The sequence below is a fragment of the Camellia sinensis genome, chromosome 7, assembly GCF_055761805.1.
Source record: "Camellia sinensis isolate YWXY chromosome 7, ASM5576180v1, whole genome shotgun sequence".
Classification (NCBI taxonomy): domain Eukaryota; kingdom Viridiplantae; phylum Streptophyta; class Magnoliopsida; order Ericales; family Theaceae; genus Camellia; species Camellia sinensis.
Window position 1 is genome coordinate 122,082,599 of NC_138967.1, and position 66,834 is coordinate 122,149,432.

The 66,834-nt window shown below is 34.7% G+C and overlaps 2 protein-coding genes and 1 long non-coding RNA gene across 3 annotated transcripts; 2 read left to right on the plus strand and 1 right to left on the minus strand.

The window, feature by feature from the left end:
- Positions 1 to 20,825: 20,825 nt before the first annotated feature.
- LOC114321395 (protein FAR1-RELATED SEQUENCE 5-like) lies at positions 20,826 to 24,012 on the minus strand. The gene is made up of 5 exons (XM_082881064.1): positions 21,859 to 24,012; positions 21,709 to 21,768; positions 21,559 to 21,618; positions 21,331 to 21,471; positions 20,826 to 20,843 (listed from the first exon to the last, which is right to left on the minus strand). Exons 1-5 carry the CDS (start codon positions 24,010 to 24,012, stop codon positions 20,826 to 20,828), a joined length of 2,433 nt encoding a protein of 810 aa, XP_082737190.1.
- Positions 24,013 to 25,266: 1,254 nt separating this feature from the next.
- Positions 25,267 to 35,604, plus strand: LOC114301097 (uncharacterized). Its single transcript, XM_028246011.2, has 9 exons — positions 25,267 to 25,934; positions 27,843 to 27,890; positions 28,035 to 28,094; positions 31,608 to 31,691; positions 31,860 to 31,964; positions 33,738 to 33,851; positions 33,983 to 34,083; positions 34,839 to 34,950; positions 35,250 to 35,604. Exons 1-9 carry the CDS (start codon positions 25,434 to 25,436, stop codon positions 35,382 to 35,384), a joined length of 1,260 nt encoding a protein of 419 aa, XP_028101812.2. The 5' UTR covers positions 25,267 to 25,433; the 3' UTR covers positions 35,385 to 35,604.
- A 7,101-nt stretch (positions 35,605 to 42,705) lies between these two features.
- LOC145794764 (uncharacterized) lies at positions 42,706 to 43,701 on the plus strand. The gene is made up of 3 exons (XR_014334712.1): positions 42,706 to 42,813; positions 43,311 to 43,423; positions 43,508 to 43,701. It is a non-coding gene; the product is annotated as an uncharacterized LOC145794764 (long non-coding RNA).
- The last annotated feature ends 23,133 nt before the right edge of the window (positions 43,702 to 66,834 follow it).

Genomic DNA, 66,834 nt, shown 5'->3' on the forward strand with positions numbered 1-66,834 from the left:
TGATACGGGTGCACCTCATTCTTTCGTATCTGCTGCATTCGCATCTATGTTGGAGTTGGAGTTGGCACTGTTAGCATCTCCTATTTGTGTTGTATCACCTGTTGGGGGTGAATTGATTTTGAAACACGGATGTAGAGGTTGTGATATAGAGGTCGCCGACCATAGGCTTCCTTTTCCTTTTGTTGTCATGCCCATGAAGGGTTTTGATGTTATTTTGGGTATGGACTGGCTATCATCATACCGGACTGTTATCGATTGCTACCGCCAGAGGGTCACGGTATGTACCTTGAGCGAGGAGTGTTTCCATTTCTTGGGGGATCGGGTTGGTAGTGTGTTGCCACCGATGTATGATCCACGAGGGCAGAGTAAGCTTAGTGGTCTACTTGCTAGCTTTATGAGTGGTGAGTGTGATGAGACCCAGATTGTATTGCCGAGGGTGGTTTGCGAGTATTCGAATGTTTTTCTCGAGGATCTCGTTAGTTTGCCACCTCACCGAGAGATAGAGTTCTCTATTGATTTAGTGCCCGGCACAGCGCCGATTTCAATGGCACCTTATCGTTTTGCCCCAGCCGAGTTGAGTGAGTTGAAGATTCAGCTCCAGGAATTGCTAGATAAGGGTTTTGTTCGCCCTAGTGTTTCGTCGTGGGGAGCACCAGCCCTCTTTGTTAAAAAGAAAGATGATGCCTTGAGATTGTGTATCGACTACCGAAAGTTGAATCGGGCTACGGTTAAGAATAAGTAACCTATGCCCCGTATAGATGATTTGTTTGACCAGTTGAAGGATTCCCGTTGTTTCTCTAAGATAGACTTGAGATCGAGTTACCACCAGTTGAAGGTCAGGGAGGAGGATATTCCTAAGACGGCATTCCGTACGCGGTACGGCCATTATGAGTTTCTGGTGATGCCAGTTAGGCTTACCAATGCACCAGCAGTCTTTATGGACTTGATGAACCGGATCTTCCGGGAATTCTTAGATCGATTTGTGGTTGTTTTCGTGGACGACATTCTTATTTATTCGCCTTCTGAGGAGGAGCACGAGGAACACTTGAGAGTGGTGCTTGAATTGCTTAGAGCCCATAGGCTGTATGCCAAGCTTGGGAAGTGTGAGTTCTAGCTAGGAGAAGTCAAATTCTTAGGCCATGTGGTATCCGGGGAAGGGGTGTCTGTTGATACATCCAAGGTAGAGGTAGTGCAAGATTGGGCACAGCCTAAGAGTGTGTTTGAGATCTGCAGTTTTCTGGGATTAGCTGGGTATTACCGTCGGCTTGTGAAAGATTTCTCCAGGCTAGCTTCGCCGTTGACTAGATTGACGCGAAAAGGGGTCAAGTTTGTGTGGAGTGAGACTTACGAAAAGTCGTTCCAGGAGTTGAAAGTTAGATTGACCACCGCTCTGGTTTTGATTATTCCGGAGAGAGGGTTAGGTTATGCGGTTTATTGTGATGCCTCACGAGAGGGTTTGGATTGTGTGTTGATGCAAGAGGGGAAAGTGGTAGCTTATGGCTCACGTCAGTTGAAAATACATGAGAAGAATTACCCTACACACGACCTAGAATTAGCAGCAGTGATCTTCGCCTTGAAGATTTGGAGGCACTACCTTTATGGTGAGAGGTTCGAGGTGTTCTCGGACCACAAGAGTCTGAGGTATCTGTTTACATAGAGAGACTTGAATTTGAGGTAGAGGAGATGGATGGAATTCATTGAGGACTATGATTTTGAGTTGCACTATCACCCGGAAAAGGCCAATGTTGTGGCCGATGCCCTTAGTAGGAAACCCATTAGTGATGTAGCTTGTATAGCCATCCGGGAATGGGAGATGTTGGGTGCACTTAGCGAGTTTGATTTGCTTTTGGGCGAATCTGTTGAGGCTGCGGCCTTACCCTTGTGACCCGAGTGTTAGAGGCACAGAGAGGTGACCTTGAGGTAGAATCCCTCCGAGAGAAGATCTCCAGTGGGAAGGTTGAGAAGGGTTTGACGGTGTATCCCGACCAGAGTGTGAGATACCAAGACCGTTTGTTTGTACCGGAGTCTTGCCAAGAGGAAGTACTCCGAGAGTTCCATCATTCACGCCTTGCGGTGTATCCGGGAGGCACTGAGATGTATCGGGATTTGGGTCGCCAGTTTTGGTGGCGGGGTATGAAGAGAGATGTGGCAGTTTTCGTGTCTAAGTGCCTTACTTGCCAGCAAGTGAAGGCCGAGCATCAGAGGCCAGCGGGTTTGCTGCAACCCTTGCCTATTGCCGAGTAGAAGTGGGAGCATGTCACCATGGACTTCGTTGTAGGTCTTCCGAGGACTCAGCGGGGTAATGATGCTATTTGGGTGGTTGTAGACCGGTTGACTAAGTCGGCGTACTTCATCCCTATGCGCGTGAGAGATTCGGTAGATCATCTCACCGACTTATATATTCGAGACATAGTGAGATTGCACGGGGTCCCAGTGACGATCGTCTCAGATAGAGATCCTCGTTTTACTGTTAGGTTGTGGCAGAGTTTGCAGAGTGCCTTGGGCACTAAGTTGACCTTTAGTACAGCTTATCATCCTCAGACTGACGGGCAGTCCGAGCGTACTATTCAGATCCTTGAGGATATGCTTCGAGGTTGTGTCCTTGACTTTAGTGGGACGTGGGAAAGGCACTTGCCCTTGGTGGAGTTTTCCTACAACAACAGTTTTCAATTTAGCATCGGTATGGCACCGTTTGAGGCCTTATATGGCCGACCGTGTAGGTCTCTAGTATGTTAGGCCGAGGTGGGTAATGCACCTTTGTTGGGTCCGGAGTTGGTTAGGGAGATAACGGAGAAAGTTGAGCTTATCCGTAGGAGGCTTGTTACAGCCCAGAGTCGCCAAAAGAGTTATGCCGACCGTAGGAGGAGGCCTTTGGTGTTTGAGCTAGGTGATCATGTCTCCTTGAAAATATCACCTAGGCGAGGTTTGATGAGGCTCACGAAGAGTGGGAAGTTATCCCCTCGGTTTATCGGTCCCTTTGAGATCCTTGAGAGGATTGAGGAGGTTGCTTATCGTTTAGCTTTACCACCGCAGTTGTCCGGAGTGCATGACGTGTCTCATGTGAGTATGCTTCGGAAGTATGAGCCGGATTCATCCCATGTGTTAGATTGGACCGACTTAGAGGTAGATGAGGATGCCTCGTATGAAGAGAGACCGGTTCGGGTCTTGGATAGGCGGGATCGAGTCCTGCGTGGCAAGACCATTCCTTTGGTAAAGGTTTTGTGGAAACATCATGGAGTGGAGGAAGCCACTTGGGAACGTGAGTTGGAAGTCCGCGAGAAATATCCGGACTTGTTTGTTGATGTGTAACCATGCATTGGTAATTTCGTAATATCGTTGAACTTTAAGAGCATTATATATGTCTTAAGTTGTAAAACATTGTGAATGTTTTGGTTAATGGAAATTTGTTATAACGTTGCATATGTTCAATGTATTGTAGAAATGGAGATATATCATGAATGTTGAATATGATATAAAATTGTGAAACATGTGTATAGAAATTATTGAATTTCGAAAAAAGCATGTTATTGATACATATTGAGATATGTGGTGAATTGCCTCTTGAATAGAGATGGAAAGACTGGTAATGGGTCGAGTTGTTAAATTTTGCATTGTAATAATGTTGGGAATAGAAAAAATCTTGTTTTTGAAAAACCTGTATTTAATTTCGGGGACGAAATTCTTTAAGGGGGGAAGGTTACAGCAATCCCGGTTTTCCCTTTCTGTATCTGTTGTATTCCAGACTTTGGTTCCGTGGAGTTGGTAGTTGTATCTACCTTGTTGTCGTCCTTTGATTCCATTTGTTTGAATTATAGGTTGTGTTGGGCTTGGTTATTACAGATTGGTAGAGCTTTGGCTCCCATTGTTGTTGCCCAGTTTTTGTATGGTCCGCTCGAGCGGGTCATTCTGCGCTCGAGCGTGTTTTACACCCTTCCAGTATTTGGTGTCCTTGCAAAAACTTCTGCAGGTGTGTTTTCTACGCTCGAGCGGATTTACTGCGCTCAAGCGGGTCGCGCTCGAGCGGCCTTGTTGGAGCTCGAGCGGGTAGTTCTGTTTCTGAAAAGTTCTAGGAGATGAAAATCTACGCTCGAGCGGACTGGTTTTCGGGCTCGAGCTGATGTACTTTATTCTTGTGTCTTAGCGCTCGAGCGGGATTTCTTGCGCTCGAGCGGACCTAGATTTCGTTCTTAACGCTCGAGCGTTGTGTTTTCCGCTCGAGCGGGAGTGTCGTATAACAGAGGGCAGCTGGGCATTCTTGAATCATTTTCTACACTCCCACTCTCTCTCTTACTTTTCCAAAACACCATTTGAGAGCCTCTCTCTCTAGAACCTTGCCCTCTCTCTAGGTATTGATCTAGTAAGAGTTGTTTCCTCACCTTTGGCCTTTACCAAAAAGTTGTTGATCGTCGAGGGCTGTCTTTTGATCCAAGAATCTCGGGATTTGGAGCATTTCCATTTTCTTCATCTTCTTCGTTGTGTGTCAACTTTTGAGGTAGGGATTCCTACTCACTCTTATGGTCTTTGACATAGATTTTTGGTTGTTTTGATAAAGTGTTGAAGTTGGATAATTTTGAGACTTAGGGTTTCAAAATGTTAAAAGAGGGTTTTGTTTTTTTGATTCTAAAATGTGTATTGTGGATTTCAAAATAATGACATCGTTGTTGGTTGTTGATATATAGACCATTGGGTCAATATTGGGAAATGGGGTAGAAAACCCTAATTGGTAGTATAAATTAATTGGTATGATTAATTTGGAAAAACTGTGGTTATATGGAATTGAGTTGGAAATAATGAAATTGGTTCATTATATAGTAGAATAATGGAGTTGGATTTATTAATCGCTCACTTTTGAAAACATTAATATTTTATCTGTTGGAGCTTTTATTATCTGCTTAGAAATAATTGCTTGGGCTACCGGTGAAAAGTAGTTTTGATTGTTGTAGACAATGCATGATGATTAGGCAAATTAAAACTAATCAATTGGATATGTCATAGAGTATAACGGTTGATAGAATACATTAATGTTATGTATTGATTGATTATGTATATGACCTATGTGTATATACGTTGTGTATGTGGGAGGAGATAGGGGATGTACTCCACGGTTTAGGGGAAGATAGGGGATGGACCTCTAAACTGGATGTTGTTTGGGAGGAGATAGGGGATGGACTCCACTGATACAGCTCATATGCTTGTCAGTTAACGTGTTGATATAGCTTATATGCTTATCTATGGAAGTGTTGGTACAGCTCATATGCTTATCTTTGGAAGTGTTGATATATCTAATATGCATATCTGTTGAAATGTGGATACAGCTTGTATGCTTATCTGTTGAGATGTTGATACAAATAGTATGTTTATCTATTGTAAAATGGGAAACGTTTAATATGAGTCATTGTCTCACATAAGTGGTTGGCCAGAATCTGAGCCGTTGATGCAAATTGTGAAATTGATAAGAAATGGAAAATGAAATGAAACATGAACACAGTGGTCATGAAATGGAAATGGGTTATGAATTGGTTTATGAAAATTGAAAATTTATCAATTGTTAATGTCTTAGTTATTGCTCATACTGTGTTTAGCATATTTCTATTGGGCGTTGGCTCACCCTATATAGGACATTATTTTCAAGTAAGAGTATGCCACCTCCAAGGACATAGCTTAGATGATGACGAGAGTTGAAGACTATTTTTGTTTATTTTGTTTGTATTGTATGTATATCAAGCCAAGGGCTTATTTTGTATAGAGTTAGTACTCTTCTTTTGTGTAACCAGGTGTTGACTTGGAAAGCTGTAAGCCCATAGGGCATTTCCTTTTGTTGTTAACATGTAATACTGTTGTAAAAACTACTCTGATGAATAGAAATAGTTAGTTTCTTTTATATCAATGCTTGTCTAAAGTGATGGGTTTTATGTATTATTTTGAGGGCGTTACACTTTTACTCCAACTTTGTCCTGTAGAAAGAATTGAGATTCTTTGTGGACCTATTATTGGAACCGTTACTTTGGTAAAATCCTCTAAGCACCTCCACATTTTAAGCATTCCAAGGAAACTTAATTTCTTTTGCTGATGTATAATTACACAAAAACATTAATACACCCCCACAATTCTAAGGTAAATCAGAATATATCATTTAATTGGCGTGCTTGAACAAGATGTAAATTGCTTTGTGAATATAATCACAATACTAATTTGTCTAAAATACAATTAGACTTCATAACTTTCTTTTGCAGTACAAAGAAAAAATGGCCGGTTGTGGCCACAACACTTTGTCAAATAATATTTCTTTAGCCATGCATTACTTCTTTTTGTTTACGGCAACCTTTAATTCCAATCTCAACATGGAACATAAATATCATTGTATAATTACATTTACATCTTATTTGTCTTATCCAGTATTGGTGACTATGTCAACAATTACCAAAGTGTCTTTCACCCATGACATATTTTAACTCATATAATATTTCATTAAGGAATTATCGATCACCACACCAATTTCACAGTCATTATTCCAAATAATAGTTAGAATTCCTCTTATGTCAAAACACATAAGTTCTCATTTTTATCAACAATTAGAATTCCTCTTATGTCAAAACACATAGATTCACATTTTTGTCAACACTTTGATAAAAAAATTGACATTCATTTATAATATACACATATCAAATCGATATATTAACTATATCAATTAAAGACATCATATCACAAAGAATTGTAAATATTAATTATCAACTCTATAACAAATGTAGGCATGGACACAAATAAATTAAAATTTCCAACACTAAAAACTAGTCAAAACTGTTAAAAATAGTTTCTAAAACAATTCCAGAATTGAAAATCAAAAAACAAATTTAAACAAAAATTTCAAGAACTGGAAATACAAAAAAATAGTTTATAACGTGACCAACATGTTTGGACTAACAATCACTGTCATAACTATTAACTCATATTGATTATGGGTTTGCATCTTGAAAAATTCAAGAAAAACCTATGACAAAAATACCATGTCACTCCATCTCTTTTGTTACAAGAGACTGAGAACCATCTTCAATTCTAAGAGATAAACCTCCACTAAGAGTAATCTTCATTTACTCTAAGCCAAAGTTTTAATGCTAAGTATTTAAACAGGCGTCTATGTATTCTTTCAAATAACCGGATACCCACTTTAAGATATAAACTAACCATTCTTGCTAACTTTGAGAAATTAAATTATGGGACTTAAACAATCAATACTTCAGATATTTAGAATTATTACTTTCTTATATCATAACTTTCATGATTTATGCTTATATTTGTTTTGAATCATAAATTGACCAATCAATATAAAATTTTCATTCACATACAAGTTACATAAGTTAGAAATTCCAATTTATTTATTTAGAAAATTTACCAAGTATATAACATATACTCTATATTTTCTCAACTTCAAGAGATCACAAACCAAAAAATATTTTGACTTTGATAATTAAAATCATAGTTTGATTTTAAAATACATTCGTGAAACTTCCACAAATATTATACACTAACTCTTGTGGGTCTGTATCTTAAATCCAAAACAAGGATTTTAAATTAAATAAACACAACAGTGGACCCAACCCATTAAACTACAATCTGGGGGGGAATTAAAATTAAACCAAAATATCTAGGTTTAAAAAAAAAATTAAACCAAAAAGTCAAAGTCGGACCAAAAATTAAACTACACCAACTTAATCATAAGTTGGCCCCCAAATATAACTAGGCATATATTTGGGTTCATTCGCAGTTAAGTTTTTCAAACGAAATCTCGTTGCCTGTCAGGGTAACGTTACTGCTAAATAACACGTTGGTCTTTGACCGTACCAGTGTCCAAACGAGACCATACACACACATTCATCTCCCAATTTGGCCTCAATGACATCCCTTTCTTCTCATCATCAATCATCTTCATCAGAAAGAATTCTAATACAAGAATGAAGTAAAAAGTTCAACCATTAAAGATATCCCTCAAAAAACAGATGCCATAATAGCTAAACTGCTAAGGTGCCATTTGATATCCCTCTAGTACCAAGACCACCACCATATATCAAATTGATATTATGTGCAGAAACATCAAGCTATTATGACTGTCAAGGAAAGTTTAGCATGACTATCATCACACAACCCACTTTAAGCAAAAAAGTTCACAATAATATAGAACAGATGAGAGGGGGACAGTGCAGGGTGCGGGGGAAGGCATCAGAAACTCATCGTCGAACACAAGGGCTCATATTAGTGGACTCTATTCCAACCCAAATGTAGAGTCACTTTGGTCATATGATTAAAAAGAGTGACAGAGATCTTCATCAGATTGCTATCAATTGTAGTAAATCATATCTCAAAAACTTCTCAGGGTTTGGTGTCGTAGTCATACAAAATCTGTATCTAAATTCGTCAAAATCCGAAACCTTCGCCGAGATCTGACACCATCACCAGAAGAACACAAAGCCTTCTTCCTACAAAAGATTATAAATCAAAAGACCAACCTGTAACCGATCGGTGTTCAGAGATCGTCGGCTTTGGACATGATCGAGAGCCAACTCGGTCTCGGCTGAAAATCATCTCTTCGTTTCTGCTGATGCGACGATGGCCGAATCAAATGCGCTAACGCTCGCTTCACTAGATCGTCTTCGACTGTTCCAATCCGAACGAGTGAGTTCGCCATTGCCAAACTGATCGAGTGTTTAACATAGGCGAGTATGAAATGGATTGGCCAGTGTTGCAATTCTCGTGAAGACTACACCGGAACGATCCCGGATGATTCGTCGGCGAAACCACATAAACAAATTCTATCTAAACCAAATGTGATTTGGACTGAAACAACAATTTATGTAAACCAAACCAAACAGATAGAAATGTATAATTTGTAATTATTCATATGAAGGCAAGATTTTTCTTTTACAAAAACGAACAAGAAGATACCAGTAAAATAAATCTATTGATTTAATATTTGACAACAAAATCAACCAATTGACTCACAATACAAATTTTTCCAAACTGACTATTTTAGTAAGGATATACAGTAGTACATGATAGATTCAAAATCACTTATAATGGAAACAAATTCTACAATATTTTATTTTCCAACATTGATTCATCCCCTTTTTCCCCCCCTTGACCCCCTCTTTCTCTCTCATTGATTACATTTTCTTTTTCTTTTTCTTTTTTTCCTGCTCCTCCAATCACCACTCGCCACGTGACAAAGGGGGGTGAGGGGTGACCCCCAAAAGGGGGTCCCAAGTATTATTCTTTATTTTCCATGTACAACAATGATTCATCCCATTAAAAACATCACCACTAATAACACTAATGCATTAAAAAAGTAAAAAAAAAAAAAAAAACACAACTCCAAAAACCAAAACATCACATCATTAATGACGGAACCCACTGCCACCTAATTAGTGGGAGCACTAATTAGTGCTCCCAAGCATTTTTCTTTCCATGTATATACGAACATAACAAAAGTTATGTCTCAAACCAAACCATTCGGTTAAAAAAGAAATATGAAAGTACACCGATTAAAAGTCAACTGGAGAATACAAAATAAACTTCTAAAAACAGATACAACGAAGAAGTTATTCTCATAAAATAGAAACGAATTCTATTGGTACAAATATGGTAATGAACAACATCAAGACATAGAATCTGACTCAATCATAGATTCAAGTAGGAAAAATATTTGAATTAGAATGGAATTGATAACAGTAACAAACTAGAGATTCAAACGTCTGTAACTGCTATTGTTCATTATAGCCAGAAAACCCACTGATTAATCAAATTACATAAACCATGAAATTAAATAAACCATGTGAAAGTAGTAAAAACACAAATACTTCTATCTATCATTAATTAAACTGCAATCTATCATATTGTATTATGTATATAAAATAGAAATAGTTCTAACTTGTCATAACCCATCAATAAAACCATAAATTCAAAAATGATCCCATTAATAAAATGTTGCAATTAATCAAATGAAGTCAAATCATACTATTCATTCAGAAACAAATATCATTTAAATTACCAAAATGAGAAATCCATATTTGAATCAATTCAAAACATTGCATTATTCATGATATTCATAAATAGAAACAAGTTTTGGAAAAGATACTGAGACAACATATACATTTACTAAAACACAATTTGGACAAAAGCAATCAATTATATTTCCCTAAAAACCGAATTTGTCTTAAGATTGTTAAAAAAATAGTACCAAACTATCTGGAAAATATAATTTAAAAATATGTAAAAGGTTTTTGGGCAAAACCAAAATTGAAATAAATTGACAAAATAACATAACAAAACTTACAATACATAAAAAGATAAAACCTAATCGAATCGAGTATGTGACACTCTTTCTCTAGCGATTCCAGTTTTTCCTTTCTGTATTTGTTGTATTCCGGACTTTGGTTCCGTGGAGTTGGTGGTTGTGTACCTTGTTGTCATCCTTTAATTCCGTATGTATGAGTTTTGGGATATGTTGGGCTTGTTTCGAACAGGTATGTTGAGTTTTGGTCTCTAATGTAGTTGCCCAGGTCTTTGGTATTACGCTCGAGCGGGTCATTCTGCGCTCGAGTGGGGTTTACACACTCCTAGTATTTCGTGTCCCTGCAAAACTTCTGCAAGTGTGTTTTTCACGCTCGAGCGGGTTTCCTTACGCTCGAGCGGGTATCTTGGCGCTCGAGCGAGTAGTGCTTTGTCTATGAAAGTTCTAGGAGGGGGAAATCCATGCTCGAGCGGACTGGCTTTCGCGCTTGAGCGGATGTATTTTATTCTTCTGTCTTGGCGCTCGAGCGAGCCTTCTTGCACTTAACCTTGTCCAGATTTTTGTGCTTGAAGCTCGAGCATTCTATTCTACGCTCGAGCGGGTCATGCGTATAACAGAGGGCAGCTGGGCATTTTTTAATCACTTTTTACACTTCCTCTCTCTTTCTTACTTTTCCAAAATCGATTTTGAGAGCTCCTCTCTCTAGAATTTCCCTTCTCTCTAGGATTTGATCTAGCTATAGTGTCCCACTACCTTGTTGTCTTTGCAAAAGGTGTGTTGATCGTCGAGGGCTACATTTTGATCCGAAAAGTTTGGATTTTAGAGCACTTTGAATTTCTTCTTCTTCTCCGTTTGAGCTCTAACTTCGAGGTAGGGATATCCAACTCCATTTTATGAGCTTTGTCTTAAAATTTTGGCATTTTGATATGTTGGGGGTCGTTGGATAATTTTGTGAAGGTTTGGGTTCATTGTGTAATTTTCAAAAGATGGGGTTTCAAACATATAAACCTTTATGTATGTAATATATTGGAAAATAGACTCGGTGTTGGTTTATTGATGGAAAACGGAACCTTAGGGTTGGTATTGAGATTTAGGAAAAAGCCCTAATTGTTTCGACAAATTAATTTTTATAATTAATTTTGAAAAAAATGAGGAATTGAATTGGAAATATTCAAATTGGAAGTGTATGGGATTAAAGGGTGTAGTTGGATTAATTTATCGCTCACCTAGACGAAATACTGTTGTAAGAACTACTCCGATGAATAGAAATAGTTAGTTTCTTTTATATCAATGCTTGTCTAAAGTGATGGGTTTTATGTATTATTTTGAGGGCGTTACACTTTTACTCCAACTTTGTCCTGTAGAAAGAATTGAGATTCTTTGTGGACCTATTATTGGAACCGTTACTTTGGTAAAATTCTCTAAGCACCTTCACATTTTAAGCATTCCAAGGAAACTTAATTTCTCTTGCTGATGTATAATTACACAAAAACATTAATACACCCCCACAATTCTGAGGTAAATCAGAATATATCATTTAATTGGCGTGCTTGAACAAGATGTAAATTGCTTTGTGAATATAATCACAATACTAATTTGTCAAAATACAATTAGATTTCATAACTTTCTTTTGCTGTACAAAGAAAAAATGGCCGGTTGTGGCCACAACACTTTGTCAAATAATATTTCTTTAGCCATGCATTACTTCTTTTTGTTTACGGCAACCTTTAATTCCAATCTCAACATGGAACATAAATATCATTGTATAATTACATTTACATCTTATTTGTCTTATCCAGTATTGGTGACTATGTCAACAATTACCAAAGTGTCTTTCACCCATGAAATATTTTAACTCATATAATATTTCATTAAGGAATTATCGATCACCACACCAATTTCACAGTCATTATTCCAAATAATAGTTAGAATTCCTCTTATGTCAAAACACATAAGTTCTCATTTTTATCAACAATTAGAATTCCTCTTATGTCAAAACACATAGATTCATATTTTTGTCAACACTTTGATAAAAAAATTGACATTCATTTATAATATACACATACCAAATCGATATATTAACTATATCAATTAAAGACATCATATCACAAAGAATTGTGAACATTAATTATCAACTCTATAACAAATGTAGGCATGGACACAAATAAATTAAAATTTCCAACACTAAAAACCAGTCAAAACTGTTAAAAATAGTTTCTAAAACAATTCCAGAGCTGAAAATCAAAAAACAAATTTAAACAAAAATTTCAAGAACTGGAAATACAGAAAAATAGTTTATAACGTGACCAACATGTTTGGACTAACAATCACTGTCATAACTATTAACTCGTATTGATGATGAGTTTGCATATTGAAAAATTCAAGAAAAATCTGTGACAAAAATACCATGTCACTCCATCTCTTTTGTTACAAGAGACTGAGAATCATCTTCAATTCTAAGAGATAAACTCCCACTAAGAGTAATCTTCATTTACTCTAAGCCAAAGTTTTAATGCTAAGTATTTAAACAGGCGTCTATGTATTCTTTCAAATAACCGGATACCCACTTTATGATATAAACTAACCATTCTTGCTAACTTTGAGAAATTAAATTGTGGGACTTAAACAATCAATACTTTAGATATTTAGAATTATTACTTTCTTATATCATAACTTTCATGATTTATGCTTGTATTTGTTTTGAATCATAAATTGACCAATCAATATAAAATTTTCATTCACATACAAGTTACATAAATTAGAAATTCCAATTTATTTATTTAGAAAATTTACCAAGTATATAACATATACTCTATATTTTCTCAACTTCAAGAGATCACAAACCAAAAAATATTTTGACTTTAATAATTAAAATCATAGTTTGATTTTAAAATACATTCCTGAAACTTCCACAAATATTATACACTAACTCTTGTGGGTCTTGATCTTAAATCCAAAACAAGGATTTTAAATTAAATAAACATAACAGTGGACCCAACCCATTAAACTACAATCTGGGGGGGGGAATTAAAATTAAACCAAAATATCTAGGTTTAAAAAAAAAAATTAAACCAAAAAGTCAAAGTCGGACCAAAAATTAAACTACACCAACTTAATCATAAGTTGGCCCCCAAATATAACTAGGCATATATTTGGGTTCATTCGCAGTTAAGTTTTTTAAACGAAATCTCGTTGCCTGTCAGAGTAACGTTACTGCTAAATAACACGTTGGTCTTTGACCGTACCAGTGTCCAAACAAGACCATACACACACATTCATCTCCCAATTTGGCCTCAATGACATCCCTTTCTTCTCATCATCAATCATCTTCATCAGAAAGAATTCTAATACAGGAATGAAGTAAAAAGTTCAACCATTAAAGATATCCCTCAAAAAACAGATGCCATAATAGCTAAAATGCTAAGGTGCCATTTGATATCCCTCTAGTACCAAGACCACCACCATATATCAAATTGATATTATGTGCAGAAACATCAAGCTATTATGACTGTCAAGGAAAGTTTAGCATGACTATCATCACACAACCCACTTTAAGCAAAAAAGTTCACAATAATATAGAACAGATGAGAGGGGGACTGTGCAGGGTGCGGGGGAAGGCATCAGAAACTCATCGTCGAACACAAGGGCTCATATTAGTGGACTCTATTCCAACCCAAATGTAGAGTCACTTTGGTCATATGATTAAAAAGAGTGACAGAGATCTTCATCAGATTGCTATCAATTGTAGTAAATCATATCTCAAAAACTTCTCAGGGTTTGGTGTCGTAGTCATACAAAATCTGTATCTAAATTCGTCAAAATCCAATACCTTCGCCGAGATCTGACACCATTGCCAGAAGAACACAAAGCCTTCTTCCTACAAAAGATTATAAATCAAAAGACCAACCTGTAACCGATCGGTGTTCAGAGATCGTCGGCTTTGGACATGATCGAGAGCCGACTCGGTCTCGGCTGAAAATCATCTCTTCGTTTCTGCTGATGCGACGATGGCCGAATCAAATGCGCTAACGCTCGCTTCACTAGATCGTCTTCGACTGTTCCAATCCGAACGAGTGAGTTCGCCATTGCCAAACTGATCGAGTGTTTAACATAGGCGAGTATGAAATGGATTGGCCAGTGTTGCAATTCTCGTGAAGACTACACCGGAACGATCCCGGATGATTCGTCGGCGAAACCACATAAACAAATTCTATCTAAACCAAATGTGATTTGGACTGAAACAACAATTTATGTAAACCAAACCAAACAGATAGAAATGTGTAATTTGTAATTATTCATATGAAGGCAAGATTTTGCTTTTACAAAAACGAACAAGAAGATACCAGTAAAATAAATCTATTGATTTAATATTTGACAACAAAATCAACCAATTGACTCACAATACAAATTTTTCCAAACTGACTATTTTAGTAAGGATATACAGTAGTACATGATAGATTCAAAATCACTTATAATGGAAACAAATTCTACAATATTTTATTTTCCATGTACAACAATGATTCATCCCATTAAAAACATCACCACTAATAGCACTAATGCATTAAAAAGTAAAAAAAAAAAACACAACTCCAAGACCAAAACATCACATCATTAATGACGAGACTCACTGCCACCTAATTAGTAGGAGCACTAATTAATGCTCCCAAGCATTTTTCTTTCCAGGTATATACGAACATAACAAAAGTTATGTCTCAAACCAAACCATTCGGTTAAAAAAGAAATATGAAAGTACACCGATTAAAAGTCAACTGGAGAATACAAAATAAACTTCTAAAAACAGATACAACGAAGAAGTTATTCTCATAAAATAGAAACGAATTCTATTGGTACAAATATGGTAATGAACAACATACCAAGACATAGAATCTGACTCAATCATAGATTCAAGTAGGAAAAATATTTGAATTAGAATGGAATTGATAACAGTAACAAATTAGAGATTCAAACGTCTGTAACTGCTATTGTTCATTATAGCCAGAAAACCCACTGATTAATCAAATTACATAAACCATGAAATTAAATAAACCATGTGAAAGTAGTAAAAACACAAATACTTCTATCTATCATTAATTAAACTGCAATCTATCATATTGTATTATCTGGTTACCTTCAATTTGAATCTGAATGGGAGTTGGCCCTGATTTGACTGACAGACATCCGCAAGCTTCACCTCCACCTCCAGGTTGCTTCGGCAGACCGTCCAGCTGCCCTATTGACATGATGGACTCCTCAACCCTAGATACACTTAGCTCCCTCTGTTGTCCATCAGTAGCCGTATGATCATCATTTCCTACCCTTAGCCCCTTTGCCCCCACAACATCTGTGTTATCCAACTCACCACCACCGTGGCCCTCCACATCAGCTACATCGTCACCCTCCTTGCTCCCTACAACGGATCTCTGCTCTTGATCCTGCTCCTCACCATTTGAATTTGAATTTGCCATTTGGGGCTGTTCACTGCAACATTTACATTGCTTGTATATCACCTCTGAGATTACCACCTGTTCTTCACACACCTTGACTGGAAAATCGATTCCCTTGCATCGCAGAGTAATGGTTGTGTTTATGGACTCCATACACTTAGTAGCAATCCTCACCTTACCACTGTGAAAAGACATCATTCTGGATGTATCCTCATCAATGCCTATGACTTCTTCCCATGCCCTTCCAATGCTACTAAACGTTTTGCTACTCCAGAGATTCAGAGGAACACCATAACAAGTGAGCCATACAGATGGTGGATCTAGGTGGCCAGCTCAAGATGTAAATTCCAGATATTCTATGGTATGGAGGGACATTTTGAAGGTGGCTTTTAAGTGTCCACAGCTGCTGGAGGTATTTAAGGCCAACTCAAAGATCACCATTGGGGATGGGAGGCTCATAAGTTTTTGGCTGGATCAATGGGTTGGTGGTGACTGTTTAAAGAACCTATTCCCTAGATTATACTCTGTGTCTATGCAGCAAGGTATATCAGTGGCAGTGATTAAGAGTAGGAGTACTGGTAGTGGGGAGTGGGACTTGTCTTTCAGAAGAGCATTGTTTCAATGGGAAGTTGAAGAATTGAGGAAAATGAAGGAGTTGTTACAAACTGCTCCAGAGCTCAGGTATGGGGTGGTAGATGGGTTGTCTTGGGCTGCGGACAGATCTGGAATATTTACTGTTTCGTCTGCCTACAAGTGGAGTGAGTTAACATCTACCATGCCTGCAAAAGTGGTGGAGCTCATTTGGAAGAATGCAGCACCTCCGAAAGTGCAATTTTTTGCTTGGCTAGCATGGAAAGGGAGGATCAAGACTTCTACATATTTGCAAAGAATTGGAATCCTAAGTGCCAACTCTGATGCTAATTGTGTATTCTGCAGAAAGGAAAGGGAAACTGTATCCCATGTGCTGCTGTGTTGTTCATTTAGTTGGAGAGTTTGGTCTAATATTATTGGATGGTGGGGCGTATCTTGGGTACAGCCGGGGTCAGTGGTGGGTCTTATTCAATGGTGGGCTGGGTTTAGATGCAAAAACAGATTGAAGGTAATTTGGAAGATAATTCCACTGGCAGTGCTTTGGTCGTTATGGAAGCTACGGAATGAAATCATCTTTAACGAGTCACAGTTGGATTTTGGAAAGTTGTGTGATCTTATCAAAACACGGGTTGCAATGTGGTTCAGGGCCTTTAGTCCTTCCTTTTGCTATTCTGTTGATGATCTGGTGTATAATTTGCAAAATGTGAAATTCTGCCTAATGCACTGAGGATATAACTTGTGTACTGCTGTTTCTGGGTGATTCTGCTCTGGTGCAACTGATGCAGAGGATGATCTGTTTCTGTAGGGCCGTTGTAGTGAACTGCAGATGTGTTGGGATAACAATTTTGGTGGGTGGTTTGGCTGAAGGGCTATCTGATCTATCTGCTGCTGCTGTTGTATTTAATCAGTTTGAAGGACTGCTGCTGTATCTGATCTAACCTGCTACAGTGTTGGTTCAAAACTTTTTGTGGGTAGTTTGGGCCGTTGTAATTCATGGCAATGTTACCCAAGGCAAATCTGATCTATCTGTTCTGTCTTGGTGTCTAACTAACTGCAGGACCTGATCTGATTGGTGCTTCAAATGAGGGCTGTGTTGTCTGCTCTGGTTTTGGTGTTATAGTGACTTTCCTATTTGGTTTTCCTTGTTTCTTTTTCCTCTGCTTTGTTGGCTCGTTGGTTTCTCACCAACTTGGAGGTTGGAGCTTGTTTTTAGCTCCAAGCTCCTCTTTATTGATGTAATTTTTCTTTTTCCATCAATAAAGTATTCTTTTTGTCGATCAAAAAAAAATGTATATAAAATAGAAATAGTTCTAACTTGTCATAACCCATCAATAAAACCATAAATTCAAAAATGATCCCATTAATAGAATGTTGCAATTAATCAAATGAAGTCAAATCATACTATTCATTCAGAAACAAATATCATTTAAATTACCAAAATGAGAAATCCATATTTGAATCAATTCAAAACATTGCATTATTCATGATATTCATAAATAGAAACAAGTTTTGGAAAAGATACTGAGACAACATATACATTTACTAAAACACAATTTGGACAAAAGCAATCAATTATATTTCCCTAAAAACCGAATTTGTCTTAAGATTGTTAAAAAAATAGTACCAAACTATCTGGAAAATATAATTTAAAAATATGTAAAAGGTTTTTGGGCAAAACCAAAATTGAAATAAATTGACAAAATAACATAACAAAACTTACAATACATAAAAAGATAAAACCTAATCGAGTCGAGTATGTGACACTCTTTCTATAGCGATTCCAGTTTTCCCTTTCTGTATTTGTTGTATTCCGGACTTTGGTTCCGTGGAGTTGGTGGTTGTGTACCTTGTTGTCATCCTTTAATTCCGTATGTATGAGTTTTGGGATGTGTTGGGCTTGTTTCGAACAGGTATGTTGAGTTTTGGTCTCTAATGTAGTTGCCCAGGTCTTTGGTATTACGCTCGAGCGGGTCATTCTGCGCTCGAGTGGGGTTTACACACTCTTAGTATTTCGTGTCCCTGCAAAACTTCTGCAAGTGTGTTTTTCACGCTCGAGCGGGTTTCCTTACGCTCGAGCGGGTATCTTGGCGCTCGAGCGGGTAGTGCTTTGTCTATGAAAGTTCTAGGAGGGGGAAATCCATGCTCGAGCGGACTGGCTTTCGCGCTTGAGCGGATGTATTTTATTCTTCTGTCTTGGCGCTCGAACGGGCCTTCTTGCGCTCAACCTTGTCCAGATTTTTGTGCTTGAAGCTCGAGCGTTCTATTCTACGCTCGAGCGGGTCATGCGTATAACAGAGGGCAGCTGGGCATTTTTGAATCACTTTTTACACTTCCTCTCTCTTTCTTACTTTCCCAAAATCGATTTTGAGAGCTCCTCTCTCTAGAATCTCCCTTCTCTCTAGGATTTGATCTAGCTATAGTGTCCCACTACCTTGTTGTCTTTGTAAAAGGTGTGTTGATCGTCGAGGGCTACATTTTGATCCGAAAAGTTTGGATTTTAAAGCACTTTGAATTTCTTCTTCTTCTCCGTTTGAGCTCTAACTTCGAGGTAGGGATATCCAACTCCATTTTATGAGCTTTGTCTTAAAATTTTGACATTTTGATATGTTGGGGGTCGTTGGATAATTTTGTGAAGGTTTGGGGTCATTGTGTAATTTTCAAAAGATGGGGTTTCAAACATATAAACCTTTATGTATGTAATATATTGGAAAATAGACTCGGTGTTGGTTTATTGATGGAAAACGGAACCTTAGGGTTGGTATTGAGATTTAGGAAAAAGCCCTAATTGTTTCGACAAATTAATTTTTATAATTAATTTTGAAAAAAATGAGGAATTGAATAGGAAATATTCAAATTGGAAGTGTATGGGATTAAAGGGTGTAGTTGGATTAATTTATCGCTCACCTAGACGAAATGTTGATATGTTATCCATTTGGTGCATTTATTTTCTGTTTAGAAATAACTGCTTGGGCTATCGGTGGAGGATAGTCTTGATTGTTGTAGACTACTGTGTTTGTTGCTGATGTTGTTTTGCGATGATGATGTTGCTAATGTTGATGATGCTGTTGATGTTGTTTTGTGATGCTACTAATGTTGCTAATGATGTTGCTGATGCTATTTTTGGCATGATAGATGTTCCAGTACTGTGTTGCTAATGTTGCTGATGTTGATGATGTTGTCGATATTGTTTTTGTGACGTTCCAGTGGTCATCTTGTTTTGTGATGTCCCAAAATATGACATTATGAATCAAACACTAAAATGGTGAAACAACCTTTAGAAGAGTACATGAAATCCCCTCCTACAAAATAGTAATGTTACAACATCCTTAAACGCATACACCATGACAAAATCAAAATGAAATCACAATATGGGCAAGAATATAAACTCTATACATAATATATCAAAAACATATATCATACTAAAAATATAAAGGACTAAATGGTTTAAGAAAAAACACTAAGAACTAATTAGAGTAACATTTATCAAAATGAGATTTATAAATAATTTTTTCAAAAACATATGAATAACAAACTTAAAATTATTTTTAAAAAGTCTATAACCGAACAATAATATGTGCAATTTTAGGAGTTGTTTGGGATGTCCTAAATAAGTGTACTTTTTGACTTTTTGGATTAAAAAGTTAAGAAAAAAATATATGGTTGTTTGAGTTAACTTTTTGACTTTTATGAGAAAATGTGTATTAAAAAATTATATAAATTAGTGTGTAGGAAAAAATTAAGATGAGAAGTTATGCAGCCATACTTTTTGATTTGTGAGAAATAATAATAACTTTTTAACTTTTTAAATAACTTTTTGACTTTTTAACTTTTTAACTTTTTAAACACATGCCAAACTTAACGTTAATGACTTGTTGATTTTGCTAAAGAACCTTGCTTCCGACCCCTAATGGGAGTCCGACCCCAATGACATGGCAACATGCTATTCACTGAAAACAAAAAAAAAAAATAATAATAATATTTTTTCAACCAATCCCGACTCCACACACGACCCAACACCCCCACCCATGGGGTCGGAAGCTTTATTCTTTTGCTAAATAAGACGGACACGGGGCCCCTGCTGTGTAATGTCCCTGCTGTGCCTGCTGTATGCCTCAAAACGACACCGTTTTGTCACTTCTTTTTTTTTTTTTTTTAATTTATATGTAATGGTTTCTGCCGCCGTTTCTATAGACTTACAAAAGTTAGTTTTATTTATTTTTTTTTTACACTCCAGGCAAAGGTGTCTGTTGTGTTAGTCTATTTATTTATTTATTTATTTCATATAAAGATTAATTTTAAAATTAAAATCAAACAAATAATACATGCTTTGATTTTTTCAAAACTGGCTTAAATGCATCAAAAGTAAAATTGAAAGGGAAGAAAATTGTAATTAAACAAATCAATTTATCAAACCATAAGCAAAAAAAATTGTAACTTAAAAAAAAAAAGAAGTTGTATCCACAAAAAAAAAAAACAAAAAAAAAAAACAACTTAAGGCCAAAATATATTCAATTCACATCCAACATCTGCATAAAAAAATAATAATAATAATAATAAATTTTAAGACATTCGAACTTCAAAATCTCCTGTCAAACATCCAAAAAACTTATAGTCAATTCACATCCAACATCTGTATAAAAATAATAATAATTCTGAGGCATACAAACTTCAAAATCTCCAGCCAAATATCCAAAAATCCTTTTCAACCACTCTAAATCATTCAAACAAAATTCTAAAAATCTTCAATTTCAATTCTCAAAACAAAAACTACAAAGTAGATCTCCATGTCAATTTTGTGGAGGCGGTTGGGAATAAATAGAAAAATCAAAAGAACTCTCATTTCTAAATTCGGTCTCCATTGGATTGTGCCCCGCTAGATGAAGTGATATTCCCTATAAAAAATAAAAAAAAAGAAAAAAAAAAGAAAAGAAAATTCATTAGAATAAATTTTATGGACTAAATTACATTAAAAACATATATATATATATATATATATATATATATATTACTTACTTGAGAACTTTGTGGACTATGTGATGCTTCAAAAAGCAGAGGTTGTGATTGTGGATACCTTGGTGAGTATGAATTAGTATCACATGTGAGAAGATTATACCCATAATTTATCAATTGTGGCCAATAGAGACTCCCAACATCCTATATTTCATTAAACATCATGAAATGTAAATACACTAATACAACGTAGTCTAAAAAATAAACAAATAACATAAAACAAGAGCTAACCTGTGGTTGGCTTAAAGATGAATTTTGAACATTTGTGATATTGCTTGATTGACCAATAGTCTAAATAAGTTGTAAAATTTATCAATACATTACACAATTTATATAAAAAAAAATAAAATAATAAATAAATAACATAAAACAATAGCTAACCTGTGGTTGGCTTAAAGCTGAATTTTGAACATTTGTAGCGTTGCTTGATTGACCAATAGTCTAAAGAAGTTCAAAAAGTTATCAATACTTTACACAATTTATAAAAATAAATGCATATCATTTGAAATTTCAAAAGTACGTAAGTAATACCTTACTAAGGCGGGTTGGTTGTGAAATAACTTTTGTCTTCTTATTCATCATCTCATGCCAAGGTTTCAATCTACCCCTCCCTTTGTGTCCAACATCTTTCTTCTTTATGCCCTTAACTTGTGCAAAGTTGGGGTCATCCGCATCTAATTCTTTGGTACCAAAATTTCCAACTCCCTTCATCATATTATTTACTTTTACACACAATTCCTTAATCCCTTCATCAACCAATTGATAGGAAGGTTTGTGCATAGATGCTTGAGTTGCTAGTTTCACCATTCTTGGACAAAGATCTCTATAACGTGCTAATATCAACAATTTCGGATCATCCTCATCTACTACAACATTTTTCTCTTCAATTTCACAATCTTTTGCATCCAATCTCCATCGGCCTAATATATACCTTTCGGGAATTTCCATAACATTCATTCTATCAAGTGCTTTGATTGCATGACTACACAAAATTCCGAAGTTCTCAAATTTCTTACAAGTACAATGTATTTCTCGACAGCTTTTTTCTCCTCTTAGCCCAGTAACTTCCACCCTACCCTCCACAATATACTCTTCATCATTACCATACAAGCCAATCACGTACTTAACTTCTCCTTCTAACTCATGGAATTGCTTCACTTGACAACAAAGGGATGTATCCAACTCATAATGAAATAAATCAAAGATAGGAGGGGTGCACAAACTCGCAACCTGGATTAAAATGGGAGACTTTTTTAATTTCATTCTTGGCAACTTTTGTCTAGAATCATATATTGCAGAAATTTCCTCATACCGCTTATCTACAACAATCCGATTAAAATGAGTAAAGAATTGAACAATGTTATGATCACCTTTCAAATATCTCCTTAATGTTCCATTTAGGCTTTCACTAAGTTGTGTGCTTCGCATTCCTCCAGTAAATACCCACTTCATATACACATGCGCCCATTGCTCTCTTTTTCTCCAAGTTCTTTTCATCCACTCATTCTCTTGCAAGTTGTATTTATCAATCAAAGAATTCCAAGCTTCAATTAATTCATGCTCATTCTCATAGTCATAAATGCAAGCCTTTAAATCGCTACTAAATTTTGAACCACTCTTGAACAAGTAACCTAAATGCTTTAAAGCATTTTGCATTAGGTGAAAAGTGCACAACCCATGAAAAACCTCAGGCATGATTTGTGAAATTGCCTTAGCCATTGCTTGATCTTGGTCTGTAAAAAAACTAATAGGCTTTTGTCCTGACATTGCATCCAAAAAAGTTTCAAATAACCATTCAAATGACTCTGTAGTTTCATCATACAATAATGTTGCACCAAAAATCACTGTCATTCTAAAGTGGTTAAAGCCAGAAAATAAAGCAAGTGGACGGTACTCCTTATTTGTTCTAAAAGTTGTGTCGAATGACACCGCATCACCGAAAAGCCCATAATCTGTTATCATCTGATGATCAGCCCAAAAAATATTAGTAATCATCTCATCTACATCCAACTGAATGGCATAGTAAAAATATGGATTTTCTGCTACTTGCTGCTGGAAATATCTTAACAAACTCCCTGCTTCACCATACTGCAAGTTTTGCTGTCTTTTGCCACGTAAGTAGGTTTTCTGATCCTCCCGTGTGAACCCTACAAATTCCTTCCCTCCTGCTATAGCACTAATAAGATCATGTGAAGCCTTAAGAGATATTCCAGTCTGATCAGCTATATCAATATTTATACCCTGAGCATCACATACCTTTCTCTGAGATGGCATCAAATGAGTACATTGAGGAAGATGCAAAGGGTGGTTGTGGTTGCTATCAAACTTTGACACAATCCACTTCGACAAGTCCCGCTTAAAAGATATATGCATGAATGCATTACAATTTGTTCTTGTCTCACTTCGAGGATTTTTTATCATCGTATACCGTTTATCTTTTTCCCTCTCTCCCTCCTTACAACAAACAAACTTTCTACTAGTCATAACACCATCTTTCTTGCTTTTGTTACAATAATCTCTTCTAATACTAAACCCCACAATTCTTCCGTATTCATTATAAAATTCATATGCAGCTTCTTCCGATGGAAACTCCATACCAAGATATGGTGATTTATCCTTGGCCAACTCTCTCATTTCTTCGATGCATCCCTCAAGTCCACCATCATCCATTATACCATCCTCCATTTCAACACTAACAAATATGAAAAAAAAAAAATTAAACAAAACAAGAATCTGAGCAAAAAAGTTATTAATTAATTTTAAATGCTAAGTAATTAAACAATTCAATGAAATCTAATAAATCAATTAATAATGTAAATTAATTAAAAGGATAGGGGAGAGGAAAAAAAGATGTGTAATTTGTATAGTAATATTGGAAATTTAGGGTTGGTTTGGGATGTTCTAAAAAAGTACATTTTTTGACTTATTGGCTTATATGGGTTGGGTTTGATGTGATGGGTTAGAGAGGTGATGTGATTTAAATAAGATGATGTGACTTAAATAAGATAGTGACTTTTTGACTTTTTGTATTATTTAGGTCATGCCAAACTTGGCCTTATTTTGTTTAAGTAGATTATAATATACAATTACAAAATTATATTAGAATTAGTATATTATATAATATAGGGAATCTTTTGGCAGACACACTTAAAGATGTGAATCATATGCCCTCTTATTATATAAATTTTTGATATATGTTTCGTATTTTTGTCACAAATGTTATGTCATTTTTTATTGAGTTATAACAATTTATGATTAAAAAATTAAATTTGCATTATGTAGTATGGTATAGATTTTTTTGTTGAAACTTTTTTAAGACCATAAAATGCATAATATTATTACAAAAATACATAACATTGTTATAAAAATGTATAATATTTCCACAAAAATGCATAACATTGCTATAAAAAAAATTATGAATTACAAATTATCGTAACTCCTTAAAAAAATTATATAATATTTGTACAAAAATACATAATATGTACAAAACAAATTACATAACAAAGAAATTTTCTTATAATATATAATTGTGTTTCTCAATCTATTTACAGAAAACAAATCAAACCATTATACTTGTTGAATCCACTAACACACTACACAAAATAAAATATAAAACATATATACATATAATATATATAGATATAGATATAGATATACATACCAGTTTGTTGAACAATAATGATCTGTAAATCCGGCAGAAGGATGGTGAAGCAAAGACAGAGAATACTATCCACTCTGTTTGAGAGAAGACAAAAATGAATAAAAAACAAAATAAAAAAAATAAAACTAATTTTTCTACTCCAAACACAGCAGGGTCTTTTCGCTGCGTCGTATGGGTATCCTACTAAAGAACAAAACCCTTACATAAAAAAAAAAAAAAAAAAAAAAAAAAAAAAAAAACAAAACAAAACAAAACGGTGCCATTTTGAGGCACACAGCAGGCACGGCAGGGACTTTACACGGCAGGGGCCCCGTGTCCAAATAGGACGGCTTATAAAATGAAAGTACGAATCAATCTACACGCACGTTACATCGGCAAAGATAGATAAGTTGAAAACTCAAGAAAGATTCGCAAGACTCAAACAAACACACACAGAGTTGATCGTATGAATCGATCGACTCTGGCCCTCATCCTTGTCAACTCGCCCGAGTCACGCCTCTTTATCACACACCTCCGTCTCAATCCAACGGTCAGATCTCTCGCCGGTGTCTCCACCACCACCAAGCCCTCACGCAGACAATTCTCAATCGCTAACAACAACAAACGAACCGCCTCCTTCGCCGCCGGACGTCGGAAACCTAACTTACTCTCGACGGCCATGGACGCGCCACCGCCGGCCGGGGATGACTTTGTGAGCATCGACGGCCCTGAATCTCCTGTGCGCCAAGACCCTAGCCTTGTTGATATTGAAAACCTAGTTCAAAGCATTTCGTCTGTGGATGAAGATAGAGGCGAAGATGTGGATGCGGGTGTCGGAGATGGAGGTGATCAGAGGCCGGTGCTGCCGGAGGAGCTTTCGCGGAGTGTGATGACGCTTTCTTGTGAATCGTCAGCGGAGGGGGGGATTTGCGATGTTTATTTGGTTGGAACCGCTCACGTTTCTCAGGTACTTGTATTGATTTTCAATTCTTGGTTCTTTTTTGTTTGGCTGCCAAAAAAATTGACTTCTCTTATCTTTTGGTGTTGAAATCTTGTTGGAGAATTGGGGAAATTGATTACTGTTGTGCGGATAATTGTTTAAAGATCAGTTGATTGGAGGTTTGTGTTACATTTTTACGTAACCACACAAGCACAGAATGTGCGCACTCGCTCACACACAAAGGTCATCACATGAAGGTTAACAATGCAATTTTTTTGAATTAAATTGAGGTTTGAGTTTGTGCATTGTCAAGAAATTACTTGAACAATGGAATTTAGAAGCAACTGAGTTTTGTTTATGAAAATGCTGTCAATTACAATTTTTGAAAATTTTGTACTATGTTTTTTTATGTTGGGAAGAAATAGTGCTGGGAGTGAAAATGAATACCTTTGAGGCTTCCCTTTTTCATATTTTTAGATTTTTAGATTTAGATTGTTCTCAATGATCTTAAATTTGTTGTTGTTATCCTGTGGGGATTTGCTGTTGTTGACCATTGATATTGCGGAGCAATTTGTGATATCCAATAGGAGTGGCACTATATTTTACACAACATCATACAATGAGTTACGGTTCCCTGAAATTCAGTCATTATTATGTTCATTCAGGTCTCAGATGTCCAGACATTCACCAGTGCTCATTTACAAAGTTACCAAAAAGCGCTCGCATCTTAGTGATTTGCACATTGGCAGGCATGTCTTATAGTATGTTTCATTTTGTTCCAAAGTGCTAAATTTAGCGATCCAAAGAATTGTTCTTGATTTCTTCCATAATTTTCCCATTTTTTGGTTTCTAATAAAATAAAACAAAAAATTACAAATAAAAATAAAAAAGAATGGAGGGCTTTTATAGGAGCTAATGAAAGGTTAGGGCAACAGTAAAAATAAAGTCACAATACATGTAAACATAAAGCAAAAATGTATTTCTACTATGCATCTACAGGGATGTGCAACTCTCTCAATAAGTCAACAAAATCAAGTATGGACAAAGGAAAAGTCTCCCTAAGCCAAAAAATACAAGGAAATAAAAATAATGCCTTTGAAAGACAAAATAATCCTCTCACAATTATCAAAAACACCTTTGTTTTCTCTCATTCCACAAGCACCATATGAGGCAAAGAGGAATAACCTCCCACACTCTACAAAAACTACCTCTGGACAACCTCTCCTTCAAAAGGCAAACAAATGCTGAACTGAATAGGGCATCATAAATAACAATGGCGTAAAAAGATAGTTGTCACTTCCCACCTCACTCTTGCACATGTAGCACCAATCCATCAAAAATTTTCCCCCTTCTCCACAGATTATCAATTGTCAAAATAACTTCTTGTGCAATTGTCCAAGTAAAGAAGACCACGTTAAAAGGAGTTCTAGAACACCATAAGGTCTAGAACTTTTGGCTGGTGCAGATATTTTCTGTCTTGAAATTATGCTGTTTGGTGGGGCAACAAGGGGTGCACTTGGTCAAATTTTCAGCAAAGCACATAGAAATTAGGTGCAGAAAAGCTGAAAAATGCTAAGCTTGTTTGTCTTCTGGCCCAAAAACTAGGTTGATTCAAATGAGCCTGTCCATTTTTGAATACATGACGAACGCTAGTTGTTTGCAGATTGCTTTTCAACACTGGTTTCAGGAATTGGATATTATCTACAATATATAGTGGTTTTCATGTTGAATATATAAATTCTGAAAAAAAGGCTTTCCTATTCTTCGATTTTTCTTCTATATATATTTGCTTTAAAAGCATCAATTTTTTGTTGTTCATCCTGACTCTTCATTGATTTAATCCCATTCTGTTCTCCAAGTTATGAGGAAGAAAAACGAAGAACTAACACTAAGAGCTATTAAAGGATCTACTGATCTTTGTGTATGTGGTTTCAGGAATCATGCCAAGAAGTTCAAGCTGTAATCAGTTTTCTAAAACCACAGGTGCTTTCCTTTTAGAAACTCAGTAAACTTGATAATGGGCAGATCATTGAGCAGGTTGATTGTCTGCTTCATATGGCTCACTACAGCAGTCATCTTCAATCTTTTTATGGAGACATTAAATAAGTGTGAATGTTTTGACTACAGGCTGTTTTCTTGGAACTATGCTCAAGTCGTGTGCCTGTACTTACTCTTCAGAATTTAAAGGTCTGTGTCGGTTTCTTGTGTATATTAGTTCAATCCTCTTTTGGTTTGTTTTTCCCATGATTAACTTTTAGATGATCATCTCTGGGCAAGCTTGCTTTGCAAAGGATGGTAATATGTCATTTTCCTCCTCCCCTTATCTTAGTACATAGCTATCTTTTGTTGAAATTCAATATGGGAGATTTAACGAGGTATTTTATTAACTATTTATAAGCGTTACCATGTTGTGTTTTGGAAGAGTAGAAAATATTCAAATGTTTTAGATCAAGCATATATGAGCTCATTTGTTGACATTAATGGCCCATTCATGAAAGGTGGGTCTGGATTTTTTTCTTTGTTTGCTTCTTTTTGTTTTGTTTTTTTCCCAATCCCATTTAGTAGATTCTAAGATATCATTTTGGGGGCCATATTATGTGGAAGCTTGTTGATCTTCTTTGAGCATGCCTACTTTGTCCTTGAAGTCTGTTGCTTTTGAATTTTGTATATCTTGAATATATATGACTTGAAGGTCCTGACACTCTTGTACCCAGCATGCCCCTGTATGTTAGATCTGTGCAGTGGAAAATGGTTTTTCTCTTCAGCATACCTTTTATTTAGTCTTCACACCAACCACAAAGGAAGGGATCAAAATTAGCTTCTTTAAGAATCTAAGCAGGAGACCATTGTTATTTAGATGAAGTTTGTGTTGTCCAAAATGTAGAGAACTTGATCATTTGATAATTTATGGTGGAAAATGTATTGATTAGAAAGAAACAACACTGGATTGGCTAGAGATCAAGCTGGGCATGCCTCTCGCTTCATAGGTTCCCCATACCATTACCAAATTGATTCAAAATCACAGAGAATTTATCTTGTTCTGCTTTGACTTAGATCTAAGAGAGCCGATATCTGAAAAATGCAATTTTAAGACTGTACAGATCTCGTTGTCTTCAAAGTTTTTAGATTCTTCTCCTCAGGTGCATTAGAAAAGAAAAAAAGTATTGCTTTTGAAGCTTGTGAAAAGGGACGATTACAGACCTTCAACTACTATCCTTTCGAAATTATCTGCTGATCCCTGCAACACCCAACTTAATCCAAGAATAGAGGCATTTAATACAAGAGAAGTCACCAAACAGCTAATGAGATATTGTACATACAACGTGTCTAGAATTATCCACGTACTAGTAATCGATGGATGGTCACTGGCAAGCAAATCCACCCGGAGGTGTCAGAATGCTCATTATCCTCGATTTGAAACATGTTTGGCAGTTACTGAATTTAGTACAATATTTGACCCAACTATAGTTGAATGGACAGAAGAAAACTTGATAACAAGCTTGTAGGATCAAAAGCAATTCTAATGTTAAAACAGGTTAACTGCTACCCTGTTGTATCTTCACTCTGGACTGGGTCAAACAATTTAAGCTATGAACTGGTGGAAAACTATGACCTAGTAATTTATTTTCCACTACTTTTTTTTAATTATCTCCCTGTGTTTTTATGTTTTTATGTATTTATTTATTTTCATTTTTTAGCATTTTATGTGATGGGCCTATTAAATGCATACATAATACATTTCCCTTATGTATGCCCATGAGCAACTATCTATCTATCTATCTATCTAATTAAGCTATAAGAGAAAGTGCCCTGGCAACCTTTTTATTTTAGGAATTTGAAATGTAATTTTGCCTAGGTCAACTTTTTTAGGGAAAAAATAAATAAATAAATAAAATTGATTGAATATGTAAGATGTTTGAAGCATATGGGTAAAGGAGGCTTGGTTCCATACCCAATAAAAGTGTTATGGCGTGTGACTTATAATTTAGCCAAGAAAAGTTGGTTTGAGGTTCATGAAAACTGCATAATGTTTTTAGGTTTGAGAATCAATTCCCCCCACCGCCAAAAAAAAAAAAAAAATGGAAGTTTGAAAAGCGAAATCCCCACGCAACCTTAGTTTGGGTTCTTTATCCATAATTAAATCCTCCTAACATCTAATATTTCACCTGGCACTAAGCAATTTCGAAGTTGGGGCATTGTTGGGTTGCATTCCTTGAAATGTCCTTTTGATATCATTTATATCCTTTGTCTTGCAACAATTTATATTTCACCTGGCATTTAGCAATTTTCAAGTTGGGGCATTGTTGGGTTGCATTCCTTGAAATGTCCTTTTGATATCCTTTGCTTGTTTTAAGAGTGACAATCATTTATATCCTTGTCTTGCAACAATTTATGTTATTACCTTTCAACAAGTTACATTCTGTTTGCCTTATATATCATACTCAGCATGATAGCATGAGAGAACAAGTCAAATGTTATTAATTATCACCTCATTGACACAAACCAGAAATAGTGATACTGAACAGGTGTTTTATGTGTGAGAATGATTCCAACTTTTGGACCCCCTTAAATTCCACTAACTTTTTTCACCCTCAATCCATTGCCTTATTATCATTGATGATTTTGGCCAGCGATGCTTTATGAGATAGAATGTTGGGCTACTAAGAAACAACACTTGCATAAAATGAGGGATTAGCTAAGATGGGTATGCTTAGATGGATGTGTGATAAGATTAAGAAAGACAAAATTAGAAATGAATATATTTTAGAAATAGTGGGTGTAGCACTAATTGAATAAGTTGAGAGAGAATAGGCTTGGTAATGTACAACAAAGACTTGAAGATGCAACAGTCAAGAAAAGTGATATGATTATTGTAAATGGCAATGTTAGGGGGAGGGAAAGACCTAAATTGACATGGGATGGGATATATTGAAAAATTATATGAATTTGTTTAATTTAACTGAGTGACAAAGCAGAATAACAAAAAGTGATTCATTTAGCCAGCCCACATGATTGGGACACCGGGTTTAGTTTGGTTTGGTTTTGTTTTGTTTTGTTTGTTGTCATAATTTTGCTCAGGCATGCCTACAATTTTGCTTGATTTGCTTTTCTCTTGGGCATATTGAAGTTTTTCACTGAGAAGGTGTAGGACCATTGTGATGTCTTATATGGCACTTGGAAAGAAAGAAACAATTATATTTTACGAGGCATGGAAGTCTATTTAGAAGTGGTTCATATTTTCTGTTCAGTTTCTTTTTCGGGTTGTATGTCAACAATTTTGCCAATTTTACTTGGATTTCGTTAGAGGGCATTGGAGTTGACATATGGTAATACTTGTATTGTAGGTCTTTAGTACAGATTGTCTCTACCTTGTTTTGTTCATTTGCAATATGCATCTCTTGTTTGTGTAAAAATATGTCAAAAAAATTTTCATTTAGTTTTGTATTTATAAGCATGGTATTTGAACCCGTTTCCTATGTACATCTCTGTGTTTGTCAGAAATTTTGTTGTCAAGCCATTACATTTTGAACTGTCTTTTTAACTTGGTCTATCAGCTGCATGTTTTTTGACTGGTTGCTACAATCTTTTTATTGACTTAAAAGTAATTTATTATCTATATCTGCATAATACTTCTCATCTTTAATAGTCATTTCTCTAAATTTTACTTGCACTAGTACTCATCTTTTAGTTTATCACCAGGTACCAACCATGGCGGAAATGTTGGATCTGTGGAAGAAACAGCACAATATCTTTGGAATACTCTACAGCTGGTTTCTTGCCAAGGCATGATCATTATAACCCTCCAGTTTCTATATAAATTGCTGCAGAAGTTTTACATTTTTCACCCTCTTCAGTTTAGCTACACTAGTGTAGTACTATATTCATCTTTGGTACTCTCATCCTAATCTTTTCACCATTTGTATGTAATTTATTTATTTATTATTTTGTTAGGTTGCTAGTAAGCTAGAGGTTTTACCTGGTTCCGAGTTTCGTGTGGCATTTGAAGAAGCATCAAAGTATGGTGGCAAGGTGATACTTGGTGATCGTCCGATACAGGTAAGTTACTTTCCTCTTTAAATTTTGTTTAGCTTGTGTTCTCCAGAATTCAAGTTATCCCTACAACCTAAGTAGCATAGACGCAGATTGCAACATGACATGGACACTACACAAACACACCGACATGACAATTTTCGAAAAATGCAGAACACAATTCACTGGGACACATGTCAAAAGTTTATTATATGTCAACTATATGAATAGTTATTCAAATTAATTAAATAAAGAAGTCACATGACGCTAACTAAACTTAAAAAGCCATATATTTTATGTCTTAAACATCAAGATATCGGTTACGTAACAGTTGCATTTAAAGAATGCAGAACAATTGTAGAAGATTGAAACAAACATGATGTATTCATTTTATAAATATTTCCAAACATATTTAGAGTGCACAAATTGCATTATGAAGAATGCGAAGCATTGTTACTTTGAAGAGATTCATCACATTGGTTGTGCTTTGGAGAGGTCAAGAAGTGTTGCCAAAGTGTCTGATATTTTGAATTTAAAATTTTAAATAAGACAAGTTGAAAAAGGCAGACTCACTTTTAGGAGGGTCCGTAAAGTATTTTTTCTGACATGGGTATCTAACACTACACGTCTTCTCCATAAAAGTGTCTGTGCTTCTTAGCCCACAACCTTCAAATTCAACTGTACCCACTTCCTGCCCTTCCTACACTATCTGCCAGTAAGTATTTATGGGTTTTGAAAATCCTATTACTTTTGCAGAGATATCAGAATTGGTTGTACTTGCAAAACATCACTTATTGCATCCTTCTTTCAAAGAGAATTCTCCTTGAGAGAGAAGGGTGTGGGGTGTGGCCTGTGTTATCAGAAAACGCTAATACCCTATCGAAGTACGTATTTGTACACATGTTTTCGAAACATGGTACACTTTCATTCTAAAACGGTAAATTTAGTGATTCAAAGCGATTCCAAAAGTTTTTTCTAATATATTTTCTTAAATGTTACCTTAGAAGTGTGGAGAAGAATGATTCATGTAGTCGACTCCATTTGATGGGACTTAAGATTTAGTTTGGTTTGGTTTGGTTTGGTTTGGTTTGGTTTTTACCTTAGAAGGAAAAAAAATCAAATATAATGAAGTAAATTTAAGATGGCTTAAGTTTTGACAAGACAAAAATATCAAAAATGAATATATATATATTTATTGGATACCTAATAGTTAGGAGAAAATTACTCTAGAAATACCTTATATTCTTAAGTGTAATATATATAAGCCTACCCTTATCATATCACATTTTAGAGCATGTCACATATCGCGAGTTCTTGTTCTACGTATCGAAACGATCCACGTTCTACCTTCTACGTAACATAGGGTGTGGGTGTGGAATCTGATCCATGCATTATCCCTGATTTTTGGTTCCATTGAGCAATAGTATTTGCGAATCTCTAACAATGGCCACCAACAAATTCTGTCAAGCATATATTTCTGTCTGGTCTCTTCCAGAATTAGCTTCTTTTGCTTTTTTTGGGATCTGGGCCTTTACGAGTCTGTCTCCATAAGATACTTTTATCAATATCCAAATTTAGGGTTTTTCTTCTTTGAGTGTTGGAATTTCTATAATGGCAATTTTTTGGCAACTTCCAAAATTCATGTGCCAATAATTTGTACATGACTTGTATTGATTATTATTCTTGCCTATCTCTGATATTTTGTGAGTAATTTCTCCTGAGTCTCGTGTTTTTGAATGGCTGTCACTAAATTTTCATTGTAAACATACTGATTTGTGATCTTTGATTTTAACTGAACAGATAACTTTACGAAGGACATGGGCAAAGATGCCGCTTTGGCATAAGACAAAATTAATCTATTCCTTACTTTTCCAAGCATTATTTTTACCGAGCCCTGAAGATCTTACTAAAATGGTAAGCTTTCTTATCTTCACAACTTATTGCCACCAACTGGCGGTTTCTATCTGTAAATGTAATTGAAATTTGAATAAAGGAATTAGTATTATGTTACTTATTTCTGTGAGTTTAATTGGCTTTTACTTCAGCTGAAGGAAATGGATGATGTTGATATGTTGACTCTTGTGATTCAAGAGATGAGCAAGGAGTTCCCCACTCTAATGGAAACCCTTGTACATGAGCGAGATCTGTGAGTATCTCTTACTTCCATATTCCTATTATGCTGATTGTCACATATTTTTGGGATACTGTTTATATTAGTTTTCTCGCTGTTCTCTCATCTAGTTTTTAATTATTGATCTTTAAAAATAGAAGGATTCTGTTAAGGTCCCTCTGTTTTATACTTTTTTATGGCGGTGTGTAGTTTGCATAGAGAGGCACTCATCGGTAGGTAATACTTCTCACTTCAAATTGATGTGTTAGAAAAAGACCAACTAAAAAGAAAGCTTTATGTTGTTCACCCGGATATATTTCTTATGCTTCATCTAATTGGGTTCAATAGTGAATGTAAACATGTGAATGAAAGAGAAATCAACATACATGTGACATGACTACTTACACGCACTAACTTCCGTATATGTTATATGTAGAAAGTGAAATAATCATGAGATTCATGGCAGTCACCACATGCAAGAAGTGGATACTAGTAATTTGAAAAATGATGCTGCTAGCTTTAGAACTTCCTTGAAAAATAATTACTCCGAAGCTTACTGCAATATGCATCTGCCCTTGTGCATGGGGTCTGTCTCTTGTATATTTACTTTGTGTGTGTCCATAACTCCACTTCTTTTGATGTCTGCTGGACATATTAAACCGATAAGAACAGAAAAAAATGATCTTGGGCAAAAGGCCTAGGAAGGTTTATATAGTGGATATACCTTATTCGTAAGTTTCTCTACCCTTTTCGGTTATTGATTAATATCTTTAAGTTAATTGCATATTCAGGTATATGTCGTCCACATTATTAAGGGTTGCTAGTGAGCACAGTTCAGTTGTCGCAGTTATTGGAAAGGGGCATATGCAGGGAATTAAGAAGCATTGGAAGCAGCCAGTTGAGGTTAGAGATCTTCTTTTTTTTTTTTTTTCCCCCAAAGTAGAATTAATTAGCTGCATATTACTTGTAAAAGTATGCTGCAATGGGTTGGACATGCCAATTCACACCTTTTTGTAGATTGAAATACCAAAGGTGGCCAACTTTCTTTTAAATGTTACATTCCTTTTGAGATTGGTCTTGTTTCCTTTGCTTCCTTATTCCCTCAAGTCTGAAAGAGAAAACATGTTAAATGGTTTTGAATTAGATCTTCTGCCATGAATGAATATATCATGTTCCTGAATTCCTTCTTGATCGTGTTGCAGGTGAAGCATCTTCTAGGTGTAGATTTACCTTCACAGAAGCCGGCAATTTCTGCTGTGAAGATCCTCGCAACTCTCGGAGCTGCAGTTGCTGGAGTGGCCATAATTTCTGGCATTTATCTTTCAAACAAAAAATAGAGTCGTTTCCTTGAAGATGGTAAACTAGAAATTTTCTTTGACCAAATTTTGAAAGTCTGGTATAAAGTTGTGATTCTTACAAACAATCCATAAAATGATAAGGCCGTCTAGAGATAGTTCAATTTCTATCAATTGTACCCTCCTCTTGAGGATCCGTCATCATCAACTCTTTCTTTCTTCTAAAAAAATAAGTAATGACAAAATCTGACAAATTTATCAAGGATGCGCAGCAGCTCGGTGCTACAACTGAAATATTGAGGATCAATGTGAAGTATGAAATCAAAATTTTCTTTTTGCAATACAAATAGCCAGACACTATGGCTGAGGAATAGTCTAATGAAATCAAAAGAAAAATTCAATGCTAATTAAAATTTTGTTACTATAAGTGCCATTAATTGTATAATATTTGGTGTGTGGTAGTAAGTGAATTTCATTAGACTAGAGGGATGACACTGAAGTTCAATTCTAGTCGGGGATGCTGTGTGTGGCTATTATTTGGAGACTACTATCTAAACTATTAGATTGTGTTTGGATCATAGATTTAGGTAGGAATTTAAAAAGTAAAAAATGAAAAGGTGAGGGAAATGGAGAAAAAAATTATCTTATATTTCATTAATGTTTCCCTCTCTTTTAAGTTGTGTTTGGATCATGGATTTGGATAGAGATTTGAAAAGGGAAAGGGAAAGGGAAAGGGAAAAAGGAAAATGTGAGAAAAATTTCATTTATCATCTTCTGGCTTTAAAACTCGGAGAGGTCTAGGAGTTCTTCGTGTTCCGTGTGTTTAGTAAGTATATGCAAAGGAGTTGTGGGTGTTTGATATAAGTTTTGAAGTAGGTTTTTTTTTTGTTAAAAAAAAAAAAAAAAATTTCAGCTTGTTTGGTTTTGTTTTTCTGAAAACAGTTTTCAAAAAATTTTACTTTCTTATTTTTCGTATTTTTTTGTTTTTAATGAATTTTTTTAATATTTTAAATATTTTTTTTAAATTTTTAGATATACTTAACATAAATATATCTAAAAAGTAAAACACTTATGAAAAAAATATTTTAAAAATTCACTAAATACTAAAAATATAAAAAAAAATGAGAATTCAGTATATTTTTTTTTGTATTTTTATGTATTTATTAATTTTTTAAAATATTTTTTCACAAATTTTTTACTTTTTAGATACATCTAAGTAAGGTGCATCTAAAAAATTTTAAAAAATGTTTAAAATTTTAAAAATATTAACTAAAAACAAAAAAGCACAAAAAATAAAAAATTTAATTTTCAAAAATTTTAATCCAGAAAACTCAAACCAAACAAATTGAATATTTGTTTTAAAACAAAAATCACGTTGCATGGCTCGGCCAGATTTCTGGGTTAACTCCTTCAAAGAAACTCGTTTTTGTTGTTACATGATTAATGTGTGGATTTGGAAATGATAGTCCCTTGATGAAGAAAAAAAGAAGAGTAAGAACTTTTTTGTGGCTAATAAAACCTTCATTAGATAATAAGAAAAATACAAGCAATCCAAAGATAATGTTTGAACATAAATATTAAATACAAACCATGAAGAGAGAGCTTCCAGACAAATAAATGTCATGGGAAAAAAACAATTTCTGTGAGGGAGTCATCTGGACTTCTTAATTCATCTATGATGGAACATGACAACATGAAAGTAGATCAGATGGTAGATTCAGTGTTCCAGCACACTAATTCTGTATTTGGTTCAAGAATTTGAAAAGACAAAGGAAAAAGAACGGTAAAATATGAATAAAATATATTTATATTTTATATAATTTTACATATATTTTCTCCTTCTCTTTTTATATCTCTTGTCAAATCCTTAAATCAAACATGTCTGTCTCCAAGAAATATGACTTCTAAGTAGATAATGGCTTTCAAGGCAAAAGAATCTATTGGCTTGAGACAACGTAATACAAATTCACCCGTCACAGAACTATGAACGCAAGATCCAGAAATAAGGGTTTACAATGTTAATGGAATTGCATGTTGTTCAAATGAAATTCAAAAGAGATCGTATCATTGAAGATAATTGGAGTGGCCCTCATCTTTTTAAAGTCATACCCTTTTTGTTATGTGTGAAATTAAAATTCAGTGGTAACAAATAAAAAAGTTTACAGAATCATGAAAAAGTATAACATTTAATTATCAAAATTTATAAATTTTATCATTGATTTGTAATTTTTTTTCTAAAACTACACTGTGTTGTTATTTTCCCTTACCCTGTGTTTGTCGTACATTTTGGTGGGGCTTGCGGCTCTCCTTTGGTGCATTGGGCTTAGTAGCATTTGATCAAACCATTTAAATTTGGAAATATCAACAGATAAACAACGGGCTGAATGATGGGCTGAATGGTAATTTTTTCTAGGGGCATTTACCAGCCGGTCCCATGCAAATAAATTAATACCCACCAAGTCCTGCCCTATTTCAGTTTTCAATTTTACGCCTGAATGTCACACCACACGCGTGAATCAAAGAGCATATCACAAGGTCTACCCTGTGCACGTGAAACACACGCTCCTTCTCAAATGTTCTGATTTGGAAACTATTCTGAGGCGATTTGGAAACCATTCTTAGGCGATTTGCGATTTGGAAATCAAAACAAACGAAGAGATTTTCCCTGTATCTCCCATCGTTTCCAAAGAAATCACCTCTGTTTCGATCAATAATCTGATTCCGAACAGATTTTCAGCAAATCCTTCCCCGCTTCGATCTACATTCCCTGTTTCGTTCATCTTCAACAAACATGCGAATGAAATGTGAGTCGTATTCATCTTCCGTTCTTCTTTTATAACTATAATTAAGTAATATTGAACTTCATAATAATCACATCTTCATGTTCATTTGCTATACAATAACAGATTTGCTTATTTGTCCAATTCAGTGAGAAAAATTGCTATAAGAATGATAGATTTGCTTAATTTTCTTAATTGAGTCATAAATTTGTTAAAATGATGGATTTGCTTCCCTTCTTCATTTATAACTGTAATTGAGTTATAAAATTCGTTATACAATGATAGATTTGCTTACTTTTGCTAATTTAGTGATAAAATTTGATATACAATAACATATTTCATTACTTTGCCCAATTCTGTGAGAAAAATTGCTATAAGAATGATAAGTTTGCTTAATTTTCCTAGTTGGGTGATAAAATTTGTTATAATGATGGATTTGCTTCTCTTCTTATTTCATAACTGCGGATTTGCTTCCCTTCTTCTTTCATAACTAAAATTGAGTAATAAAATTCGACTTGAAGCTATTTTCAATAATAATCACATCTTCATGTTCATTTGCTATACAATGATGGATTTACTTACTTTTGCTAATTCAGTGATAAAATTTGATATACAATAACAGATTTGCTTACTTTGCCCAATTCAATGATAAAATTTGCTACAACAATAATAGATTTGCTTAATTTTTCTAATTCAGTGATAAAATTTGTTATAATGATAGATTTGCCTCCCTTCTTCTCTCATAACTATAATTGAGTGATACAATTCGACTTGAAGCTATTTCCAATCCGTACCATACAGTATTAATTTATGAGCGATATTCAACTTCATAATAATCACATTTTCATGTTCATTTCCTATACAATGATGGATTTGCTTACTTTTGCTAATTCAGTGATCAAATTTGCTATACAATGCCAGATTTGCTTACTTTGCCCAAATCAGTGAGAAAATTTGCTATAAGATTGACAGATTTGCTTAATTTTCCTAATTGAGTGATAAAATTTGTTATAACGATGGATTTGCTTCCCTTCTTCTTTTATAACTATAATTGAGTGATAAAATTCGACCTGAAGCTATTTTAAATCTGTACCATATAGTATTAATTTATGAGTGATATTCAACATCATAATAATCATACCTTTATGTTATTTGCTATACAATGATGCATTTTCTTACTTTTGTTAATTCAGTGATAAAATTTGCTATGCAATTGTTCTCATCTTCATCATGATACTTCATGTTCTTTTGCAATTAGGAATCTAAACTTTGCTACATAGTTATATATTTGCTTAATTTGCATAATAGATTGATAAATTCTACTTAGTTTGCCTAGTTTAGTGATAAAATTATTCTTAATTTTCAATGTTCATGCTCAATGTTTTTGTACAGATGTTGACAACCATCATAAAGATTACGTCGTCGAGAAACAAGTTTCTCAAAGAAGAAAAAGATTGAAAAAGTTGAGTTTGTTATAGAGCCAACAACACATGAAAGTGAAAATCAACTAAAAGTTAAACCTGAATCTAACATTGACAATGAGGAGCCCAAACAGGAACAACTGAAACAACCTACAGAGCTCCACAAACCAAGAGGGAAGAAAAAAATTGATGGAAGAAAAACTAGGACTGAATAGATACATGATAATGAAGCAAAGTATGTCTACCGTTCCAACATTCAATCTCTTATCAAATTTTTCAAGACAACAAAACTCAGAGAGGAGCATTTGACAGTATTGAGAAAGACACCTTTTTCACTTCTGGTTGATACATTGAGTGAAAACAAGGTTAAAAGAAGAGATTCAATTAAACATGATGATGTGGTTGCAAAAATTTTACAAACTTACCAAATGGATGGAACCACATTTGAAATTGCTGGGAAGAAGCTAAAGTTGAAAAGAAATGACTTCAAATTAATTTTTGGGATTGCATGTGGACAGAAGAAGATGAACCTTGCATACGGAAGAAAAAATGAGGTAGCTATGGTGCAAAGAAGGAAAATAACCGAGAGCAGAATGACAAGTGCTTCAATCCAAAAGTTGATAACAAAACTTTTGAGAAGCAACAACAATGAAGATGTAGAAGATGTCGTTAGGCTTGTGTGCCTTCTGGTTTGTTTGTTTTTCTTGTATCTGGGTACTGGGACAACAATTGGTTGGGGGTTCATGAAATACCTCGAGAATATTGATGAAATGAAGTCTTATGATTGGTGTGGCACAGCAAAACAACATCTTACAAGATCAATAGCACGCAACATCAACCAAATTGATAGAGTTTGCGGATGTGTGATCATCTTATTGGTAAGTAAATACCTCACTTACAACTTGTAAACTATAATATTTACATTTACTAAATACTAATTCATAACATTTTTTTTGTCCTCAACAGTATTGGATATGTGAGCATGCAAAGACCATCAAACCAAATGACAAGAACCCAATCCCAAGATTTGCAAGATGGAACATTACACATCTGGGAGAACAATTGGCAAAGTCATCCTTGCATGATCTGAAACATATTGAGGTATCCATTCATATCCTTTGTTTTCTTTAAACAAATATTAGATTTTGTTATACAGTGATAAATTTTAGCAAGACTGATAAATTCTTCTTAATCTTCATGGTGTCACATTTGTGGTAGAAAAATTATTTAGGCATTTCATCTGTGCTAAGAAATTATTCAATAAACAAGTTTTATCAATGTATAACCTTTATTTCTTTAATTGAGTGATGAATTTTGCTATGTAGCGATAAATTTTCATATGGACTGATAACTTTTTGCTCACAGTTATAAATTTTCTTAGTAAGCTTCATTGAGTGATAAATTTTGCTTAATGTTGCTAATTCACTGATAAAACTTGTTATCATGAAGCAAAATCAAATGATAAATTATTATTATACATTTGAATCACCGAATGATAAATTATTACTTAACTTTGCGTCATATCATTCTTTTTAATAATTTTCATTCATGTAGGAGAGCAATTTGAAAAACACAATTGAAGAACACAACATATACAAACAATTGCAACCACAAACAGATGATGAGCATGAAGATGAAGAATGTAACTTTGAGGAACAAGAGGAGACTAAATTATCTGAAAAGGAAGAAGAACCAATTATCACAAAGATATCAGTCTCAGTCCAGGAAGAAATTCACCGAATCCAAAGCATCAAACAGGTGCTCGAAAAAAGAGGAAATCAACAACATTGCAATCAAAAAAGAATGCAAGAAGGAAAGCCAACTTTCAGCATGAAACTGAAGAAGGTCCAGTTCATTTGCAAAGAAATGAGCTTTCTTTTGACAACCTAGAAAATGATGAAGAAGAAACAATGATCAAACAGAAAGTTGGTCCAACAACTTCCCTGCGATTCAAGCATCAAACACCGGCTGAAAAGAGGAAAGCAAAAAGTAAACTTGCCTATGAAACAAATATCTACCATGTGAAAATTAATGAACATACCTTTCAGAAACTAGAAGAGAATGTCCTGATAATCCAAAGGCTAGAAATGGAGAAGGCAAGAATCCAAGGAGAAAATGATGAGCTTAAGGACCAACTCATGAAGCTCAGTAAACAAATGGAAGAACAGAACAAGAAAGCAAAGATACAAATGGAAGTCAAAGATGTGGAAATGGTGCTACTTAATGAGAGAATTGCAATGTTGGTTGAATCAAATCTCTACCTGGACAGTGAAGAAGAACAAATCGTAGTTGAAGTTGAAGTCACCACTCCCAAAACATCGCCTCTTGTGAGCTCAATGATAAAAAGGGTAAAAAATAGAGAAACAAGAAAAGAGCACAAAGATCCAGATTTTTGGTACGTAACGAAAAGACAACCAAAGCAGAACAAGAAAGTTGATGAACTAGAACCAATGGTTAAAGAAAGTGCAAAGACCAAAAAAGAAGAGCAGACACAACATCAACGTCCAACAAAACAAATTGACACTTCCTATCCAGTGTTTCACAAATTGCCAAAGAAATCAAGGATGAAACTCACTAGTCTTTGGGCAACAAAAACTAACAGGTAAGAACATGATTTGGTCCTAAAATTTCCAAATTTGGAATCTAAATTTTAGTATATGGTCATGCATTTATCAATGTATAACCTTTGTTTACTTCATTCACTGATAAATTTTGATATACAGTGATAAAATTTGCTACATAGTGATAAATTTTACTTAATTTGTTTGGTGGAGTGATATATTTTGCTAATCTTCATCGTGTCTCATCTATGGTATCAAATTATTTAGGCATTTGAGTTTTTGTTCTCTATTTCATTTCATTGTTCGGATTTGATACATCAACTAAAATTTGATGCTCAATTTGTTCCCCTAACCTTTGTTTCGTTAATTGAGCAACACATTTTGGTATACAGTGATAAATTTTGTTTTCACATTTGCAGTTATCCAATCTTACAAGGAAAGGAAGTAGGCAGCTATTTGTACTTGGATGATATTGACAAAATAGTCAAATGCGAAGAACTTTCTGGAAATATAAAATCAAATCCCTATTTGTGCATATATCAATTATAATACCAAATAATAATTTTCTCATTAACCTTGTTTGCTTTTGTTTTTACAACAGGCAATAAATGCATACAAGGAAATCTTAATGACAGAAGAGCAACTGAAACCAAAGTTCAGCCTCAGCTCACAAGCAGGAACAACATATATATTTACTACATCATGCCATGTAATTAAATTACATATATATATATATATATATATGTATATATACTTCATTACGATATCAACCATTCCCCTTGTCTAAATCAAGTGCATAAGTTCTCATTCATCCAGTCTTATAGTGATAAAATTACCATTAATGAATTACATTGTAACCAAAACTAATATATTTGCAAAACACAGTATTTGTTCACCACAGAGGATGAGGCAGAAACAAATCAATTGTTGAACAACATGATGTTAGAAGCTGTCAAGGAAAGATATCTTCTTTTCCCAATTTTCAATGAAAAGCATTGGACGTTGTTGGTACTTGATACTGAAAATGGCTCATGGAAGTTTTACAATTCAATGAGACCAAGCACAGAAATAGATAACCACTTAAATGAGGCAAACAAAGTGGTAAAACACCAATTAATTATGATATCATCTATTCCCCTTGTCTATATCAAATTTTATTATGCATTTATTTGTCAAACACCAATTAATTATTAATATATTTTGCAGAGAAAGGTTATTGAAAAATACCTTCACCATCACAATCCCAAACTCATTGAAGGTAACAAGTTTCATGAAGAAACAGAAATTGCAATGAATTGTCCCTAACAAGTTGATCATTCGTAAGTTTCTAAAAACCAAAGCACATTACATTGATAAAATTATCATTGATGACTACTAACTTTGTTTTTCCAATGTCATCGTAGACTTGATTGTGGCGTCATAGTTTATTACCTCATGAGAGAATATGTCTGTAACAAAGACATCTTTCCCAACTTAACAAAGGAGGAGTGCCACCAAATCAGAGTAGATATCATAGATGCTTTGTTGACTAACCAACAGACAGACACCCAGCCAATTGTTGATGAGGCAATAGAAGCGGTGCTTGAAGACAAGGAGTTTTGGGACACAATACACAATGACAACCATGCTTGAATAATTTTGGACAAACATTATAATCATTTTGGTTCTTACTTTGCTTCAATGAATATTACAATGCTTGGTTGTTACAATGTCAAATTTGATTCAATGAAACATTCAGTCTTTTTTAACCAGATTGTTACCAGATATGACTATTGATATAGGTCTTGTTTTATGCAAATTTCATTCAAAAAATTAATTATGATCTAATTATTTGTGTCAAATTTAAAGCTTAATAACATATTTGGAGTCACTATACTGATAATTTTTTTTATAGTGTTTTGTTTTCACTCATAAATTTATTCCTGTTTCAACAAATTTATCACTGTAAACATTGATAAATTTTTCACTGTTTAAACAAAAAAACCAGCACCGCTCTCTCTCATTCTTTTTTCCAAACTGAATTAAACAAAACCCTATAAATAAATAAAAAATTTACCTAAATTGAAAATTAAAACACAAACCCCATTACATTGTTTTGATTATTTTGGTTCTTCATTTGCTTCAATGAAACATTTATTTTTTATCCATATTGTTAACATATCTAGGTTTGGATATTAGTCTGGTTTTATGCAAATTTCATTCAAAAAATTGATTATAATCTGATTATTTTTGTCAAATTTAAAGGTTAATAACAGGTTTGGAATCACTACACTGATAAAATTATTTTCTAATAGTGTTTTGTTTACACTGATAAATTTATCACTGTTTTAACAAATTTATCATTGTCAACACTAACAAATTTATTACTGTTCAAACAAAAAAACCACTACCTCTCTCTCTCTCTCTCTCTTTCTCATTCTTTTTTCCAAACTCAATTAAACAAGGCACTATAAAAAAATTAAAAATTTACCTAAATTGACAACTAAAACTCATACACTATTACATTGTTTTGATCATTGTAAATTTTTTAAAAATAAGATATAAGTACAGTTAGAATAAATTTGTAAAAAAGAAAACCCTTATTTGTAGTTACTTACACATGAGCTCAAGAATGTTGAAAAGTCATATTATAATTTTACAATGCAAAATACTAATATTTAAGAATTAAGTGTTATTAAAATGCTCAAGAATGCTCAAGAGTGTTCTCATGGTTATAAAATGCTCAAGAATGTTCTCATGCATTATATTTCATCTGAACATGAGAACCATGAAGCATTTCCTGGACTGAAATTTTGAACAATTTAAACTGAAAATGAATTGAAAAACTCAAAATATCTTGCTATTGTAGCAAGATATTTGCTACTGATAAAAAAAAAAATACTATTGTAAAATGTCTCTCTCTCTCTCTGTCTCCCTCTCTCTCTGTCATTCTTTTTTCCCAATTCAACTAAGCAAAACACTATAAAAAAAAATTACCTAAATTAAAAATTAAAACATAAACAGTATTACATTGTTTTGATCATTTTGGTTCTTAATTTGCTACAATGAAAGATTCAATGTTTTGTACTTAATTACATTCAATGTTTAGAATACATTCATTAAAAAAAAAAAATTATTCAATATTTAGAATATATTCAATGTTTATAAAGAACACACTGATAAAACTTGAACATATTCATAACAAAAAAAAAATTAAAAAAATTATTTGTACTTAATTACACATGAGCTCAAGAATGTTGAAAGATCATACTATAATTTTACAATCCAAAATACTAATATTTAAGAATCAGGTTTTATTGATTTTAAGTTGATAGCTAATTTAATTTTTTTAATTTTTTTTAATAAGTATTACAAGTATTTTATTTCAATACCAAATATAATATGTTTATATTTCATCTGAATATGAATATGAGAAAGCTCAAGCATTTTCTAAACTGAAATGTTGAACAATTTAAATTGAAAATCAATTGCAAAACTCAAAATATCTTCCTATTGTACCAAGATATATGCCATTGATAAATTTATCACCGATAAAAAAAATTAAAAAAAAAGAGTACTTTTTGAACACAATATATTTGACAGACAGGGGAAACAAAAGCGTGAGTCACGCGATTGAAGCTCTGTTTTTCTCATTCTCCATCGTCGGCGAATCCCTTCCACTCTCAAGCAATACAACGAACACAACTCAGGTGATTCGAGCACCAAATCAACCGATTCGAACAAAAAATTCAAGGAAACATGCCTGTAAAGCGTAAGGAACTAAACCCTAATTTCTCTCCCTAGTCAAACACATTTTCAAAAACCCTAGAAATGGTTCAATTACAACTTGCAAATTTGAACAATATTAGGGCATTTTCGGAAAATAAAATTTATGAATATGTAAAATGTTCGTTGATCAAGTGATAAGGGTGTTGGTTTTCAAGTTCAAAATTAGGTTCATTTAAAAATATATTTTTTTTAAAATTTTTTATACAAAAAAAATCAGCTAACAAACAAGGAGGGAGTCGGTTCAAGAGACTAAAGTAGGGAGTGGGTTCAAGATATTAAAATGAGTTGTTCACATATATAATAGTAATTAGAACGGTGCACACACTACATGTGTGTAATTTTTTATAGATTAAATTTTGTGTGACTTTTGTTTAATATTTGATTGATAATAACTAGCATCCTTCTTTTGATATATTTTATTTTATTTTTTATTTGGTTATTTCACTATGTCCAATTTCTCAAAAATTGCAACTTTTTTACACCTCATGGATTTATTTTTTGTCTGATTTTTGTTTAATATTTGATCGATTATAAACTACACCTCTCTTTTGGTAACTCAATGATCTTTACCAAACTTAAATATACAAATCATGATGTTCATGTAACCTACAAATAGAACCTTGCAATACTTTTACCTTATAATAGAAGTGCATCAAATCAAGGTGTCTACCCTGATAAACCTTTTTTCAGTTGTAGGACTCAAACCAATTTATAGATTTGATAATTAAACCATACTATAGGGTGTGATTCTGTAACTGTTTGTTCCCATAAGAGAGTAACCGATATCAAGTAAGATTTGATTAGTTTTTAATTTGATAATTTGTTGGTTTTAAATTATCAAACCAACTCATAAGTTTGGTTCACATACCAAACCAACTGATAAGTTTGGTTCACTTACACATCCATCTCCATTTCTATATAGGGATACATTTGCAAAAATTTTATGTAGGCAGAAGATGATTGACACAATAATCAATAGACTCACCAACTTAAACAAATTTGATCTCTTTTGGGGAAGAATTTGCCTCGGTCTATTTTTTTATTTTTCTTTTTTATTGTTGAATTTGCCTCAGGGATAAATTAGGATAATTTTCATAATTCTTCTTATTCTTATTTGATTGTTTCAATTATTTTGTTTGCTAACTAACAAAATGAATCCAGAGGAATTATGAATATTTTCTTTGCTTAATTAAATGATAATTTTGTCGTACATCCATAAATTTTGCATGGTTTGCCTAATTCATTCATATACCTCTTTCATATAGACGTTGCAGGTTCTTGTAAGAGATTAACTAGATCGAAAACAAGAGCTTATACTGCAAAAAGACAAAAGCGAGAAAAGCAAGACAACAATGAGATAAAAAAACAAGAAGATAACAAAGAGGAAACCACAGGAACAGCAACAACAATCAAACAAGCAGCAAGGGTGAAAAGACAGAGACATCACAAACAAGAACCTGCAGATGAAGCTCAAAAACAATCAGAAGCAAAAGAAAAAATAAGCGAACAGCAACAATCTATTGAAGGTAAAAAATAATAGCAACTTATATAGATGTCACACGTTTTATCAGTGTTTCTTTGGTTAATTAAATGATAAATTTGATTGTATATCCATAAAATTTGCATGGTTTGCCTACTTCATTAATATCCTTCTTTTATATAGATGTTGTGAGCTCTCTCATGACATTATCTATGCCAGAAAGAAGATGTTTACCAGCAAAAACCCAAAAGCAAGAAGAGGATCAAAAAAAAAAAAAAAAAAAAAAGCAACAAGGCAACAAAAAGGAAACTGCAAGAACAGCAACAAGAACCAAACAACAAGAAAGGGAGAAAAAACAGAGACATCAGAAACAAGAACCTGCAGATGAAGCTCAAAAACAAGCAAAAGCAAAAGAAAGAATAAAGAAACATCAACAATCCATTGAAGGTAAAAAACAATAGCAACTTAAATACATGTCACACGTGAATTGGTGCAATGAATTCCTTCCCAACTATTGCCACATGCATCTGACCTAACTCAATTAAGTGGTCTGTTTTGCTGATCATTATTAGAACTCTTCACTGTATAAACTTTGTTTGCTTAATTACATAATAAATTTTGTCATAATTCTTCTTATTCTTCTTTCTTTGTTTGAATTATTTTGTTTGCTAGCTAACAAAATCAATACAGAAAAATTATGAATATATTCAAGTTTTATCAGTGTTTCTTTGCTTAATTAAATGATAAATTTGGTTGTATATCCATAAATTTTGCATGGTTTGCCTACTTCATTGATATCCTTCTTTTATATAGATGTTGTGAGTTCTCTCATGACATTATCTATGCCAGAGAGAAGATCTTTAACAGTAAAAACCCAAAAGCAAGAAGAGAAAGACAAGAAAGAGACAAAAACAATGACAACAGAAGGAAACAGCAGAAGGATGAACCTCCAAATGAAAAGCAAACAGCAACAAGACAAAAAAAAGGAAACAGCAACAAAAAGGAAAAGATAGGAAGAAAAGACAGAAACAAGAGAAACAACCAGCAAACAAGAAGAAAGGAAGAAAAGACAGAAACAGCAGAAGGATAAACTTGCAAATGAAGCTCCAAAACAAGGACAACAAAAAGAAACAATAACCAAACTCTAACAACAGAAAAGAACAGAAACAAGAACCAAGCCCCAACACAACAAACAAGAACCAAACAAGCACAAACCAAAAGGCAAGAAGAAAACAGAGGGAAGAAAAACAAGAAGTGATCAAATTCATGACCGTGAAGCAAAATATGTGTACCACTCAAACATGCTATCCCTCATCAGATTCTTCAATGCCACGAAACTTGAAAATGAGCATTTCCAAATATTGAAAAAGACTCCCTTCTTCCTTCTGGTTGATATTTTGTCCAAAAAAAAAAGGTGCAAAAAGCAGATTCAATAAAATATGATGATGTGGTTGCAAAAATCTTGTAAACATACCAAATGGATAGAACCACATTTGAAATTGGAGGGAAGAAGCTGAAGTTGAAAAGAAATGATTTCAAGTTAATTTTTGGGATTGCATGTGGACAAAAAAAGATGCATCTTGTATATGGAAGAAAAGATGACATAGATTTGGTAAAAAGAAGGAAAATAAGAGAGAATAGAATGACAAGTGCTTCAATCCAAAAATTGATAACCAAACTTTTGAGAAGCAAGAAGAAGGAAGACAGAGAAGATGTTGTGAGGCTTGTGTGCCTCTTGATTTGCTTGCTCTTGTTATATCCTGGTACTGGCACTACAATTGGTTGGGGGTTCATGAAATATCTTGAAGATATTGACAAAATAAAGTCTTATGATTAGTGCAACGCAGCAAAGCAACATCTCACAAAATCAATAGAAAGAAACATCAACCAAATTGATAAAGTGTCCGGATGTGTGATGGTCATATTGGTAAGCAAATATCTCACTTATAATGTATGAACTATAATATTTACGTTTACTAAATACTTGTTTATAACAATTTTTTTCTTTCTTCAATAGTATTGAATATGCGAACACACAAGCACCATCAAACCCAATGCCAAAAATGCAATCCCAAGACTTGCTAAATAGAACATCACATGTTTGGGACAGAAATTGGCAAGTTCATCCTTGCAAGAGCTAAAAGATATTGTGGTATGCAATGCTAACCTTTGTTTTGTGTAAACAAATGATAGATTTTCTTATGCAATGATAAATTTTTGTTCACACTGATATATTTATTTAATTTGCCTAATTGAGTAACAAATTTCCCTTACTTTACCTAATTGAGTGAAAAATTCTTTTATCCAGTGAATGTTTTTCTATTTGTCTACTGTGCATGAGTTTTGTTTAATATTTTTCTTTATTGGCTTACTTTTGCTAATTCACTGATAAAATTTGATATACAATGACAGGTTTGCTTACTATGCCCAGTTCAGTGATAAAATTTGCTATAGCAATCATAGATTTGTTTAATTTTTCTAATTGAGTGATAAAATTTCCTATGAGAAATTTATCTCTGAAATTTGTATCATATCATTCATTTTTTTAATTTTCATATATAGAGGAGAACAATTTGAAGCACACAGATGAAGAGAAAAAAACATACCGAATGCTGCTAGGAGAAATTCAGGATAAAGATGAAGATGAACATGAACATGAACATGAACATGAAGATGAAGATGCTAATTTTCAGCAACAAAATCAGGCTGAAATTTCTGAAATAGAAGAACAAACATTGACTGAAGACAAATCCAAACATAAAATATGGGAACCAATTCCACACGAAATATGCCCTGAAAAGAAAAAGAAAACAGTACCCTTTGAATCACAAAAGAGTGAAGGAAACAAAGTTGACAAAGAGCCTAAAGTGGATCCAAATCTGGTAGAAATACTTGTTTTTGAGAGGATAGATGACGACATGCTCAAAATGGAAAAGTTAAAAATGGAAAGGGACATCCTTCAAACTACAAATGATAACCTGCAGCAGCAACTCAACAAGCTGAAAAAGGAAATGCAAGAACAACACAAAAAACAAATGCAAAGGGAAGATGAAGAAATCAAAATACTCCATGAGAGAATTGCCACATTGGCTGAGGCAAACAAGTACTCGGAAGAACAACACACACAACAACAGCCTGCAATGAAGAAATTGAAAACTTCAAACGAAATTTTCAACATCCTACCAGAAAAATCAAGGCAAAATCTCATTGCACATTGGGCGAATACAAAAAAACAAGTAACAATCTTCTCTCTTGACTCCTGTAGTTCACTTTTGCCCACTGTTTATCATTAACTCATTTTGAATTTATAAATATCAAATATTCCAAAAATATTAATAAATTTATTATTCCAACACTAATAACTTTTTTTTCAAGGATCAGCCAGTGTGGCAAGGATCTCACCATGGAACCTATGTCTACTTAAATGACATTGACAAAATATTGAAGGGTCAAGATTTGGCAGGCATTGTAAGTTGAATTTGTAACTCATTAAAATAACATTTTAGTGTTTCATTTATATTAATTCCTTGTTTTGTTTTTTGTTTTCAACACAGGTAATAGACGCATATGCAGAACACTTGCTTGCACAAAAACAAGGAACAACATCATTCATATTCATTTCAAGTTGCCATGTAAGTAACTACTTTGCTTAAGTGAGGAACGACACTTGTTTTGTTTTTTATCAGTGTATAGCCTCTGTTTGCTTAACTGAGTAACTAGTTTCAAACATATGACACTACCTTCCCTCTTCAATTGGCCATGTTTCCTAATTCAAAGCTTGACATGTGAAACAAAAAGTCAAACAAACCAAACTAGAATTTCTAACTCAGATTTCATAATCACTATTATATATTTTGACCTTGTTATTGTGGCGCCACAGTATGAGTAAATCCCAGACTTGATTACAAATTCTGGGCACTTTTTTGGATTTTTGAAACTACTGTATATGATATTGAGAACTTTAACAAATATTGAGATGTGCTGAAATTGAAATAGCTTGATTATATGCTATGATGTTGCAGGACATAGTTCACTTTCATTTTGTTAGTGGTGAAGCCTCATAGAGCTCTTGTTTTATGTAATTTATTAAGTAACGGACAACTTTCATTACAACTATGGAATGAAGAGAATCATAATATATATATATATATATATATATATTAGTAGATGTGCACACTCACATGAGTGTACTTGAAATAAGCAGTATGGATATATAGCCTGTTACAGATCATCTATGAATATTTATAGAATGAAAGAGAAGCATAGTAGATGTATTAGGGGATATAAAGATCCATTTCACATGGAGGAGAAAAAAAGGCCTCAAGACACCAATAGATGTGTTCCCTTTATATGTAGTATAAATAAATTTTGTAATGCACTGATAAATTTTGATATGGATTGATAAAATTTTGATCACAGTGACAAAGTTTCATACTCACCACCTATTTAATTTGAAAAAGTTTAAAGTTAAATTAACATTATTTTTTTTCTTTATATTTGTTAGCACTTGTTTACTACAAAAGATGAGGAAGCAAGAACACGAATGCTCAACAAAATAATGCCTGAAGCAATGAAAGCAAGATACCTTTTGTTCCCTATTCACCAAAATTTTCACTGGACAATACTTGTCCTTGACATTGAAGAAGCTTCATGGAAATTTTACAATTCGATGAGACCAAGGGGAGCACTGCCTAAAGATCCACACTTCAATGCTGCAAATGAAGTGGTAAAAATCTTTTCACTATCAAACTTACCAAAATAATCCAATACATAATATCTGATCCATGCTTAATTATACATCAAAAATTTATACATTAATATATTTATCATTCTTCAAATCCATGGTTTCTCATTAATATTTTCAATTGACTTTCTAATACAACAATTATACAAATGTATATGTTGCAGAGACAGATTATTGAAAAATACATAAAGCATGAGAACCCAACTCTCATTCACCCTGCTAAATTTGAACAGTAGACAGACAACGTCATCAACAACCCACAGCAAGATGACACATCATAAGTTTATCAATAACAAAACACTATTATTAAAAAAAAAAAAGCAACAAAACCAAATTATAATATTTTGTTTTCAAAATGTTTTTGCAAGCTTGATTGCGGAATCCTTGTTTGCTACATCATAAGGCAATATGTTTCCAATAAAAACATAATGCCTACTTTTACCAAGGAAGAATGCAATCAACTAAGAGCTGATATGTTAACTGTCTTCTTGACTGACCAACAAGCTGCTCAACGACAAATACCTGATCAAAACATTGATGACTTGCCTCTGCAATAATCAACGCATCTGGAATAGAAGAAAACAAGCAGACAGTGTTACCTGTATTTTGATATGTTACAGTCTTACCTGTATTTTGATGATTTTGGTTCTTACTTTAATCCAATGAATATTACAATACTTCGTTGTTACAATGTCAAAGTTATGGACAGTGCTTGGTTGTTACAATGTCAAAGTTATGGACAATGCTTGCTTGTTACAATCTCAAATTTGCTTTAATGAAACATTCAGTCTTTTGTAGCCATATCGTTACCAGGCCTGGTTTTTCATATCAGTCTTGTTATCCAAATTTCATTCAAAAAATTGATTCTAATCCGAGTATTTGTGTTGAATTTAAAGGTTAATAACAGGTTTGAAGTCACTATACTGATACGTTTATTTTTTATAGTGTTTTGTTTACCCTGATAAATTCATCGCTGTTTCAACAAATTTATCACTATTAACACTGATAAATTTACCAATGTTCAAACGAAAAAACCAGCGACTCTCTCTCCCTCTCTCATTCTTTTTCCCCAATTCAAGTAAACAAAACACTATAAAAAATAATAAAAAATTTACCTGATTGAAAATTAAAACACAAGCACTATTACATTGTCCAAATTGGAAATTAAAATACTGTTACAATTTGTAGATATTCCTAACTTTGAGAATGAATGTAAGAACATGCCATCCTTGGTGATTTCTGAAGTATCAAAACCATTTGATACTTCAGTTAAACAACTCAGACATCCAAAGCTAGCTTCTGAGTGACCACAAAACAGTATGCAGACTAAGAACTTGTTGCTAAACCAAATAAACATGGTAGTTGATTTAAAAAATTTTTCTTTTTAAAGCAGTTAACACAACAGATATGCAATTATGTATTCTAGAGATTTGATCTACACCTTTGTATTGTGGAAATTTTTCCTGGGAAAACTAGATAACTCCATACAATGATAAATTTATCACTGTAGAAAAGAACATTTGCTTGGATATGACAGTGATAAATTTATCAACCACTGACATAAATGTAATAAACCATCAACTTTTCCCACACAATAAGTGATAAATTTATCATTCTTCAAAATAACAAAATTCAAGAACCACATTAATGGTACATTTATCATTCTTACAAAAAAATAATCCATCAACTTGTCCAAACCAACCAGTGATAAATTTATCACTTTATAAAACACTAAAAAACAGCAACTACATTTAACCCAAATCAAATAACATAAATATGTGAAACTTAATCCTGTAAAAATATCAGCAAAAAATATAATTTCTGATCAACAAATTCCTCAATCATTCAATGTGAGTACCAAAATGATACATCTTTCAAAAAATACTCAATCATTCAATGCAAGTAACACCTCTCAACTCTCAAACAAAGTAATTCAATTAAAATCAATACAACTAAAGCAAAGCTTGTTTACATGTCTTCCAATTATGAGTTCCCATCTTTCCATACCTACTGCATCTAATTCTCTTGATTTCGCCCTTAGAAGGTATTCTCTCTGTTCTTGGATGTCCAGCTGGTCTCTTACAAAGAGGAGGTAAAACAACGTCATCATCAACAACTACATTTGGCTTCCACATACTAGGAACTGGATAGATAGAATGTGAATAAGAATCACAATAACTACTAACACGGTAGTAATCATCAAGAAAGCAATTCAGATCCTTCCCACTCCTCTTTATAGCACAAAAACCATGTTTGCAAGGAAAAGAATCAATTTCCCACAATCGACAAGAACAACAACGTTTCCCAATATCAACCATAACTGAATGATCCAATTGGATTTCATAAATATCATCGCTACATTTCTTAACTATCCATGCTTTTGTATCATTAAAAGCTTCTTCCAACTTTTTCTCTACAAAAGGACAAACAATACGATTCCACTTATTCCCAACTTCTCTCCTTCTTGAAAATTGCTCCATTAGTTTCACCCGTATAGCATCAACAAGACTAGTTGAAAACAAATGGCGTTCATCCCTAATCCATGAATTAAAAGATTCCGCATCATTTGTGCACATTTCACCATACCTCTTGCCTTGAAAATAAGCGTTACACCAACACTCATTAGGCAAATCCTCAAGAAACCTCTCAACACTACGATCACAACGACCCTTAAATTCTTCAAATAGCTCATTAAACAACTCAATAGTAGGAGCATATGCACATCTACTAAAAAGAGTAAGCAAATACTCTTTTGATTCATGACTCTTCACTGACAAATAAGTCTTCAAGTTTGTCTTCAAATGCATTAGACAAAAAGAATGACAAGAAAACGGAAAGACCTCAACTAAAGCTTTCAGCAAACCTCCATGTCGATCAATAACAAACGCAATATCCTTCTCCGGAGTCAAAATACCAAATAACTTTGACAAGAACCAATGCCAACTGTCATAACTTTCACCATCAACAATCGCAAAACATAACGGATACAAACCTACAGACAAAATATATATATACAAGTTATCAGTAACAAATTAAAAAGATTACAAAAAGAAAATCAAAACACAAAGTATATAACATATAGCACCAGCCATAGATAAATTTATCACTGTATAAATATAAAAATTTAACAAAAAGTATACAGTATAAATTTATCACTAATAGATTGACCATACTCAATTATCAGCACTCTCCAGTAACAAAAATGATAGAATTATCACTATTTCAATAATAATAACAGATAAACACAAAATATACCTGTAACATGCTCGGGGGGTACCCGCGCGCGTTAAACAGTTCGGACCCCCAAGATCCCTTTGATCTATTCTCACGAGTGCAATGTGAAACGTGGATGAGAGTCCAGATTTGGCAACTTTTATTGAAAATCCATTTTTATTGCAATTTTGTCAAAAATGGACTGCGTCATCAGATCTCAGAGTCGCCACCTAATATTTTGGGAAATTAGGAAACCCATGACTCGGTGCCAAGGCCACTGTTCGTCGTAACCAAAGATGCTTGGCTCGGAACCTTAGGTATGAGAGGGGAAGGTCAATAATGAGCACCCCCGCCCACCCGATCAAAGATCGGCCTTTACTAACCATGATATGAATTTTATTTTATTTATATGTTCATGTTCTGATTAGTTAATAAATCCTAAAATTTATTATGTGAGGCATACAAGTATAGACTATGTCACCCATTTTGGAACAACTTGATTTCATGTAGTTTTGAAAGAGTTTCGAAAATGTATAACCCAAATAAATTGAGTTTACAAACATGAAAATCAACATCATTCCAAATTAAGCGACACAACCTCCATCCACTGGCATTCATACAATTATATCACATAAGCAAATAGCCACATGGTAGAATGCTTAAACATAGTAAGAAAAACATACACAAACGGGATGCTAAAGCATAAAAACTTACATGTTTGACGACCCGCGAACAAGCTACAAAACAAAGTTAGTAAAACATGCATGATCTTATATACAAAATCCTAATGCAATTCACTCATGAGATGCAACTAAAGATTCAGCCTCTAAAATATGATATGTGAATCATCTCAAGAACATGAGGTAGCGCACATAATCACATAGGAATTGATTAAATCCACAAATGCAAACTTAGCCGAATCAAGATGCATGAAACATGGATGCAAAGCATAACTATGATGAAAAATAAATATGATGTTTATGTACAAATAAAGAAAGCAAGTAAAAGAACGGGATAGAAAGAAGCGGGGCGGGAAATTATTACAACGCTCTGAATAAATTATTACAAACCAGATAAGAGAGAGAGAAAGGAATATTACAACAAAATAAAAAACCTCACAAACTCTCAAAATAAAAAAAATAAAATAAAATAAAATAAAATAAAATAAAGAAACTTCATGTGCGCCGGAAAATATTTTGCTTGACGTAGGAAGACTGCTCCGATCTGTTCGGGGAAACTTATTTTTGCGGGAGCACTATTCATCCCGAGATACTATTCACTGCCGGAAGTTACTATTCATCATGACAATTACTATTCACCTTTCTTGATCGTTATTCATCTTACCGGGCATTTTTCATCCGCTGTTACTATTCATCGTCGGGGTTACTATTCACCGCCGGAAGTTACTATTTACCGCCGGAGGTTACTATTCACCACCGATCACTATTCATTTGGCGGGGTCACATCTTTTAACAAATTAGGTGGTTCGACCAACCATTTAAAGTGATAAAATTACAACAATTTATAAATAGTAAACTACAACATTTTATGTAATTACAACAGTTTATATACAACAGTAAATTACAGCAAATAAAGTAGTAAAATTAGGTGGTTCAACCGACCATTTAAAGTGATAAAATTACAACAATTTATAAATAGTAAACTACAACATTTTATGTAAATTACAACAGTTTATATACAACAGTAAATTACAGCAGATAAAGTAGTAAAATTAGGTGGTTCAACCAACCATTTAAAGCGATAAAAAAAATTATGAAAAACAATAAATAAAGTACTTAAACAAATTATATCACATTTTGAAATTAAATGAAAGTTTGCGAAAACTCACCTTTCGGGGACATGATGAATTTTCTGATTCACAAACTTTCTTTTGATTACCCTCAAGTCTGTGGAATGTGTTCTCAATTCTCAGTCAAAATTTGGAATTACAACTTTAGCGGTTCCTTCTTTCTGATTCTTTTTCTCTCAAAATTCCCTCGCACCAATTCCCTTTTTCTTATTCTCTCTCCCAATTTTTTTGACTCTTCTAATCTCTCCCCTGCCAAAATCCTCCATTCCTTCTCTGATCTTCCCCCTTTTATAGAAAATAATTGTAAGAAAAGGACAAAAGAAGAAACGGCGGTAGGAGTTGTTTTCAAAAGATGCACAGTAAAATTACTATGCACTTTATAATATAATAATATATAAAAGAGATTATTAGCATAAATACATGTACAAATACCCAGAAAAATATATAAAAACACACAAATACGTAAAATTAAAATACATGGACTAATAAAATATATTTTAGTAGGCCAAATATGCAACATAATTTGACCAAAGCGGGTCTAAAGGCACAGAAAATAAAAAGACGCACGATGGGAGTGTAGTGAATTTTTTTTCAAATGAGGAATAATACCCTTATATAATATAATATATATATATATATACATATATATACAAAAGTATGGTGCGTGGGTGAAACCAGGGTACTGAATAAATTTAATAAAATATTATATAATAATATAACATAATATATATATATATATATATAATACATAATAAAGGGAAAGAAAATAGAGAAGGAGTCTAAAATAATTTGGCAAAAACAGGTGTAAGACTAGGATTAAAGTTTATATTCCATCTTTTTACTGAGAATTTTGTGAGATAGCATATTCCTGTTTTCATCATTGAGTAATCAAAAGAAAGCACCCAAGTCTTAGGGCCGGTCAAAATGGGGTGTCTACAGTTGCCCCTCTTTGACAGAGCTCAAAGTCATTTCATGACGTGAGTGAATGTCAAAGCCCAAAGACGACCCTTTTGACAAGGCCGTAAGACTTAGGCAAGCAAACAAGATGCAATGCAAGTGGTTGAACCCGAAGGTTGCCTACGTATCCTTTTGCAAGGAATCAAACCAGCGTAGTTCAGGGGCAGAATGGAAGTGACATGCTCAAAATGCAGTTTGAAGGTTGGACTTACATGCTTCGCGAAGCCAGTTGTTTGAAAATTCATGATTATGCAATGCAATACAATGCCATGGAGTGATGATAAAGAGATGAAGATGACAACAATGAAAAGGCAAGTTTCGTGCAAATGATATGAAACATAACAGGGGGTGCATTGCATTAAATGTGCCACAAGATCACATACAAATGTGTCACAACATAATTTTAACTGAGTGAACCAACAGCCTAACGCGTCTTACGCGAAAGGAGGAAAGATGGTGTAAACACCAGACGCACTTGATGTTTTTAACCGAGTAAACTTGTAATCCCAACGCGTTTCACGCGATAGGAGGAATGGCAGTATAACCAACAATCTCATACGGAGAGGAAAAAGGTATTAACCAAGTAGAAAATGACAATGGTGTAACCAACAGGCGTATCTCAACATATTTTATACGAAGAGAGGGAAGGTTTTAACCAGAGAAAATGACAATGGTGTAACCAACAGGCGTATCTCAACGTATTTTATACGAAGAGAGGGAAGGTTTTAACCAGAGAAAATGACAATGGTGTAACCAACAGGCGTATCTCAACGTATTTTATACGGAGAGAGGGAAGGTTTTAACCAGAGAAAATGACATTGGTGTAACCAACAGGCGTATCTCAACGTATTTTATACGAAGAGAGGGAAGGTTTTAACCAACGAGAATGACAATGGTGTAACCAACAGGCGTACCTAACCGTATTTTATACGGAGAGGGGGAAGGTTTTAACCAAGTAGAAAATTGCAATGGTGTAACCAACAGGCGTATCTCAACGTATTTTATACGGAGAGAGGGAAGGTTTTAACCAGAGAAAATGACAATGGTGTAACCAACAGGCGTATCTCAACGTATTTTATACGAAGAGAGGGAAGGTTTTAACCAATGAGAATGACAATGGTGTAACCAACAGGCGTATCTCAACGTATTTTATACGAAGAGAGGGAAGGTTTTAACCAATGAGAATGACAATGGTGTAACCAACAGGCGTACCTAACCGTATTTTATACGGAGAGGGGGAAGGTTTTAACCAAGTAGAACAACAATGGTGTAACCAACAGGCATACCTAACCGTATTTTATACGGAGAGGGGGAAGGTTTTAACCATGTAAACGTCACATCCTAACACGTTTCACGTGAAATGAGTAAAGGTGGATTTGAAATCCAAACGCGTCTCACGCAAGTGGAAGAAGGTATGGTAGAATGACAAGGGATAACCTCTACATGTAGAAGCCACCGATGCTGCTTTTCTTCTTGATCATATTCACAACTTTCCCTATTCTCCAACGGGGTGACAGACTAGGTTGGTTCAGTATCCAGAATTGAGGCGCATACACGCTACCTCAACCTATGGGGCTGCCATACAGATTTCAAGCCGGGGATACACCCCTGGGTATTTAAACCAGACTTTAGTCTCGGAAATTCCAAACCTTTTGCGTTCTAGGCATCGCCATTCGAACTCTAGTTTCCACCGTCGCAGTTGGTCTCCTAGGAACTCATTGCAATCACAGGCAGGTGGCTATACCAGACCATCTGAAGTCGTTCGGGCACGACAAACACCAAAGGAATTGCACCTTTAGAGGATTTAAGGTCTCCTAGACCATTCTTAGGCCATTGAAGTCGTTCGGGCACGACAAACACCAACGGAATTGCACCTTCAGAGGATTTAAGATCTCCTAGACCTAGGGAGTGCACAAGATGGTGTGATGCGCAAGATAGCGCGATTAAATTGAAATTACACAAGACAGTGCAATGGAATCGAAATTGTGCGATAGATGTTTTATTATGCGTTAGATGCACAGAATGTAAGGAGGAAAGATGGTGTAAACACCAGGCACACCTGCTGTTTTTAACCGATTAGCAATCCTAACGCGTCTCACACGAGAGGAGGAGAGGTGGTGTAAACAGACAGGCTCATCTGCTGTTTTTAACCGATTTGGGTGGTGTAAACAGACAGGCTCACCTGACTATATTCTAACCGGGGTGATGTAAACAGATAGACTCACCGGACTGTATTTTAACCGGGGTGGTGTAAACAGACAGACTCACCTGACTGTATTCTAACCGGGGTGGTGTTAACAGACAGACTCACCTGACTGTATTCTAACCGGGGTGGTGTTAACAGACAGGCTCACCTGACTGTATTTTAACCGGGGTGGTGTAAACAGATAGGCACACCTGACTGTTTTTAACCGATTTGAGTGAATGCGCAGAATAGCGTAATGAAGCACAATGCGGGCGCACAAGACAGTGCGATATGGGTGAATGCGCAAGATAGCACAATACAGGTGCACAAGACAATGCGAGTGGGGGGTGCACAAGATAGTGCGATGTAGGGATGCACAAGATAGTGCGATGCGCAAGACAGGGCGATTGAATTTGATGCACAAGACAGTGCGATGCCCAAGATAATGTGATGAAAATTGGTGCACAAGACAGTGCGATGCGCAAGATAGCGCGATTGAATTGGAATTGTGTGATAGATGCTTGAAATGAGATTATTGTGCGATAGATGCACAGAATGAAAGAATGAATTGTATGCTCGAACCAAATACCGTATACATATACTATGTACAGACAAAATACATACAAATACGGCAATATACAGACATGCATGTACGGTATACATACATAGGTTCGGGGAATATTTTGTTTGCAGCCATCAACGGAAAGATACCGTTACTGAGAAGGCATATTCCGTTTGCTGACGTCAACGCACGTACGCAAAACACGCAAAAAAAGAAAGGAAAAATGCAAAATGCATAGACACAGGGGTTCGACCCTCTGATCTCAAGTTTGGCCTTCGAGTCCTCGACCACTGAGCCATGCCACTCTTGTGACAAAATATTCAAACAAATATATATATATAGGTATACGAGACATATATATACATAAGACCAAAACAAAACAAAAGAAACATTTGTTTGTGGGGTTTGAACCCCTGACCTTGGGCTCAGCCTTCCAGCCTTCAATCACTGAGCCAAACCACTAAACCTAAGCCATTTTTGTGACCAAAACGTTCAAACAAATATATATAATACATAGATATACAATATATACACATATATGTATAAATATACAATTCTCCCGCCTCTCTCTCTGTTTTTGTCTCACTCTCTCTTCCGTCATCTTCTTCGAGCGTTGTATCTGGCACACGATTTCAACAATCGCGGCGCCTGACCGACAGGCTATCCCATCTTGCCCCGATTGTCAATGATCGTCTCGAGCCTTCCGCCCTCTTTGTATTCTTCTTTGGCTTCATCCTCTTCTTAAGTTGAGGCCTGTGAAAGAGAGAGGCAGAGCAAAAGCCTGCAAACTTTCTCTGCCACCACTCTGCAACCTCTTTCTTTTGCATTACTCTCCTTTGCCATGGCTTCTTCACACGGTTCTCTCACTCTTTTTCCAGACCTGAACGAGTCCACGATAGAGATGACCGAGTCTGACTCTCCTGAACCTCAACCACGAGCTCCTCCTCCTTCCCCTATTTTTAACTTTCCAGCGATGTCAGTTGAACAAATCATGGCGGCACAGTCTGACATCGAGGCAAACTCGTATACGCTGAGGTCATGTGTAGAGACCGTGACAGCGGTCTCCAACTTGTCCCGTCGGCTGCAGAACAGGCTGTGTGAGGTACATCGGTTAAATGCACAACTCTCCCTCCTCCAACGTATGTACAAAGACGCTCGGGTAGAAATTGGTGTGCTGAAAAAGCAGAACAAAGAATTGAAACGACTGACAACCTCCGTGACTCGATTCGGAGTTTCTTCGCACAACCAATTTGATGGCCGGCGGGGAATAATCTCCTTTGGAAACTCTGCCAAGGCTGAGGCAGAGTCTTCAAAAGCTTCGAAGGAGTAAAGATGAAGCGAGGCAGCTGACGGTAAAGTCAGGCAACAAAGTTGTGTGCAAATGAAGCCGGTTGCAATCTTCGCCGCCGGGTTACTGCCGGAAAACTGAGAAAATGCTACTCTCTCTTTTTTTTTTTTTTTTTTTGTTTTGTTTTGTTTTTTTTTTGTTTTTGTGTTTTGTTTTTGTTTTTGTTTTTTGTTTTGTTTTGTTTTGTGTCTCTGTGATCGGGGATGTCCTCCCCTGACTGCAATAAAATCAGTTTAATTTTTGCACATCGATGGCGTAACTGGCATATCACTTTGAACTTGAAAACATTTTTGTTTGATTGAATTTGAGAGTGATTGAATTTTGAACTCTGAATTGAACATTGATTCTATACTGACCTGAATCAAAGAATGACTTAATGAAAGAAAAACGAAGCAAAAAAAATCCAAACACACTTATATACACTGACTGGTATGAATACACCGACTGGTATAAATAAACTGACTGGTATGAAAGGAACACACTTATATACACTGACTGGTATGAATACACCGACTGGTATAAATAAACTGACTGGTATGAAAGGAACACACTTATATACACTGACTGGTATGAATACACCGACTGGTATAAATATACTGACTGGTATGAAAGGAACACACTTATATATACTGACTGGTATGAATACCCTGATTGGTATGAATACACTAACTGGTATGAATACACACTTATATACACTGACTGGTATGAATTCCTTGACTGGTATGAATACACACTCATATACACCGACGAGTTGACTCGAGTGGTGGAGAAGACAGAATCTCTAACTCGACTATGTCCCTAATTCATTTCCTTGAAATTTTTATTTATTTATTTTTTTTTTCATAAAAATGTTTTGATCAACATGACAGTTAGATTAGCATACTTATTCCATTTTCTGTTTAAAATCATGTAAGCTAAACTGTGAGCACTGTAAATTTTCCCTTTTCAAATCCAAAGAATGGTCTAAGTTTTGCAAAAAATGGAACAATTTTTGAGAAAAATTAGTCAGATTCATTCAAATTAATCAAAACCTATTTTTGCAAATGGCCACTACTCAACTAACATGGAATCAACCATTGGGGTGCATAGTCCCAAACCAGATAATCAAAGGTGATATCTGAACCAAGCCAATCCGAACCGAATGAAGTCGAGCAAAACTGGACCAGACCGAACCAAACCGCCAAATCGAATCGAACCGAACTGAACCAAGTTAAATCAAACCAATTGAACTGAGCAGAACGAAGATACACCAATCAAACACGGATAGGACAACCAAGTCGACTAAAGACACACCAAGCAAACATGGACGAGATGAATGAGTTGAAAAATTATTAGGGCCGAACTTCAAGATGAAGCTACCTACGTATCCTCAAGATAGGAATCAGGCCATCGTAGTTCCGGCTGAGGGTCACTCGTGTATTGACACTCTCCTTTTGTGCTCTAACTTTTGCCAAAGCCGCCCTTTCGGGTTTTCAACCTTGCGAGCTTTTCATTTTTTCATTTTATTATTATTATATATATATATATTTTTTTTTTCATTTTGTTCATTTCTTTTTTTTTTTTTCATTCATTCATTTTTTTTTTTGGCTCTAACTTTTGCCTAGGTCGCCCTTCCGGGTTTTCAGCCCAGCGAGCCTCTCAAGGATGGTACTTTTGGTTTTAACTTGTCCATGTTGATTGATTGTGAAATCTCTAGGCTATCTATGAATGACTGCTACACTTGACCAGTAGATATGATGATGTAGGGACTAGGCTAATTGGGTCTGAATTTGCCTCTAGTATTGCCCCTAGTGTAGTGGATAGGACCTCGACTGTCTTTCAATAATAAAATTCATTCTCTTAAATTCTGGGTTTTGCCTTTCTGGGCGGTCTTCATTGGGAAACAATTCAGTTTTAACTCTTTGATCACATCCAACATTTTGCCCCTAGTTCAAGGGCTGCTTCAAATCTAAATCACATCTGACCTTCTTGCCCCTAGTTCAAGGGTTGCTTCCAATCTGAATCATAGGCCCTACATAGTTCTGGCTAAGGTTCACTCGGGTATTGACACTCTTCTTTTACGCTCTAACTTTTGCCAAAGCCGCCCTTTCGGGTTTTCAACCTTGCGAGCTTTTCATTTTTCTTTTTATTTATTTATTTATTTATTTATTTATTTTTTTGCTCTAACTTTTGCCTGGGTCACCCTTCCGGGTTTTCAACCCAGCAAGCCTTTCAAGGGTGGTACCTTATTGCCCCTAGTTTAAGGGCTGCCTCCATTTCAGCTATGCAAGCCTCACACTTTTGCCCCTAGTTCAAGGGCTGTTTCAAATCAAAATCACATTCTCTGCCCTGAGTTCAAGATCTGTTTCCAATCTGGATCACATCATTGCCCCTAGTTCAAGGGCTATTTCCAATCTAAATCATATTCGACCTAATTGCCCCTAGTTGAAGGGTTATCTCCATTTGAATCACATCATGACCCCTAGTTCAAGGGCTATTTCCAATTTGGCTACGCAAGCCTTACACTTTGATTGATCATTGAATACTTCTAATCAAGGTTTGAAAGCTAAAGAGCTAAGGAGGTCGGACCTCGAATCAAGAGGGATCCCATGCTGTATAATCAATTCCAGGCATGTCTTCGTAGGACCACGCAAAAACAGTTTTTGAAATCTTTTAACAAAGTGACTAATCACCCGTACTCTTACGAAGATAAGACAGACCCAATTTGGACCAAGCTAGGATCATTCTCAGTACCCACATTAACAAAAATGATTTTATTCATCAAAGGCTTAGCACACCTCTCTTCTTCTTAGTTGATCAAAATTTGCAAATCCCGAGGAGATTCTTCCTCTTTGTTTTCATCAGAGTTTTGGAAAAAGTTTTAAAAAACTTTGGTCAATGCAATGAATTAAGGCACAGAGAAGTAGGCAGACTCTATGGCATTTTGTTTTTTTGTTTTTCTGTTTATTAAAAAGAGACTATGACTCAGCAATGGCAACAGACTTTTGACAACATACTCAAAAGAAAATGACAAAGAGAACCTAGACAGGACAGAAATGTCTAGGTTAGCACTATCGAAATCAACAAAGTAATTCAATTAAAATCAATACAACTAAAGCAAAGCTTGTTTACATGTCTTCCAATTATGAGTTCCCATCTTTCCATACCTACTGCATCTAATTCTCTTGATTTCGCCCTTAGAAGGTATTCTCTCTGTTCTTGGATGTCCAGCTGGTCTCTTACAAAGAGGAGGTAAAACAACGTCATCATCAACAACTACATTTGGCTTCCACATACTAGGAACTGGATAGATAGAATGTGAATAAGAATCACAATAACTACTAACACGGTAGTAATCATCAAGAAAGCAATTCAGATCCTTCCCACTCCTCTTTATAGCACAAAAACCATGTTTGCAAGGAAAAGAATCAATTTCCCACAATCGACAAGAACAACAACGTTTCCCAATATCAACCATAACTGAATGATCCAATTGGATTTCATAAATATCATCGCTACATTTCTTAACTATCCATGCTTTTGTATCATTAAAAGCTTCTTCCAACTTTTTCTCTACAAAAGGACAAACAATACGATTCCACTTATTCCCAACTTCTCTCCTTCTTGAAAATTGCTCCATTAGTTTCACCCGTATAGCATCAACAAGACTAGTTGAAAACAAATGGCGTTCATCCCTAATCCATGAATTAAAAGATTCCGCATCATTTGTGCACATTTCACCATACCTCTTGCCTTGAAAATAAGCGTTACACCAACACTCATTAGGCAAATCCTCAAGAAACCTCTCAACACTACGATCACAACGACCCTTAAATTCTTCAAATAGCTCATTAAACAACTCAATAGTAGGAGCATATGCACATCTACTAAAAAGAGTAAGCAAATACTCTTTTGATTCATGACTCTTCACTGACAAATAAGTCTTCAAGTTTGTCTTCAAATGCATTAGACAAAAAGAATGACAAGAAAACGGAAAGACCTCAACTAAAGCTTTCAGCAAACCTCCATGTCGATCAATAACAAACGCAATATCCTTCTCCGGAGTCAAAATACCAAATAACTTTGACAAGAACCAATGCCAACTGTCATAACTTTCACCATCAACAATCGCAAAACATAACGGATACAAACCTACAGACAAAATATATATATACAAGTTATCAGTAACAAATTAAAAAGATTACAAAAAGAAAATCAAAACACAAAGTATATAACATATAGCACCAGCCATAGATAAATTTATCACTGTATAAATATAAAAATTTAACAAAAAGTATACAGTATAAATTTATCACTAATAGATTGACCATACTCAATTATCAGCACTCTCCAGTAACAAAAATGATAGAATTATCACTATTTCAATAATAATAACAGATAAACACAAAATATACCTGTAACATGCTCGGGGGGTACCCGCGCGCGTTAAACAGTTCGGACCCCCAAGATCCCTTTGATCTATTCTCACGAGTGCAATGTGAAACGTGGATGAGAGTCCAGATTTGGCAACTTTTATTGAAAATCCATTTTTATTGCAATTTTGTCAAAAATGGACTGCGTCATCAGATCTCAGAGTCGCCACCTAATATTTTGGGAAATTAGGAAACCCATGACTCGGTGCCAAGGCCACTGTTCGTCGTAACCAAAGATGCTTGGCTCGGAA

Excerpts from the sequence above, each read along its gene's own strand:
- LOC114301097 (XM_028246011.2), top strand. The coding sequence starts at position 25,434 with ATGAATCGATCGACTCTGGCCCTCATCCTTGTCAACTCGCCCGAGTCA. Across the intron at positions 31,692-31,859 it reads ACAGCTGGTTTCTTGCCAAG|GTTGCTAGTAAGCTAGAGGT; the intron begins GCATGATCATTA and ends TTATTTTGTTAG. Across the intron at positions 33,852-33,982 it reads CTGAAGATCTTACTAAAATG|CTGAAGGAAATGGATGATGT; the intron begins GTAAGCTTTCTT and ends CTTTTACTTCAG.
- LOC114321395 (XM_082881064.1), bottom strand. The coding sequence starts at position 24,012 with ATGGAGGATGGTATAATGGATGATGGTGGACTTGAGGGATGCATCGAA. Across the intron at positions 21,769-21,858 it reads AACCAACCCGCCTTAGTAAG|ACTATTGGTCAATCAAGCAA; the intron begins GTATTACTTACG and ends GAACTTCTTTAG. Across the intron at positions 21,472-21,558 it reads CATCTTTAAGCCAACCACAG|GATGTTGGGAGTCTCTATTG; the intron begins GTTAGCTCTTGT and ends AATGAAATATAG.